Source organism: Oncorhynchus tshawytscha, linkage group LG07, assembly GCF_018296145.1.
Source record: "Oncorhynchus tshawytscha isolate Ot180627B linkage group LG07, Otsh_v2.0, whole genome shotgun sequence".
NCBI classification, from domain to species: Eukaryota; Metazoa; Chordata; class Actinopteri; order Salmoniformes; family Salmonidae; genus Oncorhynchus; species Oncorhynchus tshawytscha.
This window is the reverse complement of record NC_056435.1, coordinates 47,178,806-47,250,894: the sequence shown is the minus strand read 5'-3', so window position 1 is coordinate 47,250,894 and position 72,089 is coordinate 47,178,806. Positions and strand designations below refer to the sequence as shown.

General features: G+C 42.7%; 1 protein-coding gene and 1 non-coding gene across 2 annotated transcripts; both read left to right on the top strand.

Annotated features, from left to right (window-relative positions):
• Window positions 1–12,413: 12,413 nt before the first annotated feature.
• On the top strand, window positions 12,414–65,650 carry slc4a8 (solute carrier family 4 member 8). The gene is made up of 24 exons (XM_024427404.2): window positions 12,414–12,796; window positions 39,364–39,445; window positions 40,381–40,536; window positions 41,752–41,887; window positions 41,980–42,140; window positions 43,047–43,244; window positions 44,041–44,129; window positions 46,660–46,817; window positions 47,330–47,417; window positions 47,644–47,790; window positions 48,023–48,123; window positions 48,417–48,591; window positions 53,515–53,648; window positions 53,755–54,000; window positions 54,193–54,298; window positions 56,823–56,984; window positions 57,196–57,309; window positions 57,432–57,593; window positions 57,852–58,172; window positions 58,286–58,459; window positions 58,672–58,806; window positions 60,744–60,847; window positions 62,167–62,272; window positions 62,881–65,650. The coding sequence occupies exons 1-24, from the start codon at window positions 12,752–12,754 to the stop codon at window positions 62,884–62,886; spliced, it is 3,306 nt and encodes a 1,101-aa protein (XP_024283172.2). The 5' UTR covers window positions 12,414–12,751; the 3' UTR covers window positions 62,887–65,650.
• LOC112255586 lies at window positions 56,419–56,562 on the top strand. Its single transcript, XR_002954308.1, has one exon. It is a non-coding gene; the product is annotated as a U4 spliceosomal RNA (small nuclear RNA).
• Window positions 65,651–72,089: the final 6,439 nt, after the last annotated feature.

Genomic DNA, 72,089 nt, shown 5'->3' with positions numbered 1-72,089 from the left:
TTGATGTGCAAAACTGATAGAGACATACCCCAAGCGACTTACAGCTGTAATCGCAGCAAAAGGTGGCGCTACAAAGTATTAACTTAAGGGGGCTGAATAATTTTGCACGCCCAATTTTTCAGTTTTTGATTTGTTAAAAAAGTTTGAAATATCCAATAAATGTCGTTCCACTTCATGATTGTGTCGCACTTGTTGATTCTTCACAAAAAAATACAGTTTTATATCTTTATGTTTGAAGCCTGAAATGTGGCAAAAGGTCGCAAAGTTCAAGGGGGCCAAATACTTTCGCAAGGCACTGTAGGTTGGAGTCCGTCACTCCTCAACAAGCCAGGTTTGGTCCTGTTTGTGGGTGAGACCCAGAAAGAGGGCCAATTATCTACAAATTCTATCTTTTGGGAGGGGCAGAAAACAGTTCCCAACCAGCGATTGAGTTGTGAGACTCTGCTGTAGAGCTCATCACTCCCCCTAACTGGGAGGGGGCCAGAGACAATTACTCGATGCCGACACATCTTTCTAGCTGATTTACACGCTGAAGCTATGTTGCGCTTGGTGACCTCTGACTGTTTCATCCTAACATTGTTGGTGCCGGCGTGGATAACAATATCTCTATACACTCTACACTCGTCAGTTTTAGCTTTAGCCAGCACCATCTTCAGATTGGCTTTAATGTGGGTAGCCATTCCCCCTGGTAAACAGTGTATGATCGCTGGATGATTCGCTTTAAGTCTAATACTGCGGGTAATGGAGTCGCCAATGACTAGGGTTTTCAATTTGTTAGAGCTAATGGTGGGAGGCTTCGGCATCTCAGACCCCGTAACGGGAGAGACCAGAGAAGGCTTGGCCTCTGACTCCGACCCGCTGCTTAATGGGGAGAACCAGTTGAAAGTTTCTGTCGGCTGAATAAGCTACACCGGTTGAGCATTCCTACAGCATTTCCCTCCAGAAGCCATGAGAAAGTTGTCCGGCTGCGGGGACTGTGCCAGGGGATTTATACTACTATCTGTACATACTGGTGGCACAGACGCTGTTTCATCCTTTCCTACACTAAAATGACCCTTGCCTAACGATTGCGTCTGAAGCTGGGCTTGCAGCACAGCTATCCTCGCCATAAGGCGATCGTTCTCCTGTATATTATGAGTACAGCGACTGCAATCAGAAACCATCATGTTAAGGTTACTACTTAGCTTCGGCTGTTGGAGGTCCTGACAAACCATGTCCAGATAAAGCGTCCGGAGTGAAAAAGTTGAATGAAGAAAAGTTGAGTGAGGCAAATACAAAAAATATAAACAATAATGAAAAAGTTAAAAACGTCAAGTTGTCAGGTAGCAAAGTAAGGTTAGCAACAAAAACACATAGTAGCACCTAAACAAGTCTGCAAGTTGTGATCGGAAGTTGTGACAGAGTGCACTAAACTCTCATTTGTGCTAGCATTCTATGAGGGGAAATCGCTGATTGTAAGGCACGTTCAGGTGCCGTCAATTTTAAATGAATTTAAGATTTATAGATCACAGGTGTGACAAATGTTACAAATGGGCTTCTTAGAACTTGCGTAAGCAAGGTTTTTTATGCTCAGTGTCTTCTTTCTGCCTACCCTGACTGCCGTTCTGTACCTTGTCACACTACACTGGATTATTGACCTCTGCCTGCCCTGACAGCCTGCCATTTTGTACCTTTTAGACTCTGATCTGGATTACTGACCTCTGCCTGCCCCTTGACCTGTCTTTTTGCCTGCCCCTGTTCTAGTAATAAACTTTTGTTACTTCAACACTGTCTGCATCTGGGTCTTCCCTAAAACGTGATAGTTTCTGTATGTTGGATTGAAAGTGGCTAATATTGTATTTGATTAGATCATAATTGCCACAGTAAAGGGAAACGTTGATAGTGTTAACACGGAAAATTCCAGAACAGTGGTCACCAACCTTTTGAGTCAAGATCACTTTCAAAATGCAACCGACATCTACCGTTCAATGACCTACAAAATGTAAGTCTATGCAACATTAACCAATTAAAAACAGTACTGTAGCAATGAGATTTGTGCGGTGAGCTACAGTATAGGCCCAATACATTATCACCGCATATTGGCTTTGCTTGAATTTCCCTGACAATGCATTGATGTTCGGCTATATGATCACACCGGTAATAGATCCTTTGTTGTATTACTCTTGAGGCACAGCTGAGTGAGCAATTTGACTGTGCTGATGGTGCCTGCAGCTGGTCAGTCTCAGTAGAGGGAGAGAGCAGCAGACTGAGGGTGCGCTTCTCAACATCCCTCGGCTCTCCCTATCCTCTACTGACACTGACCAAAAACAGACCTCCAGCTGATGGCAAAACACGAGTCGCACAGCAGTATTTCTGCCTCATGCACAAATTCATGTTGTTACTCCTATGAACAGAGAAAGTGAAATATTCCTCAATATTAAAAAAGACCCAAGTCACTAATAATAACAACAAATAAAATAAAGTTGTATTTGTCACAGCAACTCAAATCGTGTAGTACATAGCAAAATAAAAAAGGATTCGTAACAATCATGTTTGTTCCCTCGATAGAACATAACACCAGCTAGTCCCATTGTGATGTCCCAGCATTCTTCTGAGGCCACTACCCCTGACAATTCTTAAAGTGAAATGCTTACTTACAAGCCCTTAACCAACAATGCAGTTAAGAAAATACCTTAAAAAAGCAAGAGATAAGAATAACAAATAATTAAAGAGCAGCAGTAAATAACAACAGCAGGGCTATATACAGCAGGTACCGGTACTGGTGCCAACAGCACCAGACAAAGAAAAAAAATAGGAACACAAGGCTTTAATCGGATTTACCAATCAGAAATGATTGGCGATAGACTAAGAATGCCTTGGAGATCGACCAGTCGATCGCGACCAGTTAGTGACCACTGCACTAGAAAGTTGAGTGAAGTTCAATCTTGTGCTTCTCTCTGTGGGCTAATATTTCCCGCATATGCGCGCATTGTTAGATTACATGTTAGATATTGCTGCACTGTCGGAACTAGAAGCACAAGCATTTTGCTACACTCACAATAACATCTGCTAACCATTGGTCTGTATGTGACCAATGAAATTTGATTTACCTTAGAGGGAACATTGGTCCAAGGCTCCCTGGCTAAAATGCTTGCTCGCTACCCTAACTTCCTTTCATGGGCAACATTAGCCTTCTACATCTAGCTACATACTGAACTTCCATCCTCTCAGGCCAGGGGCACAATGTGTCACTGGCCAGTACAGAGAATTAAGTAAAACCAGAAGTCCAAATCCCTATTTCCATCCTTGCTAATTTAGGAAAGGGACAATTTTAAGCTAGCTAGCCACCAGAGGACAACAACACAACAAGATGCAACAATTCACGTTGTTTCTGTCAATGAGGTATGTTCTCGATGCGATTTGATAGGAGTGAGGCCAAATCCAAACTGGCTTCCCTTGACGCTCACTCAGTTTAGCTCAACGCTGATTGACTATTATTTTATACTTTTTTTATCAAGAGAGGCCAAATGCTCACTGGCTTCCCTTGCATTCAATGCTACTGGTGGTAACAATGTCATACTCTTTTGGACCAGACAGTATCAGATGGATGGTCTACACATACAGAGAGAGAGAGGCGCTGTTTCGCTCGCTTGGATGCTTTCTCCAGTGAGATATGTTCAGCCTCTTGCAAATTGAAGGGAAATGATTAAAACACAGAGGGCCGAAAGATAAATCATTTTTTGGGAAGTCTGGCTTCCCTTGGCTCCATGAATACACACCACTGGAGACAGGGGGAAATTGTAACAGTCTTTATCCATTATAGACATGTTTGCACAGTGCTGAACCTATTGGACCTAGGCCTTCAGTGTGTGACAGGCTCAAAATGCCAGTGCACTCATGCAGGAGAGAGCATGAGTGTAGTGGAGGTATACAACTTATTAATTAAGTAGTAGAATAGAGAAATCATTAACAAAGTAGCCTACGCAATCGCAAAGCATGTGTAATATATTCACATAGCCTAGATTGAGCAGAATATCATCTACAGGCAGCAAGAGTGCGCTGCTCTCAACATGGAGCAGCTAACAGAAGAATGACATTGGGAACTTAGCTGGTAGGTAGGAAAGACGTTTCGATGTATGATATCTACCAGTAAATGCTAACTAAGGCAACAATGGGTATTGAAAAAGTTTGGTCCTTAGTCTTGGTTATAGGCTATTTATCATGTTCAATCTAATCATCATGTGCTGTTTCCATGAACATTTAAGGCTTTCCCCCCAAAAAACATCCCAAATAAATGTTTATTGCAGAACGATATAATACTGAATTCTATCGAAAATGTGTATTTATATTTTTCCCAGACCTCAAAAATGATCTCCTGATGTGGAATTAGAACATGTTATTTTATTTTTAAAAGTGTGATTTCGAGAGTGAAAATCAATAGGAAAACAGGATTTTTCACACAAGGCGCCTTTCCTTCACACAGGACCCACCTCTCCAGGCACCACCACACCACTGCATAGAGCCGATGGAAAGACAGCAGTCCATTCACTCGGACATAATAAGCCAGTAGGTCCCAATCAGAAGAATACAAAAACACAACCTTTAGGCTAAGCATTTCCTAATCGAAATGTACAACTATTACTTCCCATTACAAAAAACATTTCAAGTTTAGCACAAGGTAACCGGTTATCTAAAGTTTGAATGCAACAATGTTTCACACACATAAATTACTTTCAAAGAGATGGATAACAACAGCATGCGAGCTGCAATAAAAAACACAGTTCCACTCACCAGATGATGATCATTTGAAACTTAGCTTCTTGTTGAAAGTTATTCTTGAAAATGGAGAAGCTAACAAATTAGCAACAACATCATTTTAGATGACAACTGCTGCAGCCACTGTAACCTAGCCTACAACAAAAGCTAGCTCGCTTGACCGTGGGAAACTACTGCTCGCTATTGCACAGTGACCTGCTGGCCTTTGACCTGTTGGCCATTACAAGTCAATGTAATTGGTTGATTCCGCTGTCACTCCCAAATTTTGCCCTAATACAGTTGAATGTGAATACAGTTGAATGATCCTGATTGGATCTTTTTTTTTCTCTTCCGTGTTAACCTTTTCCTTTCTAACGAACACTGAAGATAGAACATCATTGAAAATAATAATATTATTATTATTATTTTAATTATTTTATAAATCCTTCGTCTTTCTCTGAAAGCGTAGAAGGCCCTCATTGTTCCCCACTGTGTTTAGGTTTGTGGCTCTATTTGCCCTCAGCATTCACCATTCTGAACTTCTAAAGAATCCATATGATTTGACAAAATTACAGTCATGGTCTTGAATTGGACTCCCATGTTTCTGGTCTCGGTCTTGACTCGGTCTCTGACCTCTTGTCCCCCTCCCGGTCCTGGTCTTAACTCAGTCCCCCCCCTCCCTGGTCTTGGTCTTGACTGGATTTGATCCGGTCTTGGTCTTGAATCGGTTTAGGTGGTCTTGAATAAGACACTCGTCATAGTACCCGCTGTAGATAGGCACCCTGTGCTTGAAGGAGTACAGGGTAGTGTAGCGGTATCTATTGTCTCACTTCTGGCAGATTTTTACAGAATTCTCGTCCACCCCCTGTGGTTCAATGTTACTTTTGAAGACTGTTGCATCCAAAGAATCTTCTTTGGACCACATCCGCCTGGGAGAGGAAGGGGGGGAGTGAAGTTCTGTTAAATCTAACACTAAATAAAATACATTAACCTCACAGATGGAAAGTCTTTACTTCATGTTCTATTTAATTCTACTTTCAAGACTTCCATCAGAGAGAGAAAAAAAGTTGACATTGCCCATAGATGCTAATCCAGAGTTAGTTTTGTGTTTTCCCCTCTTATGTTTTAGATCAGGATTTACGTCAAGAGGATTTGGGTCCTTCGCCAATGCAGCCCCTTTTATTGGTGGCCATTGTCTGCCTGTGGAAGTGGGGGAGGAGCTGGTGTATGCGGAGGCCAGGGTGGGAGGCCAGCATTGAGCGGGGTCCTGTCAGTGGGGTGGGGTGCAGGTTAAGGACCTCCAGGGCTGGGATTGGGCCATAGAGGGTGGGCAAGCCACGGTGTAGAGCCCTACGTTGGGGTCCCAGTGTGGACTCTGGGAGGAAGGGCCAGGCGATACGGGGTCCTGTGGCGGGATGGGATTTCGGGTGTGAGGGGTGGATGTCCCCCCTAATGTGCCACAGGAGGTGCTGATGGAGTGGGACAGAGTCCTGGGAACCAGGCGGAGAGGCTCACCGCTGCTCAGACTCAGCCCCAGGCAAGCATTTGCCAGGGCGAGCTCTTGTGCCATCCTGCGGGATGATCTCATAGCAGGGGAGGTGTGCTGGCTCCCCAGAGCTCCACCCTCATCTCTATTGGGGAACCCATCTCTATTGGTTATCTTTGCATGGGGATGGTCTATGAATGAAGGGTTTGGAGGGTTTGTCCTCTGCCTCTGGGCCTGAATGGTTGGTGTGAGTGTGTGTGGTGAGAGGGGTTTCTGGGATGACAGGGATTCTGTGAGTGGGCGGTCGGAGTCGTCTTACAAGGGCTCCCTCCAACAGCAGGTTTACCCCCAAGTACTGAGGGACTTCAACTGCAGCCTGGGAGAAGAAGGAAGAGAGATGCATTCACACACTCCTGACTGGGCATTATTCTTGCTGTATAGTACCTGATAATGCATTGCATAAACTCATAATATGTGATCATCAATCCATCAATTGTGTGTCTGCATGATTGCAAAATGCACAAGGATCTGCATGTATGTTTGTCTATGCATACATACACTGAGTGTACAAACATTAAGAACACCTTTTTAATATTGAGTTGCGCACCCTCCCCCAATACACATGGGAAATTGTTGAGGGTGAAAAACCCAGCAGCGTTGCAGTTATTAACACAAACCGGTGCACCTGGCACCTACTACCATACTCAGTTCAAAGTCACTTAAATATTTTGTCTTGTCCATTCACCCTCTGAATTGCACACATACACAACCCATATCTCAAGGCTTAAAAATATTCATTTAACCTGTCTGCTCCCCTTCATCTACACGGATTGAAGTGGATTTAAATCAATAAGGGATCATAGTTTTCACTTGGATTCGCCTGGTCAGTCTATGTCATGGAAAGAGCAAGTGTCCTTAATGTTTTGTACACTCAGTGTATATCCCTGTCTTTACCTGCTTGTAGATGAGCTGAAAGCCCCCTGTATAGGCACCAGGGTCCTCCCGTCGGTCCAGCACCACCCTGAGGTTATCCAGCTGCACAGCAGGGCAGAGGTGGGCAGTGATGGCCATGGTGGCATTGATCTCCAGTAGCCAGTGCCTTAGGTCCCGACCCAGCATGAAGTCTGCTCCATAGAGCTCAAAGCTGCCCCTGCGCCCCTCCACCAGGCCCTGTACCACCCCGGGCACCACCAGCACCCCCCATGCTGAACCCTGGCCCTGGGCACGCAGGAAGGCCTTGAACTGGGAGCATGACCGCATGTTGTCCTCGGGCACCTCCGGGTGGCGCCATTGAGACGGCTGGAAGTGCTTCTGGATGGAGTTGTTGCACAGGTGGTCTGAATTGATGGAGGGAGGGAGGCCGAGAAAGAGAGAGAAGGACAGAATTAACTACTCATATTTTTGTGCAGTTCTTCTCCAAACTGCCTGTTGATTTGCTAAGGAAGACTAATGTGGAACATGTGAATAAGCAAGTTGTCACACCCTGACCGTAGATTGCTTTGTATGTTTCTATTTTTAGTTTGGTCAGGGTGTGATGTGGGTGGGTATTCTATGTTTTGTTCTATGTTTGTATTTCTATGTGTTTGGCCTCGTATGGTTCCCAATCAGAGGCAGCTGTCAATCGTTGTCTCTGATTGAGAACCATGCTTAGGCAGCCTGGTTTCGCCCTTGAGTTGTGGGTAGTTGTTTTCTGTTGTGTGTCTGCACCAGCCAGAAATATTTCGGTGGTTCTCTTCATTCTCTTTGTTATTTCAGTGTTCATTTCATAAATATGGACACATACCACGCTGCACCTTGGTCCTCTCCTTCCAACACCCACCACAACTGGACCAAGCAGTGTGGTAACCAGGAGCAGAGGGTTCTGGACTCCTGGACATGGGAGGAGATTTTGGACGGTAAGGGACCCTGGGCACAGGCTGGGGAATATCGCCGCCCCAGGGAGGAGCTGGAGGCAGCTAAAGCCGAGCGGCGGCGTTATGAGGAGTTAGCACGGCAGCGCAACAGGGACGAGAGGCAGCCCCAAACGTTTATTGGGGAGGCACACGGGGAGTGTGTCTAAGTCAGGTAGGAGACCTGAGCCAACTCCCCGTGCTTACCGTGGTGAGAGGTGGACCGGGCAGGCACCTGTCCCCAGTGCGCAGGCATAGCCCGGTGCACTACATCGCAGCTCCTCGTATCGGCCGGGCTAGAGTGGGCATCGAGCCAGGAGCTATGAAGCCGGCTCAGTGCATCTGGTCTCCAGTGCGTCTCCTCTGCCCGGGTTATATGGCACCAGCCCTACGCACGGTGTCCCCAGTTCGCCAGCACAGCCCAGTGTGGTCTGTTCCACCCCGCCGTACTTGCCGGGCTACGGCGAGTATCCAGCCAGGACAGGTTGTGCAGGCTCGGTGCTCAAGACCTCCAGTGCACCTCCATGGTCCGGTCCATCCGGTGCCTCCTCCACGCACCAGGCCTCCTCTGGCAGCTCCACGCACCAGGCTGTCTCTCCGTCTCGAGAATGGCACAATTTATTGCAGTTTATTAAGTGTTTGTGTGTTCAGTATATACCTCTGAACCTCTGATACTGTTGAATTGTGATGAGTACTTTTCCCCCTTTTCTTCCTCTGCTCTTCCCTCTCCTCCCGCTCTTCCCTCTCCGTCACTCCTTTCCACTATGTACTGGAGCAGTCTAGTGCATGCTGTCCTCTGGAAGTCTTCCAAAAATGTGGAGAGCGAGGGAGAGAAGGAATAATGCAAACTATCATCTTTCGGAATTAGACATTCCTAATGAACGTGCACTATACAGTATCGTTGACTGTGAATTGGGGGTGGAGAGGTGCTTGCAGAAGGACAAGGGCCCATAGGGAGAATTGGGTGGAAGTTCCTGCTAACCACTGATACAGGATCAGATACTTTTACATACCTATAATGGTTAACGTTAAGGTTGGGGTTAAGATCATCTGATCCTAAATTTGTGGTTTAATGGAAACTATTACATTGAGCTATCACAGGTAGAAAGACACTATTTCTGTTACATGAATTTGAAATACACTACCGGTCAAAAGTTTTAGAACACCTACTCATTCAATGTTTTTTCATATTTAAAAAAAACTATTTTCTATATTGTAGAATAATAGTGAAGACATCAGAACTATGAAATAACACATATGGACTCATGTAGTAACCAAAAAAGTGTTAAACAAAGATTCTTCAAATAGCCACCCTTTGCTTTGATGACAGCTTTGCACACTCTTGGCATTCTCTCAATCAGCTTCAACTGAAATGCTTTTCCAACAGTCTTGAAGGAGTTCCCACATATGTTGAGCACTTGTTGGCTGCTTTTGCTTCACTCTGTGGTCCAACTCATCCCAAATCTTCTCAGTTGGGTTGAGGTCAGGGGATTGTGGAGGCCAGGTCATCTGATGCAGCACGCTATCACTCTCCTTCTTGGTCAAATAGCCCTTACACAGCCTGGAGGTGTGTTGGGTCATTGTCATGTTGAAAAACAAATGATAGTCCCACTTAGCGCAAACCAGATGGGATGACACCTCACTGCAGAATGCTGTGGTATCCATGCTGGTTAAGTGTGTCTTGAATTCTATATACATCACTGACAGTGTCACCAGCAATGCACCCCCACACCATCACACCTCCTCCTCCATGCTTCATGGTGAGAACCACAAAGAGATCATCCTTTCACCTACTCTGCGTCTCACAAAGACACAATGGTTGGAACCAAAAATCTCTGATTTGGACTAATCAGACCAAAGGACAGATTTCCACCGGTCTAATGTCCATTGCTCATGTTTCTTGGCCCAAGCAAGTCTCTTCTTATTGGTGTCCTTTAGTAGTGGTTCCTTTGCAGCAATTTGACCATGAAGGCCTGAATCACACAGTCTCCTCTGAACAGTTGATGTTGAGATGTGTCTGTTACTTGAACTCTGTGAAGCATTTATTTGGGCTGCAATTTCTGAGGCTAGTAACTCTAATGAACATATCCTCTGCAGCAGAGGTAACTCTGGGTCTTCCTTTCCTTTGGCGGTACTCATGAGAACCAGCTTCATCACAGCGCTTGATGGTTTTTGCGACTGCACTTGGAGACATTTTCAAAGTTTTTCCGGATTGACTGACCTTCATGTCTTAAAGTAATGATGGAATGTATTTTCTCTTTGCTTATTTGAGCTGTTCTTGCTATAATATGGACTTGGTCTTTTACCAAATAGGGATATCTTCTGTATACCCCCCTACCTTGTCACAACACAACTGATTCACTCAAACGCATTCCGAAGGAAAATAATTCCACAATTAACTTTTAACAAGGCACAACTGTTAATTGAAATGCATTCCAGGTGACTACCTCATGGAGCTGGTTGAGAGAATGACAAGAATGTGCAAATATCATCAAGGCAAATGGCTACTTTGAATTCTGGAGGCATCCTGGATCCTTTTGTGCAAAGCATTTAAAAGCTCCGTTTGTTGAAAGCACATGGTTAATGGAGTTTGTAAGAACCGTGAAAGTAGTATGGGCATCTGCCTGCTGGACTGCACTGTATGTGGCTACTTTGAAGAATCTCAAATATAAACTATATCTAAAACTTTTTTGTTTACTACGTGATTCCATAATCAAATGAAATCAAATGTTATTGGTCACATACACATGGTTAGCAGATGTTAATGCGAGTGTAGCGAAATGCTTGTGCTTCTAGTTCCGGCCATGCAGTAATATCTAACAAGTAATCTAACAATTTCACAACAGCTACCTTATACACACAAGTGTAAAGGAATGAATAAGAATATGTACATATAAATATATGGATGAGCGATGGCCGAATGGCATAGGCAAGATGCAGTAGAAGGTATAGAGTACAGAATATGAGATAAGTAATGTAGGGTATGTAAACATTATATAAAGTGGCATTGTTTAAAGTGACTAGTGATACATTTATTACATCCAATTTGTAATTATTAAGTGGCTAGAGATTTGAGTCAGTATGTTGGCAGCAGCCACTCAATGTTAGTGATGGCTGTTTAACAGACTGATGGCCTTGAGATAGAAGCTGTTTTTCAGTCTCTCTGTCCCAGCTTTGATGCACCTGTACGGACCTCGCCTTCTGGATGATAGCGGGGGGGAAAAGCAGTGCCCCCGGTGATGCTTTGTGCAGGCCTCACTACCCTCAGGAGAGCCTTACGGTTGTGGGCGGAGCATTTGCCGTACCAGGCGGTGATACAGCCCGACAGGATACTCTCGATTGTGCATCTGTAAAAATTTGTGAGTGTTTTAGGTGACAAGCCAAATTTCTTCAGCCTCCTTCACCACGTGGGCGGACCATTTCAGTTTGTCCATGATGTGTACGCCAAGGAACTTAAAACCTTCCACCTTCTGGAATGACTAGGTGTGTCCAACATTTTGACTGGCACTGTATATATCAATATCATATAGGCTATAGTCAGGGATTAGCATCATGATGATCTGAACTCATCCAACTCCCCACATTGTGAGCAAAACATTTTAGTGGTCACCATCTTGACAGCGGAGAGGAAGTTTTAAAATAAATTGTGCAATTCAACAAATTGTTCCATCTGGTTTAGAGAAAATGTTGCAATCGTATTACAAATTTCGTGCAATGCTACTCATTTTGTCATGGGGCAGCGTTGAAAATGTGCTGTTTTACATCCAATTTCCTGCGATTCTACAATTTGCCATAGGGTGGAAAGAAATGTGTGCAGTTTTTAATATGATATCTGTGTGAAACTGACTAATAAAATGCAATGTGTGCCCCCCCAGCGGGTAATTCGACCATGATACTGTTAGATAGCTGGCCGCGAAACTAACTTAGAAATCTGAAAATGTTTAGCTGACATGGGCTACTGACTAATCAGTGACTGACATAAGAGAAAACATTTCTGATACACAACCAAATTGTTCCGAGGGCCTTCAAAGGGGGAGCTGCAGTCGCATGCCAGTAGCCGCCAGTTGCCCATCCCTGGTCTATGCCATGATTGCTGTCGTCATAGGCCTATACATTGCAAGTTCAAATGATGATGTAAAACATCTGAAAATGAATCCGTATACTTTGTAACAATCTACTCCAGTATTATGGATACATGGGCTACTTTGTTACCCCTTGAATGTGCAACTTGAAACGGGACTTTATCTTGACATCAGTTCGGTGGCAACAGCAATGCGTCGCAGTCTTTCTGCTGCCTTCTCATAATTGGCTGAACAAGCAGTGATGCTCCATCCACCGCTAACCTTGCCCGGGATCAAAGAGAGGAAAGCTTGAGGAGCGCGCGCATCAGGACGTCAAAACGCTAATAACAGAACAGGTGGAATTTGCAGCGTTTCTACGATTCTCTCTCAACTGGGAACATGTTTTCCCACACCATGTCTGTCAGAATTGGGAAGGATTGTCACCAATGAATATCTGTCAAAGAATTGACTGAAAACACCGCGAGTCTCTTGTAGCCGTCTTGGCTATCAGCTTCAGCTTCTGACTCCGTGTATAGTAGCTCACCCGTCAACTGAAAGGACGATACACGGACCCTACTATCATGCCCGCAGAAGTCAACGACCCTGAGAGCATTTTGAGCTACCAGGTATTGTCATCTTTCTTTGTGCACTCCTTTATTTATTGAAAAATGTAATATCAAAATATGGCACAGTCAAGTGAATAAAAGTAGCGTAGATCTATACATCAGCCTAAAATAACAATGTTAACTGAACGTTACCGATGCAGTTATAACGGTTTTCTCTGGAGAGGAAAAATGGAACGCTTCTTGGACGCTCTTTTATCCTACCAAATGTGGGAAGATCAATAGCCATGTTTGCCTATAGGGCAGCTTCATCCAGTTTGTTACGAAGATTAACATAATTATTAATTACATCTCAATGTGAACGGATTGAGATTTAGATGAATTTGCCACTCTTCAAGTGAAAACAGGAACGCATTTTTGTAGTAGGCTACAATCCTGTGAGGATGGAGCAGAGTTAGTGCGCACGAAGTGTTTTTATTATTCGGAAACTGCTGGCACGTGCAATGACACAATTCCCAATGGACATATCACATTGCAATACACTGCCTAGTGTGGACCCATCTTTCACGAGTTACATTTCTTTAACCTCAAACATGTTTAAAAATGTGTCTGGCATCGCCAGAAATAAGGAAAATGTTGGAGATTCATGCAATCACTCGCGAGGTAGGCATGGCAAGGCAGGCAAGTGTAAACAAGGATAGAGGCTTAGTGTATATCTATGTTTGTTCATTGGTTGGCTATATAAAACGGACACTTATTAAAACTGTTTGAATATTGAGTTTGATCAATGTATCGATTATGAAGCCTACAGCAGCCTAGGCTATGGGGTGTCCAAAACAATTGAAGCATTCGGTCTACTTATCCTTTTAGAACTGCATCAGACAACATCAACCATTCACCCTCAATGATAGCCTACAACACACAACTAACATGTTCAGTGTAGCTAAAGTGTTAATAATATTCTACTCATTCCCGGAATACATTCTCAATTACCCTCAAATGACCTTGACGCCATCCTATGTGTAATCCGTGGCGGTTGAAGGAAACCGAGCTCCGAATTAAGCTTTAGTTTCACCATTGTGTTAATTAGGGTGGGACCATAGAGCTAGATATAGTTTCTAAGAAGATAAAGAGAAAATATAATTAGCGTCAGCTTTCAATACTTGATTGATTTTACCCATGGTCAACCGACAATACAGGCAGTTCAAAATACAGCGACTGCTCATGAATGTACCCTGAAGCATCTCTGGGTGATGAATGAAATAAGTGTACATAGTACTTTACCAGGGTTTAAGATAGGATAATGTTATATTTATGCAAAGGAATATTTATGCAAAGTACCTGGATGACACTCTCCTATGTCGTCATTGGTTGGCTGACTGCTGGGGGATGTATGGAGACTCAAGTGTTTTTTATTTATTATAGGAGAAAATTCGGAAATTCCATTCCGGTGCCAGAACAGCTAATCAAAGATTATCAACTGGACTAGACTGTAGTCTGATGGTGCTTGAAGTTGTTCAAATGGGCATTATTTGGACAGTAAGTGTCCTTCAAATACATAGGCTCTGATACACAGACCTGATAGAGAGCCAAAAGTCTCATATTAGATTAAGCCCGATTGTAGCCTAAGTATTGAGGTTAAAGTGATTGGGGAGGATCTAGACTGGACTGAACATGGGCAGACCTAATGACTGGTGTCAAGGGAAGCCAATGGTAATATAATTTGATGGCTTCACTGCATAGCACCGGAAAGGGAGGGAGGCATACAGAGACATCTGGACCCAGACATTACAGATCTCTAGCCTCCCAGTGAACCCATTACCACTGTCTGTATATCATCTTGTGATAAGGTTAATGCTTTATTTCATTACTCTATTAGCTCTAATCCAGTTAGCACAGAACTAGGCAATATCAGGCTATGATATCGCCATGCGTGAAGGAGCCTATAATGCCTCAATAGTTTTGTTTGTTCTGATGAGTCACCACATGTACTGTGTCATACAGTAGAGAATCTAGGACTGATAAAGCCAAAAACAGACCAGCCCTAAATATATGACAATGTTGTTAAAGGACAGCGATTTCACTGCCACGTTTTTCTAAAATCTTACTGAATTTCTATAATGGCATTGGCCCATTTCAACCCAAGTCTTGACTATCAATAAAAGTATGTAACATGGATAGACCTTATTAATGTAGCCATAGTACAGTACACCATGTTGTGTTGTGAGGTGAAATCCTCAGAGCTACAGCTCAAATGTTTCTTAAAATCAAGGACAGAACAAGAGAATAACTATTAGAATATACAAAGACATAATATTTGTTTGCCACAAGAAATTCTCAATAGACGCTTGGACTGCAAGAACATCTTTAACGTCTTTGTGCTTCACACAATATCTGCTGACAGCACAGTGTTAGAGTTTAGAGTTCCAGTTTAGAGCAGTCATTTTCACTAATTAGTGTAGCATACAACATGGAACCTAGATTCTGGCAAACAAAATAATCCCAAACCTAAGGCATGCCATGAGAGAAGGACTGTGGACCAATGGAGACCGGCACACTCGCGGTAGACACATTCTTACAATTACGCATCTTCAATTTGGTTACGTCATTGTCATCACTCCCGTCCTCCCAAGGCATGCCCATCTTTACCAGAGTGAGGGATCCCCTGACTGAACAGGAAGGCCAAACTTTTATACTCTAGGCAATGCCTTTCATTTCCAATAAGGGACACCTGGCAGTGACAAGCCACAAGGGTACATTCACAAACTACCTTGTTGTAGATAATAACTCAGTTATTTATGGTTCAGTTAGGACATTTCCATGGTGATAACCCTTAATCCCTTAACTCCCCTTCGTGATGACAAACTCCCTTTAATATTGTTCTGTCCAGCTTATGTTACAGTTTTAATTAGGCTCTGATCTTATCTCTGTGTTTGGACAGACCAATATGTACCTGTAAGTGATTGCTTTGAGAGGGAAAAACTAGCCACTGTAATGTTTATGTTATGATCTGTTTGTTAGCACTGGCAGCATTGTCCTTTTAGTGACAGAGACTGTAAAAAAAAAAAGTTGTGGTGAAACACATGCGTGATAAATGATATGAGTGATATCTCTTCTCACTGGTAACTCGCATGCACGCACACACTCCCACACAGCTAGTAATATAGTGCCTCCTCAATCAAAGGAAGTCACAGTAGAAGCTGAATGATGCACATGTAATTAATTATACAACACCCTTCCCTCCCTGTATGAGCTCTATTTGCATTGTTGCATTCTCTCACCTACACAACCCACCAAGGCCACAGTGTTCTGATGGAGGGAAGAGGAAGGTAAAGAGAGAAAGAGAAATAGAGAGAGACATAAATAAATGAGTGGCATTGAACAATGCTAGTGAATGCATCGCATCCTCTCCTCTCCCCTTTCTCTGCTCTCTCTCTCTTTTTAACCTGACTAAGACCACTTTTTCTCTCATCTTTACCTCCCCACCCCTTCACCTCAGTCATCCCCCTTTCTCTATCCCCATCTGTCCAATCCCTCTCTCATCTTCTCTTTCACGGCTTAGATATCAGCCTCTCCCATCCCTAGTGTCCTATGGAACTAACTCCTTCTCTATTCTTCCTGAGTCAGGTCAGTTGTAGTGTACAGCAGTGTGTTAGACTGTAGTGTAGTAGCAGTGCAGGTGTCTGGGGCCAGGCCTGGGGCTGAGTGGTTACAGTTACACTATGAGCCATGTGGAGGAGGAACAGCAGCCTCTGTGGCCTGCTGGCCCCGCCCCCCTCACACACTGGGCCTCGTCTGGAAGTGACAGGCCCAGTTGTCAGAGTCAGGATCTGTAGCACTGCTGTCAGGTCAGTGTGCTGCTGGAGGGAGAATGGAGAAGAGGAGAATGGAGAAGAGGAGAGGAGAATGAGAGGGAGGGGGAGTGAGAAAGGAGGAGAGAGTGTAGAAAAAAGGAGAAGAGGGAGAGGGGGGCTTAAGTAAAGAGAGGGAGAAGGAAGCGTGGAAATTGAGTTGAAAGCAGGAAGGAGTGAGTGTGGAGAAAGTAGAAAAGGGAGAGGGGGACTCTAGGAAAGTGAGGGAGGAAGAGAGAGAGTGGTGGACTACTTAAAGAGAAGTAGCCTGTAGGAGGAGAGGTTATTGGGCCTATAACCGTGACCCTGACTTACATACAGTTCAGACGCCAAACTTATGGCGAGTCGAACTGAATAGAAATGAAGAGTGGGCCGGCACAGTTGAGAGCTTTTCTTGACGTACCGGTTGGTTTCATACAACCGCTCGCAAGAATGCAGCCTTCCTCGTTGGTTTTGGGTCGAATTCAGGCATAACAGCAACCTCTTGTGTTAAAGAAACCACACAGTTTATTGCACTAAAAAGACAGATGATTCACACAACTGTGCAGTGCGGAAGTTCATGTTTAAAACAGTGAATATGATTGGTTTTATGTGATAACTAATGTAGCGTGTCTTCACATTTCATAACTCCCTTTTACTAAGGAATCATAAAGAGTCTCCTCATCCCTAAAATAAACCATGAGATCTGTAAGTGATATTAGGATTACTGTGCAACGTAGACCTTCCAGTTTCTCCCAGGATGGCAAAACAATTTGCATGTTCGTGTAGTGCCCATCGGTTATGAATGTTTCAGCCTTTGTGTGGAGAAGTCGTGTTTTTACCATAATTTGCTGGTTTTAAAGAGCACTAAAAACTACAATAAACATGAGCCTTTCTGCCGCCACAGAAACAGACCCTGGGTCTGTTCTAACGTGACCACCCGCGAATCCGAGGCCATGATTGTGCTTCCGTTGTTGGTGTGGTAGCGAAGCAACCTTTATTTGCATGTAATTAACATATATGAATTTGACATTTTCTCCCGACAAAATAACTGCTCTGGCACGCTGCATGAAACAGAGGCTCGTTTAGTTAAAAGTATGCAGTATGCCACGACCGCAACACAGTAGCAGCTCGTGACTGGCTAAGTAGGCGGGGCGGGGCCGAGTGCGGATGGATTTTTCCGAATTCAACATGTATCACTTCAACCAGCCTGATAATAGTTAATTTCCAATTTGTTTAATTTCTCTAAACTCAGAATAGAATAGGAATGGAGTTATAGGCCTACTCAGGCTGGTTATAGGCAGACTATCACATTCGACCTATAGCGTAGCCCAAATAGCCCATCTATCCTATTTAAAAAGGACTTAAGACAGAAACAGATCATTGGTTCCATTTCCATTATTAGTGAAACCAAAGCTCTGTAACATATAAATCAAATCAAAAGGCTATTGCACATAAAAACATGGACTTGCGGGTGTATCGCAAATTCAGAACTGAAGGACAGCAACACAATAAACTACACCACTGATCATTAGAAATGAGATCAGAATGACTGCTAAGGCTTGATCCATGAATTAAATAATTAAATTAGGTAGCCTAGCCTACAAAACTAAAACAATCTACAGTGCCTTGCGAAAGTATTCGGCCCCCTTGAACTTTGCGACCTTTTGCCACATTTCAGGCTTCAAACATAAAGATATAAAACTGTATTTTTTTGTGAAGAATCAACAACAAGTGGGACACAATCATGAAGTGGAACGACATTTATTGGATATTTCAAACTTTTTTAACAAATCAAAAACTGAAAAATTGGGCGTGCAAAATTATTCAGCCCCTTTACTTTCAGTGCAGCAAACTCTCTCCAGAAGTTCAGTGAGGATCTCTGAATGATCCAATGTTGACCTAAATGACTAATGATGATAAATACAATCCACCTGTGTGTAATCAAGTCTCCGTATAAATGCACCTGCACTGTGATAGTCTCAGAGGTCCGTTAAAAGCGCAGAGAGCATCATGAAGAACAAGGAACACACCAGGCAGGTCCGAGATACTGTTGTGAAGAAGTTTAAAGCCGGATTTGGATACAAAAAGATTTCCCAAGCTTTAAACATCCCAAGGAGCACTGTGCAAGCGATAATATTGAAATGGAAGGAGTATCAGACCACTGCAAATCTACCAAGACCTGGCCGTCCCTCTAAACTTTCAGCTCATACAAGGAGAATACTGATCAGAGATGCAGCCAAGAGGCCCATGATCACTCTGGATGAACTGCAGAGATCTACAGCTGAGGTGGGAGACTCTGTCCATAGGACAACAATCAGTCGTATATTGCACAAATCTGGCCTTTATGGAAGAGTGGCAAGAAGAAAGCCATTTCTTAAAGATATCCATAAAAAGTGTTGTTTAAAGTTTGCCACAAGCCACCTGGGAGACACACCAAACATGTGGAAGAAGGTGCTCTGGTCAGATGAAACCAAAATTGAACTTTTTGGCAACAATGCAAAACGTTATGTTTGGCGTAAAAGCAACACAGCTCATCACCCTGAACACACCATCCCCACTGTCAAACATGGTGGTGGCAGCATCATGGTTTGGGCCTGCTTTTCTTCAGCAGGGACAGGGAAGATGGTTAAAATTGATGGGAAGATGGATGGTGCCAAATACAGGACCATTCTGGAAGAAAACCTGATGGAGTCTGCAAAAGACCTGAGACTGGGACGGAGATTTGTCTTCCAACAAGACAATGATCCAAAACATAAAGCAAAATCTACAATGGAATGGTTCAAAAATAAACATATCCAGGTGTTAGAATGGCCAAGTCAAAGTCCAGACCTGAATCCAATCGAGAATCTGTGGAAAGAACTGAAAACTGCTGTTCACAAATGCTCTCCATCCAACCTCACTGAGCTCGAGCTGTTTTGCAAGGAGGAATGGGAAAAAATGTCAGTCTCTCGATGTGCAAAACTGATAGAGACATACCCCAAGCGACTTACAGCTGTAATCGCAGCAAAAGGTGGCGCTACAAAGTATTAACTTAAGGGGGCTGAATAATTTTGCACGCCCAATTTTTCAGTTTTTGATTTGTTAAAAAAGTTTGAAATATCCAATAAATGTCGTTCCACTTCATGATTGTGTCGCACTTGTTGTTGATTCTTCACAAAAAAATACAGTTTTATATCTTTATGTTTGAAGCCTGAAATGTGGCAAAAGGTCGCAAAGTTCAAGGGGGCCGAATACTTCCGCAAGGCACTGTATGTGTTCAAATCAAAAGGCCTGATTAACATGACATCAGTAGCCTATGATGCAATACTCGTAATCATATTGAGGAGAACAATAACTACTTAGCCTACATTTGAACACCACCACAGAAAGTTCACTCTTTGGCATCTTCACAATTAACTAGCCTAGTTTTGTTGTTAGGTTTGAAGAGAACTAGGGCCTATTACTCGCAGCCCACCTCTTCCAATGCATTGTGGAAAAGTGTGTATCGAATTCTACTAGATGAAGAGCTGAAGTGAGTATAACATCCTGGCATTTAAACTATACTCGATTTTTGAAAATTCCCATACTATAAAGAAAATAATAATCCCATACTGAGAGTGCGTCATGCGTGATTGCGTTGTTTCCCGCTATTCGTTGATTTCAGTAGCGCATCCCCATATCTAATTGATCAGCTGTTGTCAAAGCTGAAATTAGTATGACATCCGGCATTTAAAGTATTCTTGATTTTTTTCTAAATGTCGCTTACTATTAAACTACATTTTTTCTCCATACTCAAACGGCCTACTATTTAGGACGCAAGTATGGGTATTCAAACATGGCCAGTGTCTACTGTTTGCATGTCTGTGTATCAGCTGAGTCATTGGTCCCTGGTCAGTGTTAATGGTTATTGCCTTGGTCAGCTGAGTCGTTGGTCCCTGGTTAGTGTTAATGGTTATTGCCTTGGTCAGCTGAGTCGTTGGTCCCTGGTTAGTGTTAATGGTTATTGCCTTGGTCAGCTGAGTCGTTGGTCCCCGGTCAGTGTTAATGGTTATTGCCTTGGTCAGCTGAGTCGTTGGTCCCCGGTTAGTGTTAATGGTTATTGCCTTGGTCAGCTGAATCGTTGGTCCCTGGTTAGTGTTAATGGTTATTGCCTTGGTCAGCTGAGTTGTTGGTCCCTGGTTAGTGTTAATGGTTATTGCCTTGGTCAGCTGAGTTGTTGGTCCCCGGTTAGTGTTAATGGTTATTGCCTTGGTCAGCTGAGTTGTTGGTCCCCGGTTAGTGTTAATGGTTATTGCCTTGGTCAGCTGAGTCGTTGGTCCCTGGTTAGTGTTAATGGTTATTGCCTTGGTCAGCTGAGTCGTTGGTCCCTGGTCAGTGTTAATGGTTATTGCCTTGGTCAGCTGAGTCGTTGGTCCCTGGTTAGTGTTAATGGTTATTGCCTTGGTCAGCTGAGTCGTTGGTCCCTGGTCAGTGTTAATGGTTATTGCCTTGGTCAGCTGAGTTGTTGGTCCCTGGTTAGTGTTAATGGTTATTGCCTTGGTCAGCTGAGTCGTTGGTCCCTGGTCAGTGTTAATGGTTATTGCCTTGGTCAGCTGAGTCGTTGGGCCCTGGTTAGTGTTAATGGTTATTGCCTTGGTCAGCTGAGTCGTTGGTCCCCGGTCAGTGTTAATGGTTATTGCCTTGGTCAGCTGAGTCGTTGGTCCCCGGTCAGTGTTAATGGTTATTGCCTTGGTCAGCTGAGTTGTTGGTCCCCGGTTAGTGTTAATGGTTATTGCCTTGGTCAGCTGAATCGTTGGTCCCTGGTTAGTGTTAATGGTTATTGCCTTGGTCAGCTGAGTTGTTGGTCCCTGGTTAGTGTTAATGGTTATTGCCTTGGTCAGCTGAGTCGTTGGTCCCTGGTTAGTGTTAATGGTTATTGCCTTAGGCACAAACTGGTTGAATCAACATTGTTTCCATGTCATTTCAACCAAAAAAGGATGTTGAATCAACATGAAAACTGATTGGATTTGAAAAAAGTAATCAACGTTAGGGCATTTAGTATTTTTTTCACCCAACTTTTAATCTAAATCCAATGACATGGTGAATTCTCGTTAGTTGACAACTAAATCAAATGAAAATCAAAACTAGACGTTGCACTGACGTCTTTGCACAGTGGGTCTGCTGTGGTCATTCATTATTGCTCTGAGATAGAGCACTTCAAGTTTCAAGTGTTAATGTCACGTGCACAAGTACATTGAAATGCCTTTCTTGCAAGCTTCAAACCCAACAATGCAGTAATCAATATCAGTGTAGCACTAAAAATAACTTACGGTATAACAAAAACACATGAGAAATAAAAATATGAAATAATAAGAACACAAGAAAGTCAGAAGCTATATACAGGGTCAGTTCCAATACCATTTTTACAATGTGCAGGGAGGGATACTGGAGTGATAGAGGTAGATATGTATAGAGCAGAGATAAGGTGACTAAGCATCAGGATATATGATAAACAAGAGTAGCAGCCGCGTAAATGATTATTGTATGTGGGTGTGGATGTTATGTGTGTGTTGGAGTGTCAGTGTGCGTGAATGTGTAGAGTTCTGTGAGTGTGCATAGAGACAGTTCAAAAAAAGAAATACAAGGGGTCAACTCAGAAAGTCCTTGTAGTCATTCTGTTAGCTATTTAGCTGTGTTATGGCTCGGGATAGAAGCTGTTCTGAAGTCAGTTGGTGACTCACTTGATGCACTGGTACCGCTTGCCATGCGTAAGCAGAGAGAACAGCCTATGGCTTGGGTAGCTGGGAGTTCAGCCCCAGTGATGTACTGGGCTGTCCGCACCACCGTCTGTAGCACCATGTGATCGAGGGTGGTGCTGTTGCCATACCAGAAAGTGATGCAGCCAGTCAAGATGCTCTCAATGGTGCAGCAGTTTAACTTTTTGAGGATTTGAGGGCCCATGCCAAACCTTTTCAACTTCCTGAGGGGTATGATGCACTGTCGCGCTTTCTTCACGACTGTGCACATGTGAGTGGAGGATTTTAAGTTCTTAGGGATTTGGACACTGAGGAACTTAAAGCTCTTGACCCACTCTACTGCAGCCCTGTCAATGTGGATGGGGGCATGCTTCCCCCCCACCCCCATTTTATGTAGTCCATCTCCTTGGTCTTACTGACGTAGAGGGAGAGGTTGTTGTCCCGGCACCACACTGCCAGGTCATTGACCTCCTCCCTGTAGCCTGTCTAATTGGCAGGCCTACCACCCTTGTGTCATTAGCAAACTTGATGCACGACTCCAAAACCATCATCACCACGCAGTCATGGGTAAACAGGGAGTACAGGAGAGGACTAAGCACACTTCCCTGTGGGGCACCCGTGTTGAGGGTCAGGGTGGCGGAGGTGATGTTGCCTACCCTCACCACCTGGGGTCAGCCCGTCAGAAAGTCCAGGATGCAGTTTCAGAGCAAGGTGTTCAGTCCCAGGGTCCTAAGTTTATTGACTAGCTTGGAGGGGACAATGGTGTTGAATGCTGAGCTGAGCTGTAGTCAATTAACAGCATTCTCACATAGGTATTCCTCTTATCTAGGTGGGTGAGGGCAATGTGGAGTGCAATTGAATTACATTGTCTATGGATCTGTGGGGCGGTATACAAATTGGAGTGGGTCTCAGATCTTCAATGTTCATTCAGACTTGGCTGATTTAATTATTTTCCAGTACTACAGTTAGAAACAACATCAAGATACTAGTTAAGCCACCTTTTATATACACTTGTTCACAGAAATGACAAGCTGTTTATTATACAAGTACTATGCTGTTTATTATACAAGTACAATACAATAGAAAAAAACTAAACACATTCCTTACCCCAGGACACTCCAATGAGTGACTATCCAGAAAAATATAAAGGCGAACTCTGTGTCTGCATTGATCTGAGAATTTATTTTCGGGACATACAAACAGGCTTTCAAAATACACTCCCATCTCTCATTAAGCTTTTGGGCACACTTTCTTTCCACAATACAATAGAACTGTATTGAAATACCTTCTCCCATTGATAACTTGTTGGCAGTGTGATAGAAATTAGGAGATGAGTGTGTGGTGAAGAAAGTGAGTGTGATGTGCTGTGGTAGTTATTCCCCTGCTTCTCAGGCCTCAATTAGGTCCACCATTGAGCACCATCCCTTTAAAGACAGCCTCATAGCACAGAGCTAAGGGACACATTCCGGGTTCTGACTAGAGGCAGTACAGCTATGACCGGAAGTTACTTTTCCAAAGCTGGTTGGAAGAATTTACGCAGCAGGTTAGGATAATTAATGTGGCAGGTTAGGAGACTTAGGTTAGGAAAATGGTTAGGGTCCCCTATAACACACTCCTACCCTGGTATGGAAAGTCACTTCCAGTCATAGCTGTACTCCCTCTAGTCACAAAACATATTCTGCCCACAACATCCCTTTAGGCGGGGCTCCCAGGACAGTTACAGTAACAGTAAATCTCTCCATGGAGCTGACCGATTGTTGTATGGTTCTGTTTGTTCAATGATCACTCTGTACAGCCAGGACAATGGGAGATTAAATGTGTTGGATTGTAAACTGTGTCTTGTACAGATGTAGGATCATAATTTGAGCCAGTTTGCTATAGCAAGAAAATTACTATTATAAAATGTGAATTATTATTTGGATTATAATTAATGGACATTTTTGTAGGGCTTGTAAATTGGAAATTACAAACTTCAGAAGATTTTTAAACCTCAAATACACTACAAGTTTTAAATGTCCTGCATTGCAGGAAAATTCTCCTGCAACAGTGTGATCAAATTAAGATTGTACATCTGTATGTATTTATCTTACTTGTGACAATGCTGGCCTGGCTGTGTGCACTTAAAATGGACTGACAGAGTCTTCCAAAATAAAGGATATTTATTTAGGAACAGGAAGGTTAAAAAAAAGGATGCTACAAGTAGACAATAGGCCTTGTAAAATGTTTAAAATGCTACAACCTTTATACAAACACTGAAGAGCATCCTACTACTGGCCTGGATTACACTGCTTCCACCAAATGTATGCTTTTGTGGATGAAATCCAACTAATGTTGATAGCCAACTCAACTCTTTGAGATATTCCACCAGATTGTAAGCTTTTACATCCAATGAAAGCATTTTCTATTTCCATATCAAACCTCCAAATCATCAAGAACGAAAAAGAGACACAGAGACACATAGTAGCTCACTGTACAAGTAGGATTTTATTCACAAGACATATTTCACATGTATTCATCCTCCTGGAGGAGGAATTCCTCCCAGCCTTGAGATCAGAGCTAAATTAGACAGATGCTTTGGGTGATACAGCTGTGTGTGTCTGTACAAGTATGTGGTTGTGTTTTGATGTACTGTTACTAGGTAACAGAAAGGTCAAACAGAGGTCTTCTCAGTGTGAGATGCAGACCATGATGATTCCTAGACCTGGAGAAACACTGTTTTCACTCCCTGTGTGGCTGGCAGCTGTGACAAATATTGTTGAATACACACAACACCATCTGCTACATTCTGACATTCTGCTAATTGGAAAACAAAAATGAATGTCTGTTTTTATTGTTCTGTCAGGTAGGCTATCTCTCGCTCTCAGTCTCTGGGGTGTGTATGTGTGTGTGTTTATAAGCTAAAGCTGTGTTGTCCCCAGGCTACTCCAGTGCTATAGTGATTTGCTGTGGTGGTGGTGTCCTCCCCTCACACTCTGTCAGTCTGTCAGTAAAAAAAAGTAAGAAAATGTATGCACTCACTACTGTGAGCGGTCTGCTAATTGACTTACATGTGAATGTACATGTAGTTACTGTAGCACTGATGAGCCTGTGAAGGACACAAACTCAAGTAAAGAGCTATTTCGCTTGTGTGTGTGTATGTGGTAGCAGGTGGCTGAGATTGGGGGTTGATGGTGGTAAGCTGTGTGGAAAATGACTGTGAAGTCAAGCCCCCTTGAGCATTGTGGGCATGACTGGGGTGTGGTGGGTGTGACTGGGGTGTCGTGGGCGTGACTGTGGTGTGGTGGGCGAGTGACATGCATTATTTACATGCACCAAATAATGCATGCAGACCAGATTTTGGCCGATACATGCTATTATCAAAATCCAGAAAAGAGCCGTTCAATTCTACAGCCACCTAAAAGGAAGTGATTCCCAGGCCTTCCATAACAAAGCAATCACCTACAGAGAGATGAACCTGGAGAATAGTCCCCTAAGCAAGCTGGTCCTGGGGCTCTGTTCACAAACACAAACAGACCCCACAGAGCTCCAGGACAGCAACACAATTAGACCCAACCAAATCACGAGAAAACAAAAAGATAATTACTTGACACATTGGAAAGAATTAACAAAAGAACTGAGCAAACTAGAAAGCTATTTGGCAAAGCTTTGACTATGTCTGTACATATGTACTATGTACAGACTCAGTGAGCATAGCCTTGCTATTGAGAAAGGCCACAATAGGCAGACCTGGGTCTCAAGAGAAGACATGCTATGTGCACACTGCCCGCACAGACACATATTTCCTTCAGATGACACAGATCCACAAAGAATTCGAAAGCAAAACCAATTTTGATCAACTTAGATATCTACTGGGTGAAATACCACAGTGTACCATCACAGCAGCAAAAAGTGTGATCTGTTGCCACAAAAAAAGGGGCAACCAGTGAAGAACAAACACTATTGTAAATACAACCCATATTTATGTTTATTTATTTTCCCTTTTGTACTTCAACTATTTGCACATCGTTACAACACTGTATATAGACATAATATGACATTTGAAATGTCTTTATTCTTTTGGAACTGCTGTGAGGGTAATGTTTACTGTTCTTTTGATTGTTTATTTCACTTTTGTTTATTATCTACTTCACTTGCTTTGGCAACGTTAACATATGTTTCCCATGCCAATAAAGCCCTTAAATTGAAATTGAGAGAGAAAGAAGGAGACAGGGCGGGAGAGAGAGTGGTTGGTAGGGAAGGGAGGCCGCAAGACACAGATAATTTGCCACACACACACACGCAGAGAGAGAGAGAGTCAGTACCTAGGTGATAGCAGAGTGAGTAGCACCTTAAGTGGGCTGTGTGTATTTTTTAATTAAAATAGTACCTAACGGTAAACTAGAGAGGTGAGTGGTGATTGGTTTAAATACTGCAGGAGGGAAAGGCTAACTCAGTTCACTTGCTAGTGATCCTATGTATGGGGCCAGGAGTTTTTCCTTACCATGTGATCACAGTTGTCCCTTTCAGGTCACATGGTCAGGGAAATTAAAGTCATTGTATATCCATGCATTCTCTTGTATATCCATGTCACAGCTTTTTGTTTACCCACCAATCACTTCCTGTATTGGATTGAGTCAAGGGTTACAAGCTAAAAGCAGGAAACAGGTCAACCCCCCCCACAATTCTTCATTTGCACTCAACAGAATGAAACAGAGAGGGAGAGAGAGAGAGAGCTGTATCCTAGCTGCAGTTCCAGTTCTCCTAATAGAGCTGATTATAGAGCCTGCAGCCTGAACTGAGTCTCACAGACAGCCCTAATTCACCAGCCACAGCTGCACTGCCTGATAACACAGCACCGCTTCGAACAGAATAGGGGAGTGGGTGTGTGTGTTAGAAGGGTAAAGGAGAGAGAATTAGAGGAAGGGTGTGTGCATGTGTTTATACAGTAGATGGAAGGAGAGACCGTGTTGAGACAGAGACAGGTTAATCAACACCATTTTTATATACCAGTGGTGAATGAAGTCTGACTATAGAGCCATTGTGAAAGAGAACACTGAGACTTTTTATCAACTCTTTCCTCTTAATCACCAGGTTTATTAAGCCCTAAATACATTATTTCTACCAATTCTATTTTTCTGTGCACTTGGTAATCTTCATGTTTTTTCCAACTCAAGGTCCATCCATTATTAATGAAGGAATTCTATGTATGCCATTCAGCTTTTATCTAATGCAATTTACAGTACAGGGAGTTCATACATTTGAGTGATTCCAGCAAGAATTGAACCCACAGTCCTGGCGTTGCTAGCACACCTCTCTTACCAACTGAGCCACACATTCATTCAGCATTGCAACAATTCCCTCACTCACCCAGTCTTTCTGTATTTTCTAATAGTCCCATGTAATACTCAGTGTATTTGTCTAACAGTGAGAGGAAGAGGTGTCTAGGGAGATGGAACTGCCTAGTCATGGAAATAACTCCCTGTGGCTCAACATTGACAGGGAGAGGGTGAGGTGGAGTGGAAAAACGAAGGATGGCTAAGCATCAGCACCAAGTCAACCATTTCAATTAACTCTCACCAGGGAGGTGTAGGGGGTACTGGCACAACAGGTGTGTCTGCATGCCCTGTGTATGTGCATTGTGTTGACTCTAAGCTGAGGGAAAGGTACTATACCTTACAGCGCAGGTACAGATCTGAGGGCTTTTGTAAGATTTGACTTCACAAGGTAAGAATGGTCTCGGAGTCTTGTTTTTCCCTTGAAAAACATAATCTGTGTCATATCTTAATCTGGAGACTAGTTATATAAAACTGTGATTGGAAGCTTGAAAATACACTTTTGATGAAATATGTAGGATAATGAAAAATTATACTTTACTTTCAATACTGCAACCTTTTTTTAACTCGTCAAACTACAGCAAAACATGCCAGTGGTCAACTATTAAGACCTGTTTGTGTGATAAATGTTGAACTGAAAGTGAAGGACCCCCAGTGAAGGTGAATCTGCCAGACCTCTGGAGGACAAGTGAAACAGCCCTCTCCTTGAGGTGAGGTGGAGTGGGCCTAGCTGTCCTCTGTCCTTTTTATGGTGGGGTTTCTGTTGTGATGAATTATGCCACCATCAAGGGGTGAGGCCAGGGGGAGGAAACTGATAGAACAGGTCTGCTAAAGAGGTGGAGCTTACAGGGACAGGGACTGTCTCCCTCCTCAACCCCTCACCCTCGCTCACCCTCATCTCTCATTTATCACAGCTCACAACTCTAAGGCTAGCTGGCGGAACAAGAATGGTTCTAAAGTGCCTTTTCTAAATGGGTCGATACATTGGCCCTGTGTTCAATCGGACAGAGCACAGGAGAACCAGAAAAAGTCAATCAATGTCCTATGTATTTACTCTGATGCCATGTCAATTTGATACGCATTGCGGATAATGGCACACACACACACACACACACACACACACACACACACACACACACACACACACACACACACACACACACACACACACACACACACACACACACACACACACACACACACACAGAGGAAGCCTGGAGATAGGCAGTGATGTGCTGAAAGGAAGGTTGAATCATCTCATTCCAGGAAAGTATTGATGCATGCAGTTCACATAAAGGGATCCTGGCTGCAGCAGAGGAAGGCACTAATAGGATTCATATTTTCCTGAAAATCTACCAAGTTTCAATGCCGGGAATAATTCCAATTTATCCAGAGAGTCCCGGGAAGTACTGCAAAAATAGAAGTGCCCATTTAAAGCGTTTAAAACCAAGATATCGTCCCTATGCCAGGCCAATAAGAGGGGCTTTGCACCACCTTGTAGGCTTGGTTGCACCACTATGTAAAGATTTCAGAGAAAGTGAATCTGATATTTAATAGTGATAAGAGTAACTATCTTTGATCGCTAGAGACATTGTTGTGAATTGTGAAACAGGCAGTTCATGTTCCTCAACTCATTCAGCACTAGGCTATCTCGACACAGAGCGTTCAGGACGCACAGCGTGCACCCTGAGTATAGCGTTGTCAAATTATACAAACTTTGTAATGGCAGTCAATCAAAAGTTAAATGACAAAAGTTGCTAAGCTTGCTAGATAACCTCCTTCAATGACAGAATATCTCCTATATTTGGCAAAATCGAGTTGACGATTATGCAGATAGCAGATCAACTCATGAATAACAGGGAGATGAAGAGTGAAAGTAGTTGCAATATCAAGGTATCTTAACCCAGACCTTCTCTCATACTGTTTGTTGATCACACGTTCTATACTGAGGCTCTCATATGGGCAGCAGTACGAGACAGACCAGAGAAGCTCTCATATGGGCAGCAGTGCGAGACAGACTAGAGAAGCTCTCATATGGGCAGCAATACGAGACAGAGCAGAGAAGCGGGGAAAATGTTCTAGCGGTATTTTGACATACTTAGGCAAGGGACGTGCTTTCATAATGCAACCTATGAATTACAGAATAGAGTTAGGAATTTTCATGCGAGACAGGAGTCAGCATATTGGGTTTCAGTGAGATTGGGGCTGGACGGGAAAATAACCTCTGCTCTAGGACAGGAGATGTTTTCCCTCATGTCTCTGAATTGTTAACATACTTCATGTCTGTGACAGAGATGACTATGTAGTGAATTGTGCATAGGCCTACCAAATGTTTGATTATCTGAAGAGTCACAATGACAACGCAAAGAGGCACGCGTTCTTTTCTAGGCTATACTCTAGGGGTTTCCTGTATAGGGTTTATTAACTACATTCGTGTCGGTTATGCTGTCCAACAGTGTCAATTATGTGTGTGCTTTGGATTTAAGCGACTTTGTGTGAAGTAAATACGCTAGGCTAAAGGCTTCGATGCGACAACCTGTTTGATTATGTGCTATTGTATTAGTTGATAATCTGCTGCTGTGGAACTGCATTAGTGCGACATTGGGGGAAAATGTTGTAATTTCCCGGGTCTTGTCATTACATTTTTTCAGGAAATGTGAACAGTGTTCCCAGGGCCGTCCCGGGATCCCGGTTATCCATGTTAATCCCTAGAAGGTACCCGCTGCAGCCACTCCAATTAGGGCCATGCCCTGTTTAAGCAGCACACCTTGCTGCAGTCAGGCTGCGTTTACACAAGCAGCCCAACAATGTTATTATTATTTTTACCACTAATTGGTCTTTTGGCTAAAGCAATTAATTGGTCTAAAGATCAGAATTGGGCTGCCTGTATAAACACAGCCTCAGAGCTCTATTGCATTCGGTGGGTCTCCAGCCCAGTGACTATCTCAAAGACTATGGACCTTTTGATTAAATGTTTTTGATAGACTGAACAGTCAAATGGTGGCAAGAGATATTTCAGTTAAAGTTTTGACCTCTGTTGAGTTATTAAGTGCTTAAACAGTGATATATACTCTGATTTGAGCGAGACCTTTTATTTAGCAGTTTGAATTCTGCTTTCAAAGTGATAAAACAGCAGAACATTTTCATGTTTGCACCGGTCCTTTGGCTTCAGTGTCCCGGTCATGCGCACGCACACACACACACACACGCACACACACACACACACAGGCACACACACACACACACACACACACACACACACACACACACACACACACACACACACACACACACACACACACACACACACACACACACACACACACACACACACACACACACACACACACACACACACTGTGCCAGATGATGGCCCTGGTCCAGGTTTGTGATGATCCATCAAGGATGTGTCAGAACAGCCAAACCATGATTAGTTTATGCTTATGATTTAGGGTCTGCAGTGTTGCTGCAGACCCCACATACACACAATATTACAATTCCTGTGCAGCCCTGGCCGTAGATGCAGAACCATTAGCTGTACAGGACCAGTGGAACCACACCCTTGTTTTTGAATTCTTTCTTTTTCTTTTCAGTTGATTGAACAGTTCAACTTTGAGACATGGTGACAGAATATGTCACAAGGTTAATGGCTTGTTTGTTAGAACAGATTCTGTTTGTGATTGTACTGCTGAATGGAGCTCTGTGTGGAAATGTGTTAGTAGAACATCCTGACCTAGCTCCTCTGGTTGAGTGGGGGATTTTTGTTTGTCATGCTCTTTGATGGGTTTGCGTGTGTGTGCGTGCATATGTGTCGGTTTGATGGTCTGTCTCCGGCTAAGGTCAACAATATTGACTGGGATTTGCCAGTAATGACATGGAAAAGGTACACATACCACACACACACACATAACTGTATCATACATTGATTTGTATTGCATGTCCTCTGAGCCATCTAATAACACTTCTGAAAGGTTCCTGCAACATTGTAACAATGACATTGAAATATAAGAGCAGCATTCCCTTGATCTGAAACCAGATTTGAACCCTCAGATCCAGTACAGTATAGGTCGTTGTCAATAAAACGTCACAATACAGTGCACAGCGTTCGATTTGCCTGCTGGGGTGCAAGGAGACCCCCACCTGTAATTTCAGATATGTGAGGGTAGCCCATCCATTTGGCATGTAGCTACACTCTTAGATAAAATGTGCTATATAGAAGCCTTTGAAGAACCCTTTTTGGTTCCAGTTAGAACCTTTTTGGTTCCAGGTAGAACATTTTTGGGTTCCATGAACCCATCGGGTTCTACATGGAACTCAAATGGGTTCGACCTGGAACCAAAAAGGTTCTAACTGGAACCAAAAAGGGTGCTCTTATGGGGACAGCCAAATAACCCTTTTGGAGCCCTTTTTTCTAGGCAAACAACATGCCATTAGCTTGCTTCATCAGAGATTAGGCTTTTGGAAAGAGCTTAACATCGGCAAGTCCTCGTGCTGTTAAAGTTGTCAGTTGGACTACTGTCATCACCGCTATAGATGGCAAGAAAGTCAAACAATATTTGGATATAATGCCATTTATCCCCTGAAAGTTTGCTTGTTATGTAGCTAGCCATATTGACTTGATCTGTTTAGCTAGCTAATTTGACGTAGTCCATCAATGTAGCCTATCATGACGGCCAGCAGCAATCGTGATTAAACACTCTTAGCAACAATGTAGAAAATGGGATGTTAGGTAACTTCGCTAGGTAGGCCTACATAGGTTGAAGAAAACAGTACCTTAGGTCTACTTACCGCTGTATGTGTAGCCAACTGTACAACGTTTCTACTAGTAGCATGCAAAGTAGACATTCTCAGCTCACAGTGCATCTGCAAATGCCCCCTTCTGCTGCTTGACAGACAGAGCCCACAAAGGAAGGGAAATGAACCTAAACGACTAATACTTGTCAGGTATAAGTAACTTTTATTTTATATCACTCAAATATCCAATTAATGGTGGCCGATATTGTGCAATATCATGAAGCTACCCTCATTTATCTGAAATGACATGATCAATTGATGTTTACTGATTGTGAAAAGCATGCAGTTACTTGCTCTATAACTCTGATGATAGAGATAAATGTGCGCAATTGTTTTGCATGGAATAATCGGAAATGTGTCATTCTGACTACGCTCTTCAAGAGGTGATGCTATTACAACCAAATACTTAACATTTATATAACAGTCCTTTCAAAACTGCACGCAGTTTTCAATGGTTTTAGTGGAGCTGGGAGTCTTCTTTCCCCCCAGCAGGCAAATCAAAAGCTCTGCACATTATTGTGACGTTTTATTGATGATGACCTATAGAGTCAATGAGATGCACAGGCCTTAGGGCCAGATTTCGACTTAAAATATATGCTTTTTCTACGCATGTCTTTCCTACGCACTTCTCAGTAGTTGGTATTCAGACTTACGTTATGCAAGTGCGTAATGGGCTTTGCAGGCGCGGTCCCCTTGCAGGCACTAAATACATTTAATTCAACCGCTGAAAACTCTCCCACTTGATGGCCAAGAGATTTTTCATTCAATAGGGTTTTCAGTACATTTATTGTCTCTGTTTCAGCACCAACTGGTAGATTATTTATATATATATATATATATTTGTATACATTTACATAAGTTTTCAGACCCTTTACTCGGTACTTTTTGAAGCACCTTTGGCAGCGATTACAGCTTTGAGTCTTCTTGGGTATGACGTTACATGCTTGGCACACCTGTATTTGGGGAGTTTCTCCCATTCTTCTCTGCAGATCCTCTCAAGCTCTGTCAGGTTGGATGGGGAGCGTAGCTGCAAAGCTATTTTCAGGTCTCTCCAGAGATGTTCAATTGGGTTCAAGTCTGGGCTCTGGCTGGGCCACCCAAGGACATTCAGAGACTTGTCCCGAAGCCACTCCTGCGTTGTCTTGGCTGTGTGCTTAGGGTTGTTGTCCTGTTAGAAGGTGAACTTTCAACCCAGTTTGATGTCCTGAGTCCTCTGGAGCAGGTTTTCATCAAGGATCGCTCTGTACTTTTCTCCATTCACCTTTGCCTCCATCCTGACTAGTCTCCCAGTCCCTGTTGCTGAAAAACTTCCCCACAGAATGATGCTGCCACCACCATGCTTCCCCATCGGGATGGTGCCAGGTTTCCTCCAGACGTGACACTTGACATTCAGGCCCAAGAGTTCAATCTTGGTTTCATCAGACCAGAGAATCTTGTTTCTCATGGTCTGAGAGTCTTTGGGTGCCCTCCAAGCAGGTTGTCATGTGCCTTTTACTGAGGAGTGGCTTCCGTCTGGCCACTCTACCATACCAAGACCTGATTGGTGTAGTACTGCAGAGATGGTTGTCCCTTTGAAAGGTTCTCCCATCTCCACAGAGGAATTCTAGAGCTTCTCCCCCGATTGCTCAGTGTGGCTGGGCGGCCAGCTCTAGGAAGAGTCTTGGTGCTTCCAAACTTCTTCCATTGAAGAATGATGGAGGCCACTGTGTTCCTCAGGACCTTCAATGCTGCAGAAATGTTTTGGTACCCTTCCCCAGATCTGTTTCTCGACACAATCCTGTCTTGGAGCTCTACGGACAATTCCTTCAACCTCATGGCTTGGTTTTTGCTCTGACATGCACTGTTAACTGTTGAACCTTTACATATACAGGTGTGTCCCTTTCCAAATCATGTCCAATCAATTGAATTTACCACAGGTGGACTCCAATTCAGTTGTAGAAACATCTCAAGGATGATCAATGGAAACAGGATGCACCTGAGCTCAATTTCGAGTCTCATAGCAAAGGGTCTGAATACTTATGTAAATAAGGTATTTCAGTTTTTAATACATTTGCAAAAATGTCTAAAAACCTGTTTTCGCTTTGTCATTATGGGGTATTGTGATAGATTGCTGAGGATTTTTATTTATTTAATCAATTTCTGAATAAGGCTGTAACCTAACAAAATGTGGAAAAAGTCAAGGGGTCTGAATACTTTCTGAAGGCACTGTATATTTTTTTGTTGGTACTTTTACCCCCTTTTCTCCACAATTGTTAGCTACAGTCTTGTCCCATCACTGCAACTCCCCTACGGATTCGGGAGAGGCGAAGGTCAAGAGCCATGTGTCCTCCGAAACACAACCCTGCCAAGCTGCACGGCATTTTGACATACTGCTTGCTTAACCTGGAAGCCAGCTGCACCAGTGTGTCAGAGGAAACACCGTCCACCTGGCAACCAAAGTCAGCTTGCAGGTGCCCGGCTGCCACAAGGAGTCGCTAGAGCGCGATGAGACAAGGAAATCCTGGCTGGCCAATTGTGCTCCGTATCATGGGTCTCCCGGTCACAGCCGGGTGTGACACAGCCTGGGATCGAATACGGGCCTGTAGTGACGCCTCAAGCACTGCAATGCAGTATCTTAGACCGCTGCTCCACTCAGGAAGCTTAGGCACATTTTTGGGTTAGGAAATGTACAGTGGGGCAAAAAAAGTATTTAGTCAGCCACCAATTGTGCAAGTTCTCCCACTTAAAAAGATGAGAGAGGCCTGTAATTTTCGTCATAGGTACACTTCAACTATGACAGACAAAATGAGAAAAAAAATCTGTCCTCCACTCGTTACCTGTATTAATGGCAACTGTTTGAACTTGTTATCAGTATAAAAGACACCTCATCTTTTTAAGTGGGAGAACTTGCACAATTGGTGGCTGACTAAATACTTTTTTTGCCCCACTGTATGTATCCAATCCATGAAATATTGGAAAGTGGAAAAAAGTGTACAATAAGTTTTGAACAATAGTGCTATAAATCTACTCTAATCCTCACTAATCATGGAACTGTATGACAACGGTCCAGTCATTGTGAACCCTGTGCCAGGCTCCAGGTTTAACCTGCTAAGTGTGGTCTGAGTTCTATAATGATTCAAATAGGCTACATGTCCCAAATTATTGCACAACTTGTAATACGGTAGCCTAATATGATCCACTAATGCTAGCGATCCTCAGGAACACCTCCACAAACCCTACAGAGGAAAGAAAGGTAAACAGGATGGAATGATGCAAAATGTAAGATACAAATTGAAGCAAAACTAACACTGAAGTGACAGGTGTAAATGCATGTGGGTATTACTGATGAGGGGGGTTCTAAATGGACATATGGAATTGTTTTAAGATGGTCATACTATGGATCATTTAGCTATTTGATTTAGAATTTTAGGACCCCCTTAATAGGTGGTTTGAGATGCATCCAATGCAAAAAACAGATATTTCTAGATTAAACTGACTGATTTTTAAAAATTATGTTACTTAGAATTGCGTGCGTCAATCGACTATAGTGGGTTAACATGATACAAATTGTAAAATAAAACAAAAAATCCTGGGTATATAATTAAAACATTCTAAAGCGCATTCAGCCCTAGAAGCCTATAGCTTGGGTCTCCAAATTTAATCCATTCAAATTATGAGGGCATACAATTTAAATTCTGAATAACGGCACAGCTATTTATTGCCTACTTCACTGTGGAAAGGGGAAATATCTAAAACAATTGCTTTGTGTATTTACAATCCCCTTCTCCTATCAGATTACTCATTTACATACAGTAGCTCTTATGAATTTATAAATTACAGTGCATGAAGAATGCTGTTATTTTATCGGAAAAAAGAAAGTAGGTGCTTTTTCCACTTGGAATCGGCAGGTTCGCTCAACCTTATTCATGATTTTCTCTTGCGTAAAGGTGGAATTATTAGGTAATTGAGTCAAGGTCAGAATATAGCGTGTCTGTAGATACACCTTCATTTCTTAGATCTCCACCCTGAACGAATAGCGGGTGAATAGCTTGCTATTCTCATGCTTAAGCTCAAGGTCAGAATACGGATAGATTTATGTGCACTTAACTAGGGTCGGAATCGGCCCCTTAGTGAATAGATAGATGCCACAGTTTCCCAATCATATCCTTATGTAGTTGTCTAACTAACACACACACTCAGACCGCACCCACTGCTTATTGTTTTACCCCCTCCAGGCACTGACTGAAATGTACTAGGGTTGTCACGATGCCAACATTTTATTAACGATACTATACCAGGCCAAGTATCACGATACGATACCAGGTAGTATCGAGATGCCACAGGGAAAATGTGTCTCCGCTGTGCATCGTGGCACACAACTTCCGCATCATGCATTATTTTCCAGAGAACTCATAGCCCCTCATTGATTAAACCTTACACAATGATTCACATGTCATTGTGGCAGTAAGCAGAACAATAATACATGAAACTCTCATTATTGTTTTGTGGTTCTTTTGATCGGTAGATTGAAAAATTCAGTAGTATTATAAGAAACAGTACAATGGTATTCATAAATCTTGGTATCATAAGTATCATAGAGTTTTGGTACTGTGATATTACCATGGTACCGGTATATCGTAAAACACTAAAGTGTACACGCACGCACACAGGAACACGCATTCACACACTGATATCCATATCAAGTGCGTGGAAGCATCCATCCATATGCATGAGGAGAGCTTTATTTAATCCCTACTGTTAATCACTACTGCTTGGTCAAAGGTAGGTAAAGGTTGCATTACAATGGAAGAGTAATGGTCAGAGTGGGAATTCATCAGAAATGACCCCCACCCACACTGTAGACTTAACACCAAGTACATGAGGCCTGCTTTTTATTTAATTTTGTATTTGATTTAAGATTTATTTAACTAGGCAAGTCAGTTAAGAACAAATTCTTATTTACAATGACGGCCTACCAAAAGGTAAAAGGCCTCCTGTGGGGACAGGGGCTGTGATTAAAAATACAAAGAAATATTAAAATATAGGCCAAAACACAGATCACAACAAGAGAGACACCACAACAATACATTAAGAGAGACCTAAGACAGCAACATAGCATGGCAGAAACACATTACTTCTGCATGTTTGTTCAGTTAAACAGCTCTGTTGAAGATGCTGCAGATTACAGATGGAGTACTCCTGGTAAACATGCTGAGCTCTGAGCATTAGGTCCAAACAGATCACTTTCCCACGAGCACACCACCCACATCAACCAATACTACATCACTCCCCCGCTCCTCCCTCACACACACACACACACACACACACACACACACACACACACACACACACACACACACACACACACACACACACTGCAGTGTAAGCAAAAATAATGTGAGAACACCAACAATGTTTATCATAAATTTGGTGAAACAAGTTCATCTAGAAACCTTGATCTCTCTGAAGATACAGTACAATGTCACTGCAGCCAACTAGCAGCATCAATCAGTCTGATAGATGTGTCACTTTGTTTATTTATTGATTCAACTCTCCCTGGATGGCACAGATTGGAAGTTTCACTGGCCTGCCTGACCTTCACATCTCTTGTCTTCTTCAAGCCCAGGCCTAATGGGTGTTTGTGTGTGTGTGTGTCTGTGTGCACATGTATGTGCCTGTGTGTATGTGTGTATGTCAAATTTCAATCAAATGTATTCATAAAGCCCTTCTTACATCAGCTGATGTCACAAAGTACTGTACAGAAACCCAGCCTAAAACCCCAAACAGCAAGCAATGCAGGTGTAGAAGCATGGTGGCTAGGAAAAACTCCCTGGAAAGGCAGAAACCTAGGAAGAAACCTAGAGAGAAACCAGGCTCTGAGGGGTGGCCAGTCCTCTTCTGGCTGTGCCTGGTGGAGATTATAACAGAACATGGCCAAGATGTTCAAATGTTCTAAGATGACCAGCAGGGTCAGATAATAATGATGAGAGTGGTTGTAGAAGGTGCAACAAGTCAGCACCTCAGGAGTAAATGTCAGTTGGTTTTTCATAGCCGATCATTCAGAGTATCTCTAGAGAGTGGAAAACAGCAGGTCTGGGAAAAGGTAGCATGTCTCGGTGCATGCGCGATCGTGTGTGAAAGAAACAACCATCTGACCTATAATCCACTTTTTATGCATTAGTGTCATCCTCTGAGGCTCCTAATGTGAAATAGCCTCTGAGGCTGTTCTGACTGAAGTTTGAGTTCTCTCTGAGTTATCAAGTGTCTGTGCTTTGATGCTGGTTTTTGATAGGAAATCATCCGTTAGGGCCAGTTAGTGGCTCTTTGGAACTGAGATTGTGGTTTGGTGCTCCAATTGACCTTTTGACACAGATGGCAAGGACTCTGAGACACCTTGCTGCCTGCCTTGCTCCGGACTTGCTCCAGAGACCATCTTTGCTTGCTCTCCCCATTTGACCACCTCCCTCCGATGACCACTCAGGCCATGCACTTTCCCGCCCCTCCACATGACCTTCCATCTCATGCATGATGTTGTTGTTTTATAAATTGCTTGTATTTTTTGTGTTGCTTTAAAGCGCTTTGAGATTCATTGTGTAATGAATAGCGCTATAAAAGTTACATTTATTATTATTATTATGATGTTGATCTAGTTCCTCACAGCTTCTGTTTGTACCTGTGAGTGTGCGTGTGTATGTGTGTGTGAGGTTTTAATGTTACACTCTTTTGAAAAAAGGGTTGCAAAGGGGTTATTTAGCGGTCCCCATAGGATAACCTTTTTGGTTCCAGGTAGAACCCTTTTTGGTTTCAAGTAGAACCCTTTTTGGTTTCAAGTAGAACCCTTTTGGGTTCCATGTAGAACCCTCTGTGGAAAGGTTTCTTCATGGAACCTAAAATGGTTTTACTTGGATCCAAAAAAGCTTATTCAAAGGTTTCTCCATTTTAGGTTCTAGATAATACCTTTTTTCTAAGAGTTTATTTTCTGTGTTTGTATCTTCCAGAGGGCAGATGAGGAAGTGGTAGTGGACCAAGGAGGAACCAGCTCAGTCCTCAACATCCACTATGAGAAGGAGGAGCTAGAGGGTGAGACACCTGACCACCTCATTAACCTTTATCTGTGTGTATGTGTGCTTAACAATTGAGCTCATATATTTTTCAGCACAGGAGTCGGGCGACCACTGTTCGTATGCAAGTGTGTATATATATTTGTGTGTTTGTATGAGCATATTTGCATGTGTTAGCACAATATTGTGTACCACGCAGGTTTGTTCATGAGAGAATGCCAAGTGTGTCTTTCTTTCTAGTGTGTGTAAGTGTGTATGTGTTTGTCCATCCCTGGCCATGTTCTGGTTCAAATGTATAGAGATCTACATTAATAATGGATCCGCCAGGTAGGCCTGGGCAGGTTGAGGGGGGTCTACTCTGTCATTGGTTTGTGTGTGTGTGTGTGTGTGTGTGTGTGTGTGTGTGTGTGTGTGTGTGTGTTGTCTCACTTGAGGAGAAAGCTGGATAGAGAACTGAACACACCCTGATGATTTGACTCTTCTAACTCTCCTATAACACATTATTCTGACAACCTTCTTATAGTATTAACGGGTAGCTGTCGACTCACATCAAGTACATTTGCACTGAATGTTTATCAAGGTAGCTGACACGTGCACACACACGCACATGCACAAACACAGACACAAACACACGCACACAGCCGCCAACATGTGGCTGGCCAAAGGCTGTTGTGTCATGCATTATTCATGACTGCCTAACAGATGAGATTGGGCAGATTCAACAACTTCAACAGCTGCTTGATTCCTGACTGCTGTGAGCCTTTAGAACTTGAACTCTTATTTACTTCATCCTGTCCTTAGCTGTTTTACCTGTCCCATTGTGCTGGATGAGCTAAATCATCAGCTAATTTCTCTGAGTTTTTATAGTGCTGATGTGAGGGCTATTAAATCTGTCTCTCTCCCTCTCTCTGATCCACCTCTTCTCCTCTCTGTTCCACCTCGCTCTCTCTCCAGGCCACAGGACTCTGTTTTTGGGGGTGAGTATGCCCATGGGTAGACAGAGCCACCGCCACCACCGCCCCCATGGCTCACGCCACCGCAAGAAGGACAGGAGGGCAGGGAACGCTACGCAGCAGGACGAGGAGGGAGAGGGGGCCTCAGCCTCTCATGGTGACATACACACACAAACTTGTTTTCTATCCTCGAGGAGACCTAAAATTGATTTGCATTCAAAATCAAATTTTCCCTAAACTTAATCATAACCCATAACCCTAACCCAAATCCTAAACCTAACCCCTAACCCTAATTGTAACCCTAACCCTAAACCTAACCCCTAATCTTAAAATAACATTTGTCCTCATGGGGACGTGGGAAATGTCACCAGGAGGGAGAATCTTCCTTGTTTTATTGTCCTTGAGGAGACTTTGGGGGATTTTAGGTCCCCATAAGGGTAGAAGAACAAGACCACACACACAATGTACACTGTACACGTGCAGCAATTTGACTATGTTCAATCCAAACAGCGTCATGTGGAATTTCAATGAAATCCTATATAAATGTTTCTGTGTCCATGAATGAACATGGACACTAACTGTACATCATGTCCAAGGTTGCTGGCTGCTGGTCCATGTGGGGGACATTTCTCTGCAGTTCTATCCCTGAGGTTGTTCTATGGGAAGCCATTCACATGTGTAGGCTGACCGACGTGTTTATATTTCCTCTCTGTTAGAGAGAGGATGGTAAACAAATCAAGTCAATACTGCAGCACAGGCCAGGCCAGGCAGCTAGCCCAGTGGTGTTAATCCATGTCACCTTCACAGGGCTGTGGACACACTGCTAATGCAACCTGCCTCAGCACCCCAAGCTAATATGGATAAGCATGCTGATTAGGCAGCCCAGAGCAGGAACTGGCACGCATAAAACACACAAACACACACACACACTATTGTGTCAGTGTCAGGGGACAGGGGGGTTCCATCTGCAATATGGTCTGAAATACTGTAATATCTTTGAGGTCAACAAGATTTAAGTCAATAATCCCTCCATCAACACAGGCAGGAAACAATTGTAAATATCTAAACAGTCCATCTCCTATCATTATTTACTCTGCTTCTCTTCTCTTCCCAACCCACACATCCTATCCTACTACCTCTGCTCCCACCATTATTTCCTCTTTCTCTATCGTTCTATCATTCTCCCTTTTCCATCTCTCTTCTACCCAAATCTCTATCCTTCCTTTTCTCTCCTCTTCATCGCTCCTCTGTTCATCTCTCTTCACCATCCCTGCCCTGTATCCCTCTCTCTTCCCTCTTAATATCTCTCCCCTCATCATCTCTCTGTATCCATCCTTCTCTCTCTCCTCTTCATCTCTCTCACTCCATGTAGACACTCCATCCCAGCGTGTCCAGTTCATTCTGGGGACAGAGGAAGATTCTGAACATGTGGCCCACGAGCTCTTCACTGAGCTGGATGAGATCTGTGTCAAAGAGGGCAAGGACGCAGAGTGGAAAGAAACTGCCAGGTCAGGGAGGGACATAGGAGTGTGTGTATACGTGAGGCTTGTGAGAGTCCCTACATTGCTTTAACCGCTAAACATCTCTCTCATCCCTGTAGGTGGTTGAAGTTTGAGGAGGACGTGGAGGATGGAGGAGAGAGGTGGAGTAAGCCCTATGTGGCCACGCTGTCCCTCCACAGCCTGTTTGAGCTGCGTAGCTGCCTCATCAACGGCAGTGTGCTGCTGGACATGCAGGCCAACACCATCGAGGAGATCGCAGGTTAGTCAGACCAACACACAGACAGGGAAGAGCCTGTGGTCCAGACACATGTATGACTCCCCACCAGAGACAGGGGTTCAATTCCCATATCTACCTTCCCTCACCCTCTGATCTCACATCTTCCAGAATAACGTGTCAAAATACAAACAAAGTATAATAAAACACTACACAGACAAATATCTTCAATCAATCAATATATTGAACAGGAATCAAAAGTCCAGTTCAAGAATAGGTTAAAAAAAAGCACACACAAAACATCACCTCAACAGCTGCTACTAACAGACCAATTACAAATTCCCCAAAGAAAATATGACATATGTACAGTATTAGCTTTACATTGACAAGGAAATTGTCACCATATTGCTAGACTAGTCCCCCGCCCCCATAATATATAAAGTCATTACAGTCAAATGAGAGATGATGATGATGAGAACTTGCATGCACTGTGATGCTGGAGGGCTAGAGCAGTGAACTGTGTCTATCTCACACTGGCCTGACATTTCACCAGATGGACTGAGGGTGACAGGCTGAACAGGTGGCACCTGTCACCTGCACCTGTCTGTCTAGATGATGTAAGAGCATTGTGTCTAACAGCATACAGAGACGGTCTTATCTTATCATGCATGACATGATAAGACACAACAATGAATATGCAGCCATGGTGGTGGTGTGCTCCACACCTCTGCTGATTATTCTCTGCAATCACACCAATCACACTTCAGTGCTGAGCGATTAGTGCTTTTTGAGGTCGGTTCAGTTTCAGTTCGATTATGACAAAATAATCATGGTTTTCGGTTTCATTTTCCTGCTCATTAAAAAAAATAGTCCTCCCTCATCTTAAATGGCACTGACCACCACTGTTAGTTACAGAGTCTATGGTTGTTTTTGTGGTGTGTCCTGGTGCAGATATGGTGTTGGACCAGCAAGAGGCGTCCCATGAGCTGGACGACAGTGTGAGGCTGAAGGTAAGGGAGGCCCTGCTGAAGAGACACCACCACCAGAACGAGAAGAAGAGGTCAGGCCATCACCAGCTCATCCCTGACATGGTGCGCTCTTTCGCCGATGCCGGACGCAAGCACTCTGAACCCCACATGGACAAGAGCGGTGGGTACCAGGAGAGAAGTGTGGGAGGAAGGGCAGAGAGAAGGGAAGGGGAGGATAGAAAGCAGGTTGACATTTATTCTCATGAATCTTGCCCTGGAGGCAGAGCTGATTTCCGCTAAATGGGCCAGCTGCTAAGTTAAAATTGGCTATATCGTAAAAATTCATGAAAATACAAATGTGCTTTTTTGTCCTAATTTAATTAGGCTAGCAGTGTGGTTACGGTTAGGGTTATGTAAAAAGTCTGATTGTATTAATTGTGTCTGTGCCAGTCAGTGGCCACTCTGCAGAGCTACTTCTGCAGGGCTACTTCTGCAGAGCTACTTCTGCAGGGCTACTTCTGCAGAGCTACTTCTGCAGAGCTACTTCTGCAGGGCTACTTCTGCAGAGCTACTTCTGCAGGGCTACTTCCAGTACATGAGTCACTCCAGTAAATACCAACATGCTGATGGAAAGGGGGGGAAAGGAGGGAAAAGGTGAGGAGGAGGGAAAAGTGAGAGAGGAAGTGAGGGAGGGAGTCAACAGGTGGATGACAGATAGAAAGAGTGGGGAGAGTGAGAGAAAGAGAGTGGGATGTAGTAACTAATCAGACAGCCTTCTATGATGTGTCAAAAAGTATCATTGAAACTTCCGTTAGTTGTCTGCCAGGAATCAATAAAATTGTTCCCAAAGACAAAATGTCTGATATATTAGCTGAACAACAATTAGTTTCGCTCTCTTGGCAGTTGACCAGAAGTGCAGAGGAAAGTGTACCAACAGCACCTCACACACACTCCTCCACACCGCTCTGATCCCTCAGGTCCAACTGTCTCCCCCCAGCCTCCCATCACCAACATAGAGATAAAAAATGGAGCCAACCACGACAACAGCCAAGTGGACCTTAGCAAGGTACGTGTGTGTGTGCGCGTGTGTTAGTGTGTGTGTGTTTGGTACCACGGTGAAGTGACTCACTGCTGTCTGGATCAGAGAGCTGTGAAGATCATACCAGACACACAGAAACAGAGAGAGAGACAGAGAGACAGAGAGAGAGAGAGAGAGAGAGAGAGAGAGAGAGAGAGAGAGAGAGAGAGAGAGAGCGAGAGAGAGAGACTCACTCTTAGTCTCTCATTGATCTAATCCTTATGGGAGCCAATTCGGCTTTCTCCTTGAACAGCAAATACTTCTGTCTAAGGAAAAGTGGCCAAATATAGACAAATGCATATTGTACAACAGCATCCAAATTAAACTCAACACCATACATATGGACCTAGCCATTACAGTGACTTGCACACCAGTATAATATAAACAATGTACAGTGTTACACAGACCTCAGCACACAGACATCCCCTGACTTGCTGACTGGGTAATACTGTGTGGCTGCTATGCACCATCCTGCTGGAATCAGTCACTGGTGCCAGTCAGGGAACATCTGGGCCACACAGCGCCCACCAGGGAGGAGCAGGGGTACTACACATTGTCTTATTATTACTGAGCCACATCCTGTCCCAGGCAGCCTTTATCATATATAACATTATTCAGCTTTAAGGATGCATCTCAATACTATATAGTGGTTTAATCTCCTTGTCTCCTTCCCTTCACCTGCTCTGATACGCATCATCAGACTGGTGAAAGCATATTCCTGATTCTGTATCCACTATGTGTTCTCAGATCAGTACAGATGAAGATGAGGAGAAGAAGTCAGGTTAGACTAAGGACTAGAAACCCAAGGCCTGAACTCATATAGTAATACTGTAAAAAGATACACAAGCATAGTATAGATACATAGACAAGTGTGATACTGCAGCTAAGGTGGGGCAAAAAAGTATTTAGTCAGCCACCAATTGTGCAAGTTCTCCCACTTAAAATGATGAGAGAGGCCTGTCATTTTCCTCATAGGTACACTTCAACTATGACAGACAAAATGAGAAAACCAAATCCAGAAAATCACATTGTAGGATTTTTAATTTATTTATTTTCAAATTATGGTGGAAAATAAGTATTTGGTCAATTACAAAAGTTTATCTCAATACTTTGTTATATACCCTTTGTTGGCAATGACAGAGGTCAAACGTTTTCTGTAAGTCTTCACAAGGTTTTCACATACTCTTGCTGGTATTTTGTCCCATTCCTCCATGCAGATCTCCTCTAGAGCAGTGATGTTTTGGGGCTGTTGCTGGGCAACACGGACTTTCAACTCCCTCCAAAGATTTTCTATGGGGTTGAGATCTGGAGACTGGCTAGGCCACTCCAGGACCTTGAAATGCTTCTTACGAAGCCACTCCTTCGTTGCCCGGGCGGTGTGTTTGGGATCATTGTCATGCTGAAAGACCCAGCCACGTTTCATCTTCAATGCCCTTGCTGATGGAAGGAGGTTTTCACTCAAAATCTCATGATACATGGCCCCATTCATTCTTTCCTTTACACGGATCAGTCGTCCTGGTCCCTTTGCAGAAAAACAGCCTCCATGCAGATCTCCTTGTCTCCTTCCCTTCACCTGCTCTGATACGCATCATCAGATCATCAGAAGAAGATTGGGAGAATGTCATATGGTCAGATGAAACCAAAATATAACGTTTTGGTAAAAACTCAACTCGTCGTGTTTGGAGGACAAAGAATGCTGAGTTGCATCCAAAGAACACCATACCTACTGTGAAACATAGGGGTGGAAACATCATGCATGGGGGTGTTACTTTGGTCCCAGCTCTCTGCAGGTCATTCACTAGGTCCCCCTGTGTGGTTCTGGGATTTTTGCTCACTGTTCTTGTGATCATTTTGACCCCACGGGGTGAGATCTTGCGTGGAGCCCCAGATCGAGGGAGATTATCAGTGGTCTTGTATGTCTTCCATTTCCTAATAATGGCTCCCACAGTTGATTTCTTCAAACCAAGCTGCTTACCAATTGCAGATTCAGTCTTCCCAGCCTGGTGCAGGTCTACAATTTTGTTTCTGGTGTCCTTTGACAACTCTTTGGTCTTGGCCATAGTGGAGTTTGGAGTGTGACTGTTTGAGGTTGTGGACAGGTGTCTTTTATACTGATAACATGTTCAAATACAGGTAACGAGTGGAGGACAGAGGAGCCTCTTAAAGAAGACATTACAGGTCTGTGAGAGCCAGAAATCTTGCTTATTTGTAGGTGACCAAATACTTATTTTCCACCATAATTTGCAAATAAATTCATTAAAAATCCTACAATGTGATTTTCTGGATTTTTTTTCTCATTTTGTCTGTCATAGTTGAAGTGTACCTATGATGAAAATTATTGGCCTCTCTCATCTTTTTAAGTGGGAGAACTTGCACAATTGGTGGATGACTAAATACTTTTTTGCCCCACTGTATGTAGCCTACTGTGGCAGTATTTAGTACTATATTAATGGCTTTTTGTCTATAGGTCAGGGATTTAGTTGAAGCATTCAAAAACCTCCTTCCTCTCCTCTCCCAGGTGGACATGCACTTCATGAAGAAGATTCCTACAGGAGCTGAGGCCTCTAACGTCCTGGTGGGAGAGCTGGACTTCCTGGAGAGACCTGTGGTGGCCTTCATACGCCTCTCCCCTGCCGTACTGCTCACTGGCCTCACTGAGGTCCCCATACCCACCAGGTAGTCTACTGTGTGTGTGTGTGTGTGTGTGTGTGTGTGTGTGTGTGTGTGTGTGTGTGTGTGTGTGTGTGTGTGTGTGTGTGTGTGTGTGTGTGTGTGTGTGTGTGTGTGTGTGTGTGTGTGTGTGTGTGTGTCCTGCTCACTGGCCTCACTGAGGTCCCCATGCCCACCAGGAGTTCTGCTGTTTTTGGTGTGTGTGTGTGTCTGTCTGTCCTGCTCACTGCCTTCACTGAGGTCCCAATACCCACCAGGTAGTGTTGGTCCTATTCTATGATTCTAATGCATTCATATGATAATGTTAGTAAGAGGGGACACACTCCAGAATGATTATTGGCTAAAAGCAGTTGGTGGCTGAAGTGTGTAGAATCTTCAGTAAATTAACAGAAAATGACAGACGATATTCTGGTCAGATAGGACAGCCACCCGATGCTTTCATAGCATAGTAGCGTTGCATATGATAGCATAGCAGTATCCAGTAGTATCCAGTATTGTTAACCCAGTCACTGTTGCAGGTTCATGTTCATCCTCCTGGGCCCAGACGGAAAGGCTCAGCAGTACCACGAGATTGGCCGCTCCATGGCAACCATCATGACTGATGAGGTAAAGTTCAACAAAAGTCTACATTCTTCCTCTTTAACACTAAACATTCTGGGGGTAAATGGCAACTCTTGGCAGCCCTAGATAGAGTTACAGAACGTTCCAGTTTGTGTGCCAGATCTTTGTCCTTGTTCTGTGTCAGATCTCAGTTGGCACAGACAATTCATTACCTCCTATCTTTATCAGATCGCTCTCTCTCTCTCGTTCTCCCTTCCTCTCTCTCTGTCAGATTTTCCATGATGTGGCATATAAAGCTAAGGACCGCAGTGACCTGCTGGCTGGTATAGATGAGTTTCTGGATCAGGTAACCGTTCTGCCCCCCGGGGAGTGGGACCCTTCCATCCGCATCGAGCCCCCCAAGAGTGTCCCCTCTCAGGTAATGTGACTATGGTAATGTGACTGTGTTAATGTGGCTGTGGTAATGCGACTGTCCCTTTGGCTATATTTTATGTATGGTTTAAGTGATCCATTAAACAATGTGGAGCAAACATGAGCACCAATATGCTAAATTTGTAATGGTTTGTGGCAAGGCTTTTTGAAATTGTGCTGTTTGTTCCTGATTGGCTGCTGTTGCTCATTGGGAGTTGTTTGAATGGTTGTGTGTGCAGGAGAAGCGGAAAATTCCAGGGATGCCCAACGGTACGACCTGCCCTGTGGAAGAGGAGTTTCACGCAGAACATCATGGTCCTGAGCTCCAGAGAACAGGAAGGTATGTAGCACTGAACAACAAACAGGATTAGGAGTTAGGTTTAGGTTTCTGCTGCTGGGGAACTCAATCAATGCATAAGAACAAGGATCTTGCCCACAGTATTGCTATTTCTAAATTAAAGTGCATTTATTGTCTAAATGGAGACAAACAAGCTATTTTTGTTCTTGTGACTTTGACTGAGTTACTTTTGTATTTAACTTTTTATTTTGCCTAATTGAGCTTTGAACTCATAAGGTGATGTATTGATATTGGTACTGCTCTCCTCCCACTCCTCCTTCCCCTCTCCTGTGTAGATTGTTTGGGGGTCTGATCCTGGACATTAAGCGGAAGGCTCCGTTCTATCTGAGTGACTACAAAGATGGGTTGAGTCTTCAGTGTGTTGCCTCCTTCCTCTTCCTCTACTGCGCCTGCATGTCCCCAGTCATCACCTTCGGAGGCCTGCTGGGGGAGGCTACGGAGGGACGCATTGTAAGAACACACACATCCAAATGTGACCGACCACCTCGATTTGGTCTTGTGTTGCAAAATTTGAAATGGTGTTTTTTACATTGGATAAAAGTAGAGACTCTCAGCTACAAAATGGTATATAATACACTGCCGTTGAGGAACAATGGGAAAGTAATTCTGCTTTGAAAGTTGATAAACTTGTAACCCCACTTTTGAGAAAATGGCCCTTGAATATTTTGGTAAACCTACTGTAGAGCTCTTCTTTATCTACACCTATTCAGCATCATTCACACCCCCTTAAGCCTTAGCCCCACCCATCTCTTTAAGGATTCACATGTGAGGCCATGTGCTAAACAAAGTGAGTAAGGTAGTGTAGTAAAAACAACCAAAGATGTCAAGACTAAAAGTGGTGAAAGTAGTAGCCTACAATAAGGAAAAACGCCAGGTAAAAATACACGTTTATCTAGTCCTTTGCTTATATCCTAATCTGACTTTGGTGTAGGTCATGTTGTTTTTCACGTCACCGCCTCTGGTAAACACACAATATAAATCTAAGGTTATTTGTCACATGCACAGGACGCAGTAAGTGTAAACATTACAGTGAAATGGTTACTTGCATATTTGCATAGTAGCAATATTAAAAATAGAGAGTGTCTAGTGTCTATTTTATAAATATTTTATAATTATTATATGATGCTTACCCAAACACACTTGTCTAAATTGATGGCTCATGTGAAAGAAATGTAATCCGTAATCACCCCCAGACACACCTGGCTAACATGATGGGTCATGTAATCATCTGGCCAAGTGGAGTCTTTTGTTTAGACATGTAGCTAGCTAGCTAAACAATGAACTATAATCCCAATGAAATGAAATGCTGTAGTATGAATCTGCAGGTAGCTAAAGCTAACCAACTAGGTTCAATGTTATAACTAGGCCATAGGCTCTAACTAGCAATGCACATGGTTTCTGAGATACAAATAATATTACTACACAGATCATACACGTAACGTTAGCTAGTGTGCCAGCAAGCTAACACTAGCTATCTAACAGAATGTTTTAACTTGCAATAAAAAAAAGTGACTTTCTGGCGAAATTAGAAACTTCTAATATCTGAAAATGTAGCTAGACTCAAACCCGTGTATACATGGAGGAACTCTTCACGACAGACTGCAGGTTGCAAGATCAAATGCCTGAGCTGACAAGGTACAAATCTGTCATTCTGCCCCTGAACAAGGCAGTTAACCCACTGTTCCTAGGCCGTCATTGAAAATAAAAATTTGTTCTTAACTGACTTGCCTAGTTAAATAAAGGCAAACTAAAAAAAGTAAGTTCTCCTCCTGTGTCATTTCCATTTTGTTTGTGGCTACAGCTTGTTTGGCCCGTTGTGTCAAGTCACTCCATTTCATACTGACCATTTGCAAAAAGTAGTTTGATAGCACCTGCTATATTTAGGGCAGCAATGTTATTGAGAGCAGTAGCAGCACTTTTGCAGTTCTCCATGGCTAACGTTATATCTTTAAAAAAAGAGCTGTGGTAGCAAGGATTATATACACATACTGAGGAGCTCATGTTATAGACAGAAGCATGCTACATGGCAGACCAATCCAAACTCATCTCTCGGTATATCCAGCCCATCCATTATCTCAGCAAATCATGGCTATCAGGAAGGTTCCTGTCTTTTTCCATGGCTAAACCAACTAGGCTTGTAATTTAACAATTGTATTCGTATTTACAGATGGTATACAAGTTTGTTATTAAGACATATCAAAGTCCACATGTTCACGAAGGCATTTCTGCAACAACAAAAATACATTTTGATCAACAACAAAAAACATATGTTCAAATGCCTATCCTGTGAAGTAGTGACATGCTACATGCGCCTACCTTCCTGAAACGGGTCACAAATATGTTCACACACACTCACAGACCCCTGCACCGGTGGTGCACGGGTCAGCTGTTTGTTCGCCTGCCCGCAATTGCTAATAACCCATCCGCAAATGTGCAACTATATGTGATAAAGTGAAAATCTGAGGCCCACACCCGGCCCTAACCTGCTAATATAGAAAATGCACTTTAGGCTACAGTCAGAATCGGAGGGACGTTTTGTTATAGCCTGAATGAAAAATGTCGATTTTGTGCCACTGGCCTACAGGGTGGAATTATGTTTTAAGAAATTTTTACAAATTAATAAAAAATTAAAAGCTGAAATGTCTTGAGTCAGTAATTAGTCAACCCCTTTGTAATGGCAAGACTAAATTAGTTCAGGAGTAAAAATGACCTTAAATCACATACAGTGCATTAGTAAAGTATTCAGACCCCTTGACCTTTTCCACATCAATCTACACACAATATCTCATAATGACAAAGCAAAAACAGGTTTTTAGAAATGTTTGAAAATGTATTAAAGTAAATAAACTGAAATATAACATTTCCATAAGTATTCAGACCCTTTTGGTCAGTACTTTGTTGAAGCACCTTTGGCAGCGATTAATGCCTCATTTTCTTGGGTATGACGCTACAAGCTTGGCACACCTGTATTTGGGAGTTTATCCCATTCTTCTCTGCAGATCCTCTCAAACTCTGTCAGGTTGGATGGGAGCTGCACAGCTATTTTCAGGTCTCTCCAGAGATGTTCGATCGAGTTCAAGTCCGGTCTCTGGCTGGGCCACTCAAGGACATGGGCCACTCGAGACTTGTCCCGAAGCCACTCCTGCGTTGTCTTGGCTGTGTGTTTAGGGTCGTTGCCTTCACCCCAGTCTGAGGTCCTGGGCACTCTGGAGCAGGTTTTCATCAAGGATCTCTCTGTCCTTTGCTCCATTCATCTTTCCCTCAATGCTTACTAGTCTCCCAGTCCCAACATGTACCAAAGAAATTAACTTTATGTCCTGAATACAAAGTGTTATGTTTGGTGCAAATTCAACACAACACAACACATCACTGAGTACCACTGTTCATATTTTCAATCATGGTGGTGGCTTCATCATGTTATGAGAATGCTTGTCATCGGCAAGGACTAGAGAGTTTTATTTTGGATAAAAAGAAACGGAATAAGCTAAGCACAGGCAAAATCATAGAGGAAAACCTGGTTCTGTGCTTTCCAACAGACACTGGGAGACAAATACAGATTTCAGCAGGACAATAACCTAAAACACAAGGCCAAATATACATTATACTGTAGTTGCTTACCAAGACGCCATTGAATGTTCCTGAGTGGCCTAGTTACAGCTTTGACATAAATTGCCTTGAAAATCTATGGCAAGACTTGAAAGTGGCTGTCTAGCAATGATCAACAGCCAACTAGACAGTGGTTGACAGAGGTTTTAAAAATAATTATGTGCGAATATTGTACAATCCAGGTGTGCAAAGCTTTTAGAGACTTACCCAGAAAGACTCACAGCTGTAATCAATGTCAATGCTGATTCTATTGACTCAGGGATGTGAATACTTATATAAATTAGATATTTCATTTTCAATACACTTGCAAACATTTCCATCAAAAAATAATAATTGGTCATTATGGGGTGTTGTGTGTAGATTTGTGAAGAACAAAAAGAGAAAAAAAGTATTACAGTTTGATTTCAAACTGTAAGAACAAAATGTGGAATAAGTCCAGGGGTATGAATACTTCCTGAAGGCACTGCATGTTTCTGTTTATAATTTCGGACATTATGGTAGGCTATTTCTTAGTCAACTTGTCTATAATTAAATATATGCAGCTTCTCTTCTGTCATTAGATGTTTCCCTAGAAGACTAAATCAACCCTTGCTCACCAGAATAATGTCATAAATGGAAAGAATGAAAGTTTTCTCTGTCATCTCTGTTTCTTTCGCAGAGCAAAGATGTTCAGGGACCAGGGAGAAAATACAATAACTCAACAACAACAAAAAAACAGGAAAGATTTTCTGTGCAGAAATTGAAAGCTGTGAAAACGACCCAACATGTTTCTTCTGATAAGATTTCAGTTCGGCTTGGATGCATATTTTATGTGGTTGAAATACTATCAGCTTTTATGATGCTGATAAAGATAGCACCTCTACAGATGGTATCTAACTGCGCATTCGTATTCTCTCAAGATGCTGAAAGAAAGAAATACAATTTCTCCATTCCTGTTCCCAGATTCAAAATATGGCCTACATTTGTTGTATAATTTCACTGCAAAAAATGCTTAATTCTGCAGGAGTTATTATTAGGATATGTGAGAGGTTATAGACCTACAGTCCAGATTTTAGTTTCCATTTAACCCATCTAAACAGTAGACTACAGTTCCCTTGACGTGCCATAGGCCTATTTCAAGTCTTGTGACTGTGGAATTTGTATAGCGCCTCACAATCATCAAACATAACATAACCAGTCAGCACTGCTATCATCCTCTTTTACCACTTCACCAAATCATTTCTAAACATTTATTTTATGGCCCTCCCTTCTCTTTATTTTCAACTCTCTATTTCGCAGCTTTTCTCTTATTGAATTAAACTCTGACATTGTCCGTTTTGCCTCTGTGGATCGACATTCACTTTTTCTACCTGTTACCAAAAGCATTTGGCGATTGGCATGTAGACTATTTGACTATCGTACAGTTAGGACCGAAAGCTTAGGCTTATGCACAAGTACCAGATAGCCTAAAATAATGAAAGAAAAACCTCAATGTTTCCTATATAAATTGTACAAGAAGGATATATATTCACTCAGCTTCCCTCCAACCACACAATATTGAATTACTCTAAACCCGTGCATCACTATCACACACACACTCATGTACAGTCAGATCAAATCAAATACATATGCATGCACGCACACACATACACTCTCACACACCAACACTCTCACTCACACCCTTTTGTCTTGCTTACGTGTGTGTGTGTGTGTGTGTGTGTGTGTGTGTGTGTGTGTGTGTGTGTGTGTGTGTGTGTGTGTGTGTGTGTGTGTGTGTGTGTATCTCAGAGTGCCATTGAGTCTCTGCTGGGAGCATCCATGACAGGAGTGGCCTACTCTCTGTTTGCTGGTCAGCCTCTCACCATCCTGGGTAGCACAGGCCCTGTCCTCGTCTTTGAGAAGATCCTCTTCAAGTTCTGCAAGTCAGTACATTCTCTTCATTATATTAATGTATTATAATGTTCTATAATTAGGGCCTGACTGTTAATATTTCCTCTGACTGTCTCCCAACCCCCCTCCCTCTCTCAGGGACTATGACCTGTCCTACCTGTCTCTGAGGACCTGTATCGGCCTGTGGACGGCCTTCCTGTGTCTCGTCCTGGTGGCCACAGATGCCAGCTCCCTGGTCTGCTACATCACCCGCTTCACAGAAGAAGCCTTTGCTTCCCTTATCTGCATCATCTTCATTTACGAGGCTCTGGAGAAGCTCATCCACCTGGGGGAACACTACCCCATCAACACCCACAGCGACCTGGACAAGCTCACACTGGCATAGTGAGGACCATACATCTTCCTGTTTCTACCTTTTTCTGTTTCTGTCTTTATCTGTTTCTTACTTTATTTCCATTTTCTCATTTTGTGTAATTTAGTCCCTTTGAATTATTTCTACTATGTGTGTGAGAGTATACTTAATAGTATGTTTTCTGTGGCTTAAGTGAATTCAATTGAGTATATCTCTCTCTGTAGCTGTCGGTGTGCAGAGCCTGATAACCCCAGTAATACAACCCTGGAGCTATGGAGTCAGAAAAACATCACTGCTTCTGCTGTGCCTTGGGCCAACCTTACTGTCAAGGTAACTCAGCCGACACACTCCCACACAAACACACACAATCGCAGGGACGGATTAATGCAGGGGCTTACCAGAGCTGAAGCCCCTGGTCCCAGGCTCATGTGGGGCCCAAAAGGCAGCAAAAATAAATAAATAAAAGTATGATTAAAATAATTAAGGAAATATATAATGTATATATTATATATGTAGTATATATTTTATAATTTTTCACTGCGACCACAGGAAGACTCAATGACTGTAGTCAGCCAGCTGCTGCCTGCTGCCTCTCCACTAATCATCAGATGGGGGGAGGAGAGGAGGTAGGGGGCCCACGTGGGTACCTGGGGGTTGATTGGGTAACTGATTAATAAAATTCTAATTAACTACATAATAAATACATGTGACTGGTCAATTGTATGATTCAGGGGCTGGGCCCAAGCCTGTAGGGGGCACTAGAGGCAAAACAAAATGTATATATAAAAAATATATATTCTTATAATTTTTATCCAACCAGAGGAGCCCGTGTTCAATGTTCAAAATAGACCAGACAGCATAATTTAGCCACAAAGGATTAACAGTTAATGAAAAAATAACTGTGGATTAAGTTTTATCACACAAATACAGGTCTCTGCCAAAATGAAGGAAACCCCAACATAAAGGTCTTCAAAGGGTGTTGGGCACCATGATCTGCCAGAACAGCTACAATGCTCCTTGGCATAGATTCTACAAGTGGCCCTAAAACATGCCAGGAAAATGCACTGCACACCGTAACATATACTTTGTATCCTTTGTTTACTCAAGTATTTCCTTTATTTTGTCAGTTACCGGTGTGCCTACAGTCGGAAGGCCGTAGTTTGGGCAGCATGCCTGACAAATATAGGCTACAGCTTGTTGTGTTGATGCCATAGATTTTGTAACCTCTTAACCTGACAATTTGACTGTTAAACTCATGGGTATACTAGCAATGGATGCCAGTCCTGACATGGGTATACTAGCAATGGATGCCAGTCCTGACTTGGGTATACTAGCAATGGATGCCAGTCCTGACATGGGTATACTAGCAATGGATGCCAGTCCTGACTTGGGTATACTAGCAATGGATGCCAGTCCTGACTTGGGTATACTAGCAATGGATGCCAGTCCTGACATGGGTATACTAGCAATGGATGCCAGTCCTGACATGGGTATACTAGCAATGGATGCCAGTCCGATCATGGGTATACTAGCAATGGATGCCAGTCCTGACTTGGGTATACTAGCAATGGATGCCAGTCCGATCATGGGTATACTAGCAATGGATGCCAGTCCTGACTTGGGTATACTAGCAATGGATGCCAGTCCTGACATGGGTATACTAGCAATGGATGCCAGTCCGATCATGGGTATACTAGCAATGGATGCCAGTCCTGACTTGGGTATACTAGCAATGGATGCCAGTCCTGACTTGAATGGTTGGTTGCAGCTCTCAGTTTGCCTTTTGCAGATTTCAAAATATAATCGCGGGAAAAACGCACAGTTTGGAAGCAAAAAATGCCTACAAAGCCAATGATTTGTTCATCTGGCCCTACACCCCCCCAATTTCATGATATCCAATTGGTCGTTACAATAATGTCCCATCGCTGTAATGACCGTACAGACTCGGGAGAGGCAAAGGTCAAGAGCCATGTGTCCTCCAAAACACGACCCTGCCAAGCCGCACTGCTTCTTGACATACTGCTTTCTTAACTTGGAAGCCAGCCGCACCAATGTGTCAGAGGAACACTGTACAGCTGGCGACCAAGTCTGTGTGCATTAGGAGGGCCAAACCCTCCCCTAACCCGGATGACGCTGGGCCAATTGTGCGCCGCCTCATGGGTCTCCCAGTCACGGCCAGCTGCGACACAGCTTGGGATCGAACCCGGGTCTGTAGTGACTCCTCAAGCACTGGGATGCAGTGCCTTAGACCGCTGCGCCACTCGGGAGGCCCTCTATTTGATCATTGTATCACTACCCCACCTTACGAGGAAATACTTGTAAACAAGCATACACCAAAGTGTTAGGTAGGGGGCTGTCTGCTAGACATACCAATGCAACAAACAACAAATACCGTTTGGGGGAGATGCTATATGAGATGCTGCACACATTTTGAGCGGCTGTCTTTTGGTATCCTTTTGCAGAGGAAATATCGTAGCCTATGAGGTCCATCCGAGGTGTGATGATTGCTGGTTGAAAACTTAACCCAATACCCCGCCGGGATGACTTCAAATATAGTCAGCCCTGGGTTTAGTAAGAGACTACTATACATGTCAAAGAAGATAGTGCCAGGTCAAATCGCGGCTATATCCCACTCATGTTGCTGTTTAGCTATTCTGATGTTTCAGCCACCAGGTGCAGATCATATTTAGATTCAGTAGAATCAGAGAAAAAGTGTCAGTAGTGTAAGCTATGTCAGATGTTGTCCAGGGGAGACGAGAATCAGCAATTGTGGGTCTGGGACGTGAACCCAAAACAGTTGCAGTGCTGTCTGAGCTATTCTTCTATGTTGTTTTGTGTGTTTGTTGATCTTCAGGAGTGCATAGATCTGCAAGGCCACTTTGTGGGTACAGCTTGTGGACACCATGGCCCCTACACCCCTGACGTACTCTTCTGGTCGGCCATCCTCTTCTTCGCCACTGTCTTCATGTCAGCGTTCCTCAAAGAGTGTAAGACCAGCCGATATTTCCCCACCAGGGTAAGACATTACAAAACTGTGTAAATGTATGAAGCTCAATCTGAAATAGATTCCAATGCAATGGTTGTGGCATTTGTGTTTGGAAGGGAAGAGGCTACAGGGTTAATTGTTCTATATGCTGGTTCGTCTAGACCTATGTTTTTCTGCCTGAGTTTTAGTAGACAATTTTGTGTTGTTGCATCATCGAAGATCCCTATCCTGCTTTGTTCAGGTGCGGTCCATGATCAGTGACTTTGCGGTCTTTATCACCATTGTATTTATGGTCATGCTTGACTTCCTGATTGGAATCCCCTCGCAGAAGCTGCAGGTGCCAAGCAACTTTAAGGTAGGATGAAAAGATCACTGTTTTATATGTGATAGGTGGTTTATAAACTATCGAGACGATCCATTCCGTACCCTGCTATCTCAGATATTTTATTTTTTGTCTCTGTCTGTTCTACTAACTAGCCCACCCGAGATGACCGTGGTTGGTTGATCAACCCAATAGGTCGAAACCCGTGGTGGACAGTCCTGGCTGCCTCCATCCCTGCTCTGCTCTGCACCATCCTCATCTTCATGGACCAACAGATCACCGCTGTCATCATCAACCGCAAGGAGCATAAACTACTGGTGAGAGGAAGACAAGTCTGTATTTATTGGTCCCAGATATTATTTTACTAAGGACTGGGATGCCGTCACACTGTTGGAGGTATGGCAATGCAAGACTACACTGTGGCCATTGCCCAACAGTTAGTCAGAAGGAACATGTTCTTCATGCAGCTTTGTTCTGAGGGCACAAGTCAGAATTTGAGTTTTGGTTTTGTTGGTCGATCTGTATGATTTTTCATGTGTTATTCTCCCTCCATGTATTTACCCTTCCCCTTACAGAAGGGCTGTGGCTATCACCTGGACCTGCTGATGGTGGGGGTGATGCTGGCTGTGTGCTCCATTATGGGCCTGCCCTGGTTCGTGGCAGCCACCGTGCTCTCCATCTCCCACGTCAACAGCCTGAAACTGGAGTCAGAGAGCTCGGCCCCCGGGGAACAGCCCCGCTTCCTGGGCATCAGAGAGCAGAGGCTCACAGGCCTGGTCATCTTCCTACTGATGGGCCTCTCTGTCTTCATGACTGGGGCTCTGCAGTTCATTCCCATGCCTGTCCTGTATGGAGTATTTCTCTACATGGGAGCCTCATCTTTGAGGGGGATACAGGTAATATCTTACAAAGCATGCACTTCTACAGCAGCAACACATACACACACACATTTGTTGCCATTATAAGTCACTGTCATACAATTCCAATGTTATCTTCTTTCCTCTCTCAGTTTTTTGACCGTCTAAAGTTATTTGGTATGCCAGCCAAGCACCAGCCAGACTTCATCTACCTGAGACACGTTCCCCTGAGGAAGGTGCACCTGTTCACCATCACCCAGCTCACCTGCCTGGCCCTGCTCTGGATCATTAAAACCTCCAAGGCTGCCATTGTCTTCCCCATGATGGTAACAATTACACCATTCTTGTTCAATGGGACCAACTGGGCTAAATAGGTTTAGAAGAAGCAATACCACAGTACTGCTATATTCGCTTTGGGAATCTCTGTGTAAATGGCTGAAAGTATTTTGTCTTATCATTGTATTGAATGTCATACATGTGAAATATCATATCTGGCAATATATGTGTATGTATGTGTGTGCGTGTGTGTGTTGTGTAGGTTCTGGCTCTAGTGTTCATCCGTAAGTTGTTGGACCTTTGCTTCACTAAGAGGGAGCTGAGTTACCTGGATGACATAATGCCTGAGAGCAAGAAGAAACAACTGCATGACGCCTCCAAGAATGTTGACATTGAGGTACTCCATCTATTTACAGTATGATTACAGTATGCTTTGATCCTATAGCATTCAACACAACTGCTTTTGGAACATGGAGGTCAACTTTGCTTTGTCACCACTAGAGGCAGTGTTGTATAGGGTATGGTGTATTATTTGACTAAAGGCTGAAATACACAACACAATTTTTGTTGGGTGTACGGGCTCTATCCATCGGAGAACCTCTCCCATTTAACGATTTAGTCAAGCTAAATTATTGTGAAATAGTACATACACCTCGCGGAACCTCCGATTAGACAATCGGGCCAGAATTTGCATATATTTGCTAGTCATGGAGGAAGATGCTGTGTGCTTTTATCTGGATTGCTGTCAGGGGTGTAGTGCAGTCGGTATGCAGTGGAACGATGCTCCTCCACTTCTCAGAATGGTGCTTGTTTAATAAAGTTTAGACTAAAGTTGAATCTCACAAGATCTCTTAATGATTCATTAGTATTTTACATAACAAACCATAGTAAAACGTTACGCTCTACTGCCAAGTAATTAGGCTACTTGTGACATCTTATTATGATTGTGCTGAATAGTCGCATTTATTTTCTCATGCGGCCAGAACTCAACAATGCACACCACTAGGCTTAATATGCTCTGATTGAAACAAAATACAAGTGGAAGTATAGCTTCGTAAACACCCTCTGCTCTAAAATGTGATTAAACAGTAGTTAGGTTGCTAAGCCTACATCATTCAAGAAGACGATCGAAACACATATTCCCCTGAAACTGATTGGGATCAAATGGTTGGCATGCAGCATGGACATTTCACCCGTATAAGGTGAAGAATTATCATTCACGATTGACAGTGATGATGGCCTAAAATGTATAATAAGGTAGGCTTAATGAGGTGTTTTAGGATTTTAAAACTAGAAACATTTCTTTGAGACACTGTGTAGGCAAGTTAATTGTTACATTTTGGATGATGCATTGTAGGCTATGTATATTCAAAAATGATATTCTACAACAGGCTACATTTCGGAACCAAATTTCATTGAGAAATGATGATGTAATAAATAAATAAAAATAGCACTACATCCCTGATTGTTACGTGCCAAAAAAGCTAAGACAAAAGCAAGAATGAAGCAAATTTTGGCATGCAACTGGTTACGGAAAAGAGGACAATATGGAGTATTGATTTTGCAGAAAGAGCTTGGGGTAAGAATACATTTAAATGTGACTTGTAACATATCCCAGCAGACCAGCTAGCTTGTGTGTGTGTATGTTTTTGTGTGTGTGATGAACTTGTGAGTAGCTGATTGGCTAACAGTGGGACATGCCTTGCATCTGCTCTGAGCATTGTTCACACTTGGTCGATTTGAGGCTGAATATATTCAACATTTGAAATTATCAAGATGCCAAGCGCACAGGAGCCTGTCTGTGACAGCCATCAACCACAAATCAGGTATGTGTTTACACTTTACGGGCTGTGGCGGTACGTTTTACTCCAGGTTTGCTCTGGTTTCTCGGCAGCCCGTAGATCGGGTTAAAAACATGTAGTGTCCGCCAACCCTAACACTCTTTCTGCTACAGATGTAGGATCTTAATTTGATCACCCTGTTACAGGTAAACTTTCCTGCAATGCAGGAAATGTTTTACTTGAAGTGTATTTACTGTTTAAAATGGCTTCTGACGTATGTATTTCCACTTAGAAAATGTTCCCTTACGAAAAATGGATCAACCTCTAATTAATGTTCATAAATGATAATTCACATAATAATTCACATTTCCTGTTGCTGCAGGATCAATTTCCTGCTGTAGCAAACTGTCTCTAATTAAGATCTTACATCTGTACCTGACATGCACATATCATCACTATATTCTTCTGTGTGTGTGTGTGTGTGTGTGTGTGTGTGTGTGTGTGTGTGTGTGTGTGTGTGTGTGTGTGTGTGTGTGTGTGTGTGTGTGCGCAGCAGGATGAGGAGATTCTGGGTACAGCAGTAGAGGATAAGACCTCAGTCCATATCCCCATGGAGAGCAGCAAGCTCCTGCAGTTCCCCAAAACACACGACCCCAGGTAACACAGACACACACTTCTGAAGAGACACATACACACACACACACACACACACACACACACACTTGCATATGAACACGTACACCCTTATGAAGACACACACACTTACCTACGAACACACATACGTGATGGCCGAGATAGCTTAGGCAGTCGCTACTGGGCGCTAGATCTGCACTATCGTCTAGGATTGATGTGCATTCCCGGTAATAAATCAAATCTAATTTTATCACATGCTTCGTAAACAACAGGTGCAGACTAACAGTGAAATGCTTACTTCCCAACAATGCTGAGAGAAAAAAAGAGAAAGTAGTGTATTTGGTTATTTAGCAGTCTTATGGCTTTGGGGTAGAAGCCGTTCAGGGTCCTGTTGGTGCCAGACCTTTGCCGTGCGGTAGCAGAGAGAACAGTCAATGACATGGAAGGGCTGGGGCCTAACAGTTTTTTGGGCCTTCCTCTGACACCGCCTGGTATAGAGGTTCTGGATGGCAGCTGTAGAACTTGGTGCAGCTGTACATGGTGCAGATGTATAACGTATTGAGGATTTGAGGGCCCATGCTGAATCTTTTCAGTCTCCTTAGGGGGAAGAGGCGGTGTCGTGCACTTTTCATGACTGTGTTGATGTGTGTGGACCATGATGTGGACACAGGAACTTGAAGCTCTCGATCTGCTCCACAACAGCCCTGTTGATGTGGATGGGGATGTGCTCAGCCCTCTGAGAGGTTGATGTCCTGGCACCACACAGCCAGGTCTCTGACCTCCTCCCTGTGGGCTGTCTCATTGTTGCAGGTGATCTGGTTTACCACCGTCGTGTCGTCTGCAAACTTAATGATGGTGTTGGAAACCTGCACAGCCACGTAGTCGTGGGTGAAAAGGGAATACACTTGTGTGTGTGCAAAAGCATCATTTCCCTCCTTAACTATCTTTAACTGTTCCGTCAACATTTTCGTAATTTCGGATGTTGCACACCCTTGGCTAAACGTGGTTGATAAGGAGGGAAATTATGCCTTTGCATCCTGGATGGAGGATGCTTTATGTACTAGCCAGTGCACAGGGGAGTGTATTACCGGGAATGCACATCAATCCTAGTTGATAGTGTAGATCTAACACCCACTATTGGCTGCCTAGGCTATGACATCTAGTGGACAGGTAAGTCTTGGTTCATGTCTTTGCTCACTGTCTGTATGTGGTGTCTTTTGATGGTACAGTAGAGGTTTCTTCATTGCACCGCTTGTTGAGTACTAACCCCCTCAGACTCCACCCTCCCCTTCTTCCCACCCCCTCTGACCTCTGACCCGTTGCTTTAACCCCTTCCTCCCCAGGTGTGACCCTTCTGATATTAACATATCTGATGAGATGTCTAAAACCACCGTATGGAAATCCCTCAACGCCAACCAAAAGGACAGTCGCATGGGGGCTGCTAAGAAGGCAAGGCCCTATCCCTCTCTGCCTCTTTATTTTTCTACCTTTCTCTCACAGTCACAGTTTTTTTAAACCTTTATTTAACTAGGCAAGTCAGTTAAGAATTGTATTTTATTTACAATGACAGCCTACTGGGAAACAGTGGGTTAACTGCCTTGTTCAGAGGCAGAATGACAGATTTTTTGCCTTGTCAGCTCTGGGATTCAATCCAGCAACCTTTCAGTTACTGGCCCAACGCTCTAACCATTAGGCTACCTGCCACCCCTGTCTGGTGCATTGCATGTCTCCATTTTGCCCACTGAGGTTACTGTCTCTCTGTTTTCTCAAATCTCTCCTCTCCTACTTGCATTTTATAGAATCAGTTGTTTGAGTTTTTAATATTATGATAGAAGTGGGAAATTGGATCTCCCTCAAACTGGATTTGCCATGGTATATTATTAACCATGTCTCTCTGCTCTCTATCTTTCTCATTCCTTACTTCCCTCTGTGTGTGTGTGTGTGTGTGTGTGTGTGTGTGTGTGTGTGTGTGTGTGTGTGTGTGTGTGTGTGTGTGTGTGTGTGTGTGTGTGTGTGTGTGTGTGTGTGTGTGTGTGAGTGTGTACGTCTCTCTAAAGGATTGAAATTGAAGGTCTGGAATTTATAGATCAGTGAGAGTGGAACCAGATGACTACAGAGGCTGTGAGCTACACTTCAATAAGCCAGACCCATAGGTCATAGAGCATTTCTAATGCCCCCTTGTGTTTTGACTCACACACATCTTTAACCCAAACACCTCCTCTACAATACCGGGACCCCAAGATTCCTAATGGCTGCTCTCATACACCCCCAACACACACACATTCCCTCAAACAACCACAACCACAACAACAGTAACAACAACAACAAACCTTCAGAACAGCCTTGCTGTGTCTATGAGAATGCTCCTTCAAACCCAAACCAGGTTATTTTTTAAATCACAGTGACTCTACTAGTATGTTATCTTTACTTTAAAGAGTTGGTCTTTTTCTTTACTGTACCATAAGTGTGTTTTCTATAACGTGGTGTTCTTGTCAAAATTATTTTTAAATTCTAAAGTATATTATTGGATCAATAATGTAGAGATATTTAACTTTGGACATAAAATCGGTGTCTGTTTTTGTGCAACGTACGATATGATAATATTGCTAGAAGAGACCGTACTTCAGTTCAACCAGTGAAATCAATCATTTGATTAGGCGCTATAATAATCTGTTACCTTTGTGGATATATCTGTGTTAAATATAACTGTTCAGATTGGAAGCTCCTGTACAGAATGTATGTGATCTTCTGTTTCTGTCCATGTGTTTTACCTCAGTCGATCTCTTTGGAATTGGGAACTCTTGTCAGGCAGTATGGGTAGGACCTTAGGTTTTTCCAGATCATGTAATCTGGGTTGTTCCTGATCAGGTCACATGGTCAGGAACAACACACAGCGCCTAAGTATGGGTAACACTGTAAAATGTTAGAAGCCAGAGGTGAGTAGCAGTGGTGCCTAGAGTAGTACAGGACCACACCTAGAAATGACTCACCGAAATGGCCAGAATACACACCTTTTGACTGTGTGTGTGCATTTCTGAGAGAGTTTAATATATGGGCATCCATAATTCATCGGCAAAACCAATATGAGCAATAAATTAGCCCAAATGAATGGCCCTGTGCAGAAGATCTACCTACCACTGAATCTACCTACACTAAACACACTTACTGGACCTGATTGTAGATGTTTCAATGACCTCCACGTTTTGAGGACATTTAATTTCATTGATAAACCTGTCCATTTCTTCTCAAAGGTGCATCATTCCTCCTTACTCTACTCTCTTCTGTTGATTACTGATCTCAGATCTGTAATTATATTAAGGAATGAAGGAAGGATGTATTTGAACAGCACCCTAATCCAGTAAATTGGGACCACATCCCTTACTGTGATGTGTGCTCTTTGCTCCTAGGCTAGTGCCAGTTGGGAGGCGAGAAAACATACTGGCACAGTATTCCTCAATAACATACAATGAATTTGTAGTTGCACATTGTATAGATATAGTATATATAATATATGTTTTATTTTCAAGAAACTGAGTAAGAGATTATGTATGACAGTAATTTATTTTAGTATATGAATGTTAAAACGGCCACTTTCTGTATATAGTGTAATAAATGGGACAATGTGCTAACAGGAAGCCTAAGGAATGCAGCACAGAAAGCATCTAAATACTAACGTAATAGGAATGACTCCACGAGAATATATCCTCCCATGTTTACAAGATGTCTCCCACCACTAAATCCAACTGCCTACTGCTGAGAAACTTCAGGAATGTGTCCAAAATGATGATAATAGTAATTTTGATGATGATTGTCATGATCGTTATCATTTCTATACATCCCCATGGCTAGTGCCAAAGTGGCTTTAAGTACAGTCTACATGCAGTAATAATACCCGTACAAAGATCATGAGAGATACAGCATCTTGCTTCAGATAAAGCCATGATTGTTTGTCAATACTCATCTTGACATGGATCACCCAATGGGTTCAATAGATTACATTCCTCTTTTTTCCAAACCTGATGGAAATACTAATGGCTGGAATGTAAGAAACATTGTACTGAGGAGTAACTAGAAAATATTTTGATACAATGTGGTGATGTTTTGCCTCTGTGTTATACCTCTCAACTTCCATTTAAATCATCCAATCATTTTGTTTCTTTGTCCCAGACAACAGTATGAAATGGCTTTGAGAATAAGTAAAAGTACAGTGTGACACAAACACAATAAAATATGAGAATTCAAAAAATATAAAACAGCAACAGTCAAACACTTAAAAAAGCCAAACTTGAAATACACAAACCACAAAACATACAATGAAAGCAGAACATACATTTAGAGAAAGAAACGAAACTCAAAATGTGATTTAAAAGGCCCGGGGCAGTTAAAACATTGATTTTCCTGTGTTTATATATATTTCCACATTACTAGGTTTGAATAATATTATGAAATTGTGAAAATTATTATAATAAACCTTTTAGTGTATGAACTGTTTGAGAAGACCGCCAGAAATTCCAGCCTGTTTTGATGGGACGGAGTTTTAGCCTGCCTGGTGACATTAATAGACCAATAAGAAAGATAGTTTTAAACCTCTGACAATAACAGCTAGTTTTCAGTTTTCCCTTCCCCACCCAGACCACTCCCAGACAGTCCAAGCAAAATTCTTGCTTGAGAAATTGCTTTATGCTATTTTCACAATTTTAATTGAAAACAATCACAGCAAGTTCCTTAATTGACCCTTAACTAAGCCCCACCCCAGAATGTTGGGAAATCAATCACAGTGCTCCAATGGATAGCAACTGTAGTTGCTCACGTTTCAAACATGAAAGCCAATGAGAGCTATGGCAAAACTGAGTTTCATCAAAATGTAACTAAATTGTTTCAATGGCTAAATAACAATGCACCAGGGTTACTTGCTACTGTGATTCCTGCAACGCAGAGCCAGTTGGAGTATTTTTAAAATCCTAATTATACTTTTATTACATTGTTTGCTAGCTCAGCTGGTTAGCTAGCTCTCAGTCTCATTGACCACCAAACATTGCTAACACTAGCTAGCCACTTATTATAATGTATGTTAGCTAGCTAAGTTATCTATATTATGAATACAACTATAATCTGCTGTTGACATCAGGATTCGACTTGAGATAACTAGTTAGCTCCAAAAGTAGTTATAGTAGTAGCTTTGACTGCATGACAGTGCATTCAGAGCCATCCAATCTTCCACAAACTTAATTGTACCAGATTCCCGTGAAGCAATTGTAATGACAGTCCACCGCAATAATTTATTGTGTATTAAAAACACAGTTTAAGATTGTTGTGAGTGGTTTCTCCAGTAGTTTGACTGGGCAATGGAGCTTCCTGGGAAAATGTTGTCATAGGTTGCAACAGTAACCAAGGGGGTCCAGGCTTAGCAAAGGGTCAATTGTTACCTAGAAATGATTTGATATTGAGATACAAATGACTGCATTGGACCTGTAAGCAAGCAGAGTTACTGTACATTCACACACTGTTAGTGGATGTGCTCTCAGAAAAGACTTGAATAATTCAGCAAAGCAATCTTTAAAATGACATGATTAGTTTTATGTGATTGAAAAATAAAAAAATGGATTCAAACAATGTGTTCTTCTATGTATACAGTGCCTTCAGAAAGTATTCATACACCTTGACTTATTCTACATTTTGCTGTGTTACAGCCTGAGTTCAAAATTGATTAAATATTTATTTTTTTCTCACCCATCTACACACAATACCCCATAATGACAAAGTGAAGCCATATTTTTTAGAAATTTAGCAAATGTATTGAAAATAAAGTACAGAACTATCTAATTTACATAAGTATTCACAACCCTGAGTCAATACATGTTAGAATAAACTTTGGCAGTGATTACAGCTTTAAGTCTTTTTGCATTAGTCTCAGCTTTGCGCACCTGTATTGTACAATATTTGCACATTATTATTTTGGGATTTATGTAAGCTCTGTCAAGTTGGTTGTTGATCATTGCTAGACAGCCATTTTCAAATCTTGCCATAGATGTTTAAGCCAATTTAAGTCAAAACTGTAACTAGGCCACTCAGGAACATTCAATGTCATCTTCAGAACAGTTTCAACTGTTTTGCCTTATTATTATACGACCATGCTGGTCATTTATGAACATTTGAACATCTTGGCCATGTTCTGTTATAATCTCCACCCGGCACAGCCAGAAGAGGACTGGCCACCCCACATAGCCTGGTTCCTCTCTAGGTTTCTTCCTAGGTTTTGGCCTTTCTAGGGAGTTTTTCCTAGCCACCGTGCTTCTACACCTGCATTGCTTGCTGTTTGGGGTTTTAGGCTGGGTTTCTGTACAGCACTTTGAGATATCAGCTGATGTACGAAGGGCTATATAAATACATTTGATTTGATTTGATTTGATCTTGGTAAGCAACTCCATTGTAGATTTGGCCTTGTGTTTTAGGTTATTGTCCTGCTGAAAGGTGATTTTTTTTCCAGTGTCTTGGAAAGCAGACTGACCCTCTAGGATTTTGTCTGTGCTTAGTTCTATTCCATTTATTTTTATCCTAAAACACTCCCTAGTCCTTGTCGAAGACAACTATGCCCATAACGTGATGCCCCCACCACCATGCTTGAAAATATGAAGAGTGGTACTCAGTGATGTGTTGTATCTTTGTAGTGACTGCGTGTATTGATACACCATCCAAAGTGTAATTAATAACTTCACCATGCTCAAAGGGATATTCAATGTCTGTTTTTATTGATTTTTTTTTACCCATCTACCAATAGTTGCCCTTCTTTGCAAGGCATTGGAAAACTTCCCTGTTTTTTGTGTTTTTTGTGAATTTGTGTTTGAAATTCACTGCTCGACTGAGGGACCTTACAGATAATTGTTTGTGTTGAGTACAGAGATAAGGCAGTCATTCAAAAATCATGTTAAACACTATTATTGCACATTGAGTCAGTCCATGAAACATATTATGTGACTTGTTAAGCACATTTTTACTCCTGAACTTATTTAGGCTTGCCATAACAAAGGGGTTGACTACTTAATGACTCAAGGCATTTCAGCTTTTCATTTTCCATTAATTTGTACAATTTTGTAAAAATGTAATTACTGTTTGATATTAAGGGTTACTGTGTGTAGGCCAGTTACACAACATCTCAATGTAATACATGTTAAATTCAGGCTGTGTGAATACTTTCTGAAGGTACTGTATGTCAGTATGTGCTGCCCCGGCTGTTCTGTCGAGTGTGTGTGTGTGTGTGTTGAGACTTTAACGTTGTCCAGTGCAGTGCAGTCAGTGTCACTGTGTCCTCACCCTCACCCTCAGTCTCAGACATTTTCTCTGAGATCATACACTTCTGGTATTAGCTGTGTTTACCCAATGTGATTGAGTGTGTCCGCTCCTCTCTTCCTCCCATCCTTTCCTACTCTCCTCTTCCCCTCCTCTTCTCCTTTCCTCCATGTAGTGAGTAGATGAGTCATAGTGTACAGTGTCAGACAGTGCTTTTCTGATGAATACAAGATTGGCCTTGTGTCCACAATTAATTTAACAGACAAGGTCAAAGAGAAAGAGAGGGATGAGAGGAGGGGGCAGGGTGAGAGAGAAATGAAAGGGAGGGTGAGAGATACAGAGGGCTTAGAGAGAGAGATTTTCAGGGAGAAAGATGCCTTGTCTGAAAAATATTGAATGCTTAGTCCATAGCAAAAATATTCTAAATGTTTTATATGTGTAATGTCATTTTTGATTATGGAAACATGGGAAATAAACCATACATCTTTAAAAGTATACGTGTTGTTTGTGTCATTGCATTTAAATGGTATTTTAGGAGGGTAAGGTTTGAAGTGTTTTTTATGAAATGTGTAATTCAATACTGTCTCTAAAGTAATAATCCCAACCTCAAGAGGCAGTCTTATTATGCCACTAGATGGCGATGCCTCATAGAAAGTCAAAGGCGCTGTCATTAAATTACTTTTTTTATGAATACTTTTTGACAAAAGATGGATTTTCTACCCAATCAAATACAATACATGATCAGTGAGTTTGGTAAGCAGGAAGGGTGCATTTTTATAAGTATTTAACTGGGCCAAATATGTTTAGGAGGCCTGACATAAGTCCTGCATTGACTAAGGGAATCTATCTCTCTCGCTCTCCTGAAGTGAGGTCCCTGAGTGTGGAGTTTAGACATCTGGAGGTAATCCATCTGTCAGAGAAGTGGAGTAGGTCCTGATTACAAACAGCTGGTAGTGCTAAGTCCTACCCAATCACAAAGCCCCTCTCCTGTGACGTCAGCGTCAGGGCAGGGTGTGGCTATGGACACTAGAACAGAGAGGAGGGGATCAATGATGAAGCCGTACGAATACTCAGCGGCCAGTTCACAAAAATGGTTACCCCCCTTACAGACAGTGAGTACGTGGCCACGGCAGACTGGCACCGAAGCATCCAGTTACTGTTGGATTGAACGTTAGAATGGGCAAAACGAGTGACCTAAGGGACTTGAGCGTGGTGTGATTGTCTGTGCTCGGGCCAGTTCAACAGTGTCTAGGGTTTACCAAGCGTGGTGTGATTGTCTGTGCTTGGGCCAGTTCAACAGTGTCTAGGGTTTACCAAGCGTGGTGTGATTGTCTGTGCTCGGGCCAGTTCAACAGTGTCTAGGGTTTACCAAGCGTGGTGTGATTGTCTGTGCTCGGGCCAGTTCAACAGTGTCCAGGGTTTACCAAGCGTGGTGTGATTGTCTGTGCTCGGGCCAGTTCAACAGTGTCCAGGGTTTACCAAGCGTGGTGTGATTGTCTGTGCTCGGGCCAGTTCAACAGTGTCTAGGGTTTACCAAGCGTGGTGTGATTGTCTGTGCTCGGGCCAGTTCAACAGTGTCTAGGGTTTACCAAGTGTGGTGTGATTGTTTGTGCTCTGGCCAGTTCAACAGTGTCCAGGGTTTACCAAGCGTGGTGTGATTGTCTGTGCTCAGGCCAGTTCAACAGTGTCTAGGGTTTACCAAGCGTGGTATGATTGTCTGTGCTCGGGCCAGTTCAACAGTGTCCAGGGTTTACCGTGGCAGTGGGTAAACTCGTCGATGAGAGGTCAAAATGAGAATGCCAACAATCGTACTAGTGGAGCACACTGATTATTACATAGAAAGTGTAATATTAATAATATTATGTTATATTGTGTATGATATGGCCTGGTCTCTTGGTCTTATTTGTGTTGTTTAACTTTATTAATAAAGGCACCATGCATTTTCTGTGTCAATGTGGCAAGATTGAACTGTACAGTACAAGGTTTGTTAGGGGGAAAACACCATGAAGTGACCAGAGGGGTATCCTACGAAGCAAGCTAGATCTATTTAGGATTTTCTAAAACTAACCAGCTTCAGTTAGCTTCACATTCCAGCTCAGGCTTCATCCGTACTTTGACTGTGGATATTACTCATACGCCTACTCTAGCAGGCTTAACTACGTGTGCATATCGCACATGCAGTGGTCTAAAGTACTTAAGTAAAAACACTTTAAAGTATTACTTAAGTTATTTTTGGGGGTATCTGTACTTTACTATTTATATTTTGATATAAAAAATATTACTTCACTACATTCCTAAAGAAAATAATGTACTTTTTACTCCTTACATTTTCCCTAACACCCAAAAGTACTCGTTACATTTTGAATGCTTAGCGGGACAGGAAAATGGTCCAATTCACATACTTATCAAGAGAAGATCCCTGGTCAACCCTACTGCCTCTGATCTGGTGGACTCATTAAACACAAATATTTAATTTGTAAATTATGTTGGAGTGCCCCTGACCTTCAATTTTAAAAAAATGAGAAAATTGTGCCGTCTGGTTTGCCTACTATAAGGAATTTGAGATTATACATACTTTGACTTTTTATACTTAAGTATATTTGAGCAATTACCTTTACCTTTGATACTTAAGTATATTTAAAACCAAATACTTTCAGACTTTTACTCAAGTAGTATTTTACTGGGTGACTGCGCACATGGCTATCCAAACACCGAACTCTTCATTGAGACAATGTTGAAACATCAATCCATGGGCGAGTCAGTACCACATTTGAATTTGTGCCCGAAATCAAAATGAAATAAAAGTTATTTCAAATTCAGCAGGCTATGGTGTGAAACAGGCTTTTAGAAGTGCGGTCTTTATTGTATTACTCATAGTTAATGCCTTCTTCGGTGTGTTTTGGTGTGCTTATCAATGCCCAAGCTCCTGCCTTGAGCCAATCAGTGTAATTTTGTAAATGCCAGATCTCTATGGCAAGACGCATAATTCACCCAAATTTTGTAAAAATGTAGCCAGTGCTGTCAGAGATATCGCACATGACTCACATACGGGGACAGATCGACAGTGCCATCACCGATTTCATCGTGGGTTAAGTTTTAAAAAATGTAATCCGTCAAAATGAAGGGGATGATGACAATCTTTGCAAGAGGGAGGGAATCTGATTTCATTGGTCTTCATCTCACTGTTCAGTCATTTCATTCAGGGTTAACGTAAATTCACGTAAACTCGTACATCGCCTTGGTCCGTGCAATTGCCCTTATTTTTGCTCCCCAAAAACGTAATACTTCCAGATTAACTGTAATGTCAATGCCATTGTAAAGCACAATTTCTCCCCTTTCCAACATAATCAATTACATGACCTGCCCGTTTCTGCATAATTCAAGCAGGCAATGAGCCCCGTCGGGTCTTTTTAAAAATGGCAGGTGGGGAAGCGAAACTAATGCGTGGTAGTGAGAAGGAGAGATGTTGTGTGGGAAAATTGCCTTTTTTCACTCGATCTGTCCAATTCATCACCTTATCGCCTCTAAAATGTAAATAAAACACTATAAAGAGTTTATATAATGTCTCATTACATCCCTATTTGAAGGTTTGTGTCGAATTTGAATTGGGTTTTTAGGGAGGTGCTAAAGTGACCTTAGAAGTAAACAGTGGCTTTGAGAATGATGATCGCATGCAATGATGACAAAAAAAATGACTATGTATCCCCCCCTTTACCCCCGTCACTGTCCATTTCTTGTTTTTAAAGGATGATAGAAGTGCTACACCTGGTGGAGAGAGATTGTAAGACAGAAATAGTAGCTTTATGCGTGCTGTACGTTATGACATGACACGTCAAGATGTAACGGAGGGTCAGTTTTTTCTACTTTTCTCCAATACTATAGAGCCATTACCATGTCGATCAACGCTTGAATAGAAACCTAGTTCACACCCCCGATTTTGAAGTCAACACAGTCAACACAGTCCCATTAGTTTTCTTTA

Excerpts from the sequence above, each read along its gene's own strand:
- slc4a8 (XM_024427404.2), top strand. The coding sequence starts at position 12,752 with ATGCCCGCAGAAGTCAACGACCCTGAGAGCATTTTGAGCTACCAG. Across the intron at positions 41,888-41,979 it reads GAGTGGAAAGAAACTGCCAG|GTGGTTGAAGTTTGAGGAGG; the intron begins GTCAGGGAGGGA and ends TCATCCCTGTAG. Across the intron at positions 58,460-58,671 it reads CCATTGTCTTCCCCATGATG|GTTCTGGCTCTAGTGTTCAT; the intron begins GTAACAATTACA and ends TGTGTTGTGTAG.